Genomic DNA, 72,089 nt, shown 5'->3' on the forward strand with positions numbered 1-72,089 from the left:
CGTTTGAAGAAAAATACCTTAAGTATTATTGATGCAAATCAATTAAGAATTCTAAACTAGCTTAAGATATGAAGGGATACAAATCAATTAAATATTATTTAATAATAATTTTGAAATAACACTGTTAAATTTTTGAGGGTTTTAAAAAATAATTGTCATTAAAGATTTTGGTGGCTATATTAATACTTCTACAAAACCACTATATAGGCACATAAACCAAATAGTACGTATTAAAACTACCAGGTCTATCACCCAAACCAAAGGTGTAACTACGCGCTAATACAACTTTTATGTAAGAGCTAACTCTTTCGAGGATACCCTAGTTATACAAAAAATAGTGACGGTGGAGATGATCGGAGAGAGGGTAGAAGATATTTGAACGGTGGGATATGGGCGGTGGTTCCCTTGATTGTTTGATTATTGGCAATCACTCCGATTTGCTATAACCATGATACATAGAAAAATACATCACATGGTTTAGAGCTATTTATTTACTTAAATATGCTAATCAGTGATAATTTTTGCCCTGTTTGCATACAGGTGGTTGACGGGTGCTATACTTGCTCATGAGTTGATGCATGGATGGTTATGTCTTAAAGGTATTGTCTATATTATATAAGTCCACTAGCTATCCTCAAAGTTGGTAATGCTTTCGAAATGAGAAACATATTCGAGTAATTATTACTTGGTAATATTTTTCCTCACTAAGCAAGAACATTAATAAGTAATTTGGTTTAAATTAAAATAGCTTTAATCTTGTTATTGTTCACTGAGTTCTCGATTGTTCATAGGAATTATCTCAAAATTGTCATCTAATTGACCTGTTTTTCTTTCAATTACTACTAACATGATTTTATTTTCGCCAAAAGGATTCCGTTATATGGAGAGTTGAAGTTGGCTTTCATTATCCACCTTTGGTATCCACAACCAAAGATGATTAATTATCTAATGCTTACCCCTGATGTGTAACTGTGATGTTAGAGTGTAACTGACAGAAATGTGGTATGATGCAAGGAACTTCTTATGTGTATGAGAGCTTATTAAAGCCATTTTTGTCAAAACATGAGACGGATATTGACAAGAACCTGCAAGAGTTGAGATATAGAGCTTGGGACGTAGCCATTTACTACTGCCAAAATTGCATTGAAGTGGGATGATTACATAGCCAATCGGTCTTCTAGGCTTAGAGAGGCGGCGACACATTGGTCATTTGCCTTTTCACATTGGTCATGGACTTTTTAGTGGTGATGGGGGGTTAAGATTTTTTGGTTGTGAAGGAGTTGGGGATGGTTAAGGTTCACTTGTCTTTCTCTTCTTACCATCAAGGAATTTCTTTATTTTTTAATTAGGGGATGGTTATTTAAGAAACTAGGTTAGTTCCTGTGCCATGCACGGAATTTTTCAATAATTGATTTTAAAAACATGACAAAAATATTATTTGTTGATTTAATATTCACATTTTATTATTTAAGCCCGTAGCTTCTATTACATGGTTAAAAAATTAAGAAATTAATATATAATTTTTTTTGTAATAAACGTATATAATTTATAATATGTCTTTCATTCCTTAAAAAAATTGTCCACCTCCACATGTCACAAATTACTTGTATGTTAAGAATATTATTTTTAATTTTTTTTGCTTAACTTATTAGTTGTCAATATTTTTTTTTTGGAAAGCTAAATCAAATATTCTACTGTAGTATATTTCATATGTAATTATTGCTTATATGTAGAAAGATTTTTTCCTTATAAATAAATAAATAAAATAAAAAGATAAGGGACACACCAGGAAATGACACGTGTCATTGCTGGTGTGTCTTTTAGTATATAAGTATTGATTAAAGTCACTCAACCACAAACAACAACACCACACACACCCTTAACTTCAAACCCCCTTAAAAATCCCACCTTTTACCCCCCGATCTTTTTTAATGGTCCCAACCGGTAACTTAACTTGCTGTAGCAAGTTACTTGACACTTGATTAGTCCAAATAAAAAAAATTAAAAAAAAAACAATTAATTAATAATAAAACCACCCACTAGCCAAACCACCTCCCTTGCCACCGATCCCGGCCCGCCGACCTCCCCAGCCACCAATCCCGACGCATCAACCTCCCATCCACTAACCTCGACACGCCGGCCTCCTCAGCCACCGATCCCAGCGCGCCAGCCTCCCCAGGACCCCAACCACTTACCCCGACGCGTCGATCTCCCTTGTCTCAAGTATACGGTTGTCCCACGAAGCCGACCACCCCCATCGCCTACTCCGGCCTCGCAACCACCCCCATCCCCCACTTTCAGCTTTTCCGACATCCCCTGCCCCCTCTAGCCGCGTCGACCTTCCCCTTTCCCGAATTCCGGCATCCCCCTACCATCTAAAACCCCTTTCCCATCCCGATCCCAACCCCCTCCCCGTCTCTTAACAGGCCACGCTGAATCAGAACACGTCGTCCTCCCTTGACATCGATTCTGGCCACGCCGACCTCTCCAATCAGTTTCATGGGTTCGGGTTTGGTGGGTTTTTGAATTTTGAAGGGGGTTTTGGGGTTGGCTTGGCTAGGGTTTTGTTCGGTGGCGGTGTTTCCAGATTTGGTTTCGGGTCTAGTTTGGTGGCACCGTGGCGGTGGTTCCTAGGTTGGTTGGGGTCTGGTTTCGTGGCAGTGGTGGCTCTGGGTTTGGGTGGTGGCGGGGATGATGGTGGCTGAACATTTGATTTTACTTTTCTTTTTTTGTTTTGTTTTTTTTTTTAAATTTGGACAAATCAAGTTGTGACACGTGTAAATTAAATTTAACAAAAAAAAAAAAATACCTCTTCAACCGGTTACTAGTCACTCAGGACCATTGAGAGCGGATTGGGTATAAAGGTGGGATTATTAAAAAATAATCCAAAGGTGTGATTATTTTCAGCGGACGGGCCAAAGGTGGGATTATTGCGGACAATTTTTCCATATATATATATATATATATAATATATATATACAGGGGCGGATCTAGGGGGGTTCAAGGGGTTCATTGAACCCACAGATTTCTTGGAAAAAAATTATAAGTTTTAATTTTTTTTTTGTAAAAGGGTTAAAAGAAATTTATGTGAGAATAATAATCATGTGGGTAAGTTTGGTGCATTGGTAAGGCTTTGTGTAATAGAGCAGCGCGCACTGACGTCCTCACGGAGTGACGGAGACACGGACGAGGGACGATTGTTCTGAATTTAGAGTTCAAAGTTCTTCTACAATTGTGAGTCCTCTTATTCCTCTACTCCTATTAATTCTTAATCTTGGTTTGCTTGTTTTATTTTTTAAATTGGTTTATGGTTTTGATATATTGTTGAATTCTTGAATTGTTGAGAAATTGAATTGTAGAAACTTAGAAATTAGAATTATAAATTTTTACTTTTTTTTTTTTTTTTTTTTTTTTTTTTTACTGAAAATTATAAATACCCAAAAGCGTCGCAATTCTTCTTCTTCGCTCTCTCTTTGGCACACTCAATTCTCCACCGTCGCACACCTCGCCTCACCACCGTCAGCTTACTCTCGGAAAGACCATCCAAACGCCGCCTTCCATCACCAATTGCCGAGTAGGTACCACCAACTCTTCTCCTCTTTTCTTGACTATTTCTGGTTGTTATTTCTTGCATTGGCTTAAGAATTTAGAACAACCCTTTTCGAAATTTTGAATTTTGATGATTTTATGATTAATTCTGAGTGATTTAATTCAGTTTATTTTGGGAATTTTGAGTTATTAATTCAGTTTATTTGGGGAATTTTGAGTTATTTAAAGTTGTGGTGAATGATCTTAGGGTTTAAGTGTATACAGTATACTGCATTATCTATTTGGCTTGATTATAACATAGCTTTGCGATACCCAATTGTAAATTGTAATGTAAATTTATTAGTGATTAAGATTAATGATTATCCTCTAATTTGGGGTTATTTAACTATAAATTTCTTGTTGTTTTCGAGTAATTGGGTTTCGGGTGAACTCATGTTGAGTATCCGAAAATAAGTCAGCTTTATTACCAGGCATAGTTGCACAATGAGTTTGATATGATTGGGTAAGATCATTTCTAGGTAATCTCAGTATGGTATATAATTGAGTGTTTGATGTATTGGGTTTTAGATGGATTGAATCAATTGTGCTGGGTCTAATTTATCCTTTGAAAGTATAATTATGAAGTTTCCAATTATATGAGGAAACCAAGGCTTATGAATTTCATGTTGTAATCCAGCAATTGGGTTTCGGTCAACTCGTCGGACGAGGGACGACTGTTCTGAATTCAGAGTTCAAAGTTCTTCTACAATTGTGAGTCCTCTAATCTCTTATTCCTCTGCTCCTATTAATTCTTAATCTTGGTTTGCTTGTTTTATTTTTTAAATTGGTTTATGGTTTTGATATATTGTTGAATTCTTGAATTGTTGAGAAATTGAATTGTAGAAACTTAGAAATTAGAATTATAAATTTTTACTTGTTTTTTTTTTTTTTTTGAAATAAAATTTTTACTTGTTCTGTTAATTGAAATTTGATAATTAGAAGAAGTTTATATTGTCAAATTTGTGTTTATTGGGGACTTGTGATTTTAATTGATAATTAATTGTGTATTATGTAAAAAATAAGTTGCGGAATAGTTGTGTATTATGTAAAAAATTTGTGTTTAATCAAAATATGATCATCGTTTTTTTTTTTTAAGATTTCGAACCACAGTTCGGAATTCCTGGATACGCCATTGTATATATATGTATATAGATGTCTCCCACAATCGAAAACATCCAAAAGACAAGAATTTAATACTTAAAATTTCTGAAATATACAATGTAAGATTAACCTGTTGAGCTTTAACGTGGCCTTGCCCATTAGCGGCACATTTACCTACAAAAGATTTAAGATGTGCCTCCAGTTCTTTAACATTTGATTCCATGGCTCTCCATTTTTTTTCCCTTTATAAAATATGTTGCAAAATATTTAAAACCAAAAGAAAATATAAGAAGACCATGAAAGCATGAAAAAATACTAAGAGATAGAGAGAGCCTTGAAATTTGTTGAGATCTCTTCTTCCCTCTCTCTAATTTCTATACTTTCCTCAAGTCTAAGCTGCAAAAATTGAGATTGGGACAATAAGTATCATTCAACAACCCAGAAATACACCTAAAATTAATTAAATGCGGCAACACATACCATCGCAAGAATTTTAAGAGTTACTTGCCCCAAGTAGAGCACAAAATGCTCTCTACGTTCATGGACTTAAAAATAGATATGACTTCAAGTGCACTCGGCTTCAGAGGGTCAACAACTGCTATTATTTCTGCAACTTCATGACCAATGGATACACGTATGCCTGTTTGAGCCATACCTTCAGCTTCAGATTCCCTGTCCTACCTTCAAGCTCTGATTTCCAATAAGTATCTTGTTGTTGTTGACTGTGGCCTTGACACATAGCCACTAATGGCCATGAATTCCCTTGTTTCTACCCAGGTGTGTTGTTCTTTGTCTTCTCTAAACTTCTTGGCATACTCGACGATGGCTTTTGTTAATGTATGCTCACTGTTGACCTGGAAATCATTCCCTAACCATTATATTATTGACCCTGATATGTAATAGTGTAAAACATAAGGAAGCCTTATTTGAGTATTAGAAGAAGTATTAAGCAAAAACATTGATTTTATATCTTAGCTAAGTCTAGAACCAGTGACTAAGATGCTCTGTAATGTTCTGAAATGGGTCTAATATCTATAGATTATCAGGAAAAAAAAAAAAAAAAAAAAGAAAGAAAACTTTTAGATCTAATCAGCAAGTTCGTAGAGAGACTAAATACCTTAATAGCAGCAACAAGTTTCAAACAGTCACAAAACACCATTTGTTTCAGAAGTTGAGTGCTGACCATTACTGGCTTGCCCTTTGTAAGAGTCCTAGCCTGCCTCCCTTGAGTATAGTATCTTCTATTATAATCTTATTGAGCCTGAGATATGAATAGTCCAACATACATTGTGAGCAGTTTCAAGAGCTTGACCTCCTTTGATCAGTACACCTTGAGAAGCACCAATTCCAGTACCAACCATAACTGCAGTTGGTCTTGCCAAACCCAGAGCACTGATATGCCGAATAATTGTAATGCAAGCTCAAAGCTATCCATTGATGGTGATATCCATAATTCTAAGTAGCTGTGGAATTTTCCATGCAAACCAAGTTGCAGCTACAAAAAGGATAACCTGTAGTAATAAACCAACAAGTAACAAACAGTTTTGAATTATTCTATTAGAAAAGAAAAGATTTATGATGGTTACTAACCAATGGCACAAAATATCCAGAAATAAGATCTGCAAGTTTCTGCACAGGAGCTTTGTTCATCTGTGATAATTCAACCAGACGAACAATTTGAGGTAGTGCACTTTCTGAATCTACGCTGGTTGCCTTAATATGTAAGGCTCCATTCTGATTCACTGTCCCTCTTCTTACCATATCACCCTTCCTCTTGGATACCGGCCTAGATTCTCCTATTATCATGAATCAATGATCAAGATCTAACTGTTCTGTAAAAACAAAGGTTTTAAAAAACAAAGAAGAATTTCGAAGTTGGAAATCCCCTTGCAATGAATCTTCATACCAACAAAAAAATTAAATTAAATTCAAAAAAAATGAGAAATTTGCGATAAACCCTAGATTGTGAAATATATACTCGTAAAAAAATAAAAATAATGATAATCTTAGGATGATCAATGATGGATATTAGATGGTTATAATAAAGATGGATAAAAATCTTACCTCAAGAAGCTGCTTTGATGGAGGGGAGAAAGCTTAGAGTACGCTTCAATGGAGAGCTCGAAGTACACTTCAAATCTTCAGTGGAGGAGAGAAATGAAAGGGTTCATATCACTGTAGATAAGGGCTAAATCACAATGCAAAATGATAAAATGATTGTATTCACAGATATCATGCAAATTACAATGCAATTTTCCCTATCTGATTCACAACTCTCACTTGTTATACTAAGCAGACACTCCACTGATCCAAGATTTTCAAGCTCATCAATTACTGTATGATGGGTTGACAGAAAAGCAAGGATAACCAATAACTCAGAGACATGCTTCCGCTCCTTCAGCTTATTTATTATCACTTTAACTGCTCCATCACGGACAGCTATACCCCTATTCACCTGTTTCTTACACAGGTTACAGAGCAAAGGCTTCAAAGCAACCAATTCAGCAAAGAGAAGCTTGTTTTCATCGCGTGCAGATAATGTGAACATCATAGCAGCAGCATTGCTCTTGTTTCAATATTCCCACATTGCAAAGATTCAATCAGTATAAAGATTTAATGTAGTAGTTATAAGATCCTGTTGAAGATCAGGTTGATCCTCAAGGCTTTCTGCGGTTGTTAGAGGGCAACTGCGACAACGCATCAGCAGACTCCCCAAAGGAGCAAAAAGATGGCATTCGCTTGGTGAACATAGAGCTTCCTTTTGTTCATAAAGAGTTAAAGGCACGTTCATAGTGAGATCAAATCAAACACTTGCTGGGTTTCAGATCCATGATCTTTGCACCATTGTTATATCAGCTCGGACTAAATGGTTAGGGGAGAGCTCAATATGAGAAAGCACTTGCTGGGTCTGAGGACATGATCGATAACCTTCTTTAAACCATTTCTGAATGATTGGTTGATCATAACTTCCTAAGTCTGCAGATGGAGAATAATATCTTAAAAATCAAGGCCTGAATATCAAATTTCACTTAATTCATTGGGATAACAGAAAGCACAATAAAAGAAACCAATCATAGAAACTAAACCACAAACATTAAATGACAAATTCAGTTTCCTTAGCTTGTACACCCACTGCAAATCAGCCCTAAGCAAAAATACATTATTCTCATTAATGTCCTATCAATGTTTGAAACAGCTCTTAACTCTCATCAATCATCCAGTGAATAATCTCAAAATCTTAAGCAAAAGCTCCACAATGACGCAACCACTCTTACAGTTGAAGATACAAATAAATGTTGTCCTCTAAAACAAGCCACCATATTGTCCAATTTCGGCAATTTGCATATATAATTAGATAGTGAATCAATAACATCATTACACATTTCTTCCATATTAATAGAATCACTTAATAAACTTGAGCACAGAAAAATCAATTTTAAGAACATTCCCTCCACATTATAGTATCAGTCAAGCATGGAAATATATATGAGCATAATAAAAGTAGTTTTCTGGGCTTGTGATTTCTGAATCTGGTAAAAAAAAAAAAAAAATTGATTTGTTTTTCTACTACTATATTGAATGATTCCTAAATAGCAAGGTAATGTATTTTTTCAGGCATATACCGAACCTTTCCTGTTTCAACTCAGCGGCTTCTGCGATCTGCATCCGCCGCTTTAATTTGACTTTAATGCTCTGATTTCTCTTCTCCATAAGCCCTTCCTGCTCTTGTATCCTTAGCAGCTGTTTTGGCTTTAAAGCTCTGACTTCTCTTCTAATGGTATATGCTTAAAACCTAATTACTGTAGTCTTAGCCTTATTAGCGCGCTCTCTCTCTTTCTTTCTTAACTTTAGTCTGGTGATTGGAAACTTGAGTACTGTAGTTTAACCTTATTAGCTCTCTCTCTCTCTTTCTTTTTGCCTTTCTCTCTCAGTTTCCCATTGAAGTGCACTCCGATCTCCATTGACGCGACTTCTGATTACTCAGCAGCTTTTGAGGTAAGATATTTCTTTCTGTAATCATCGAATATCAATTACACAATCTAGGGTTTATCGCTGATTTGATCTCACTATGAATTTATTTAATTGAATTGTTTTGATTTGATGAAAGTGATGAGGGTCAGTTCAAATGCATAATTTTTCAACATTTTGCATGATATTATGTATTATGTTTTTCGGTATCTCCAATTCTCCATTCCTTTCTGGCTGTTATGAATTATTTTTAATATTAATAATTATTATAATTATTCAAAATAATAAATTATTATCATCAATACAATATTAATTATTATGTTGTTATTATTAATTATTATTTGAAAGCAGAGCAGATTTCTTTTGAGCAGAACAAAGCAGATTTGATTTGAGCATAACAAAGCAGGCTCAACAGAGCAGAGCAGCTCTAAAGAACAGGGCCTTATTCCCGATTTTAGGAGATCTGACTCGGGCGTATAATTCCTCGGAAGAAACATGTTTTTCTCTTTCCCATGGTGAATTAACTACTCGTGACGTTCAAAGTTGTCCTGGTTTGGCCGTGCAATCCTACTCCGTATTCCCGCTGCTCACGTGGCTGCTCATTGTCCAACAGGCCAACACAAGGTTGTGCTTGTGGTTTTTGGATGTCAATTCATACGAGGTACTTAACAATAAATATCTATTCTACTTTTAATTTTAAATTTTTTCAATGAATTCAATTAGAGAGATTGAACTATTGAATTGCTGTTCACTGTGTTTGTGAATTAATTTGCAGGCAATTATGATAATGGGCATTCATAAATTTCTTAAAGTTTGTGGAATTTTGGATGAATTGCATCTAGGAAGAACAAAATTACTAGACCCATGTCTTAAATTTACAAGATTTTGTCATTTTGAACAATACCCATCTGTTAATTCATCTAATTCATCGTTAGTGAAAATTCCTCAAAGTAAGATAGGGATTTTCTGGGATTTGGAAAACAAACCCCCGAATTCTGTCTCTCCGTTTGAGGCTGCGATTAAGTTGAAAAGGGCAGTTTCATCTTTTGGGATTGTTCGATATATGGTTGCTTATGCAAACCACCATGCATTTAGCTATGTGCCTCCTGCAGTTATGGAGTTGAGGAATGAGAGGAAGGTGTTAAATCATTTAGAAAACAAAGGAGTTATCAGGTCTGTTGAACCGTATGTATGTCGGGTTTGTGGGAGGAAATTTAGGGTGAATGAGAAGCTTATTGAGCATTTTAAGGTTCATGAGAGGGAGCATCAGAAAAGGCTGAAGCAGATAGAGTCTGCAAAAGGGAAGAAGAGGGTTACTTTGGTTGGGAAATATGCAATGAAGATGGAGAAATATAAGAATGCTGCTCGGGATATTTTGACTCCCAAGGTTGGGTACGGTTTAGGGGACGATTTGAAACGTGCTGGTTTTTGGGTGAAGATGGTGTCTGATGAACCACAAGCAGCTGATGTTGCTTTAAGGAGTCATATTGTGGATATGATGGATCATAGGCGAATACAATGCTTGGTCATTGTCTCAGATGATTCAGATTTTTTAGGTGTCTTGAAGGAAGCTAAGGAGAGATGTCTCAAGACTGTTGTTGTTGGTGACAATCACGATGGGGTGCTGAAGAGAAATGCAGATGCCTCTTTTTCTTGGCGGGATATTTTGGTTGGTAAGGCTAAAACGCAGGCAGTTTCAGTTGTAGGCCAGTGGAAAGATTGCGATGTTTTGAAGAGACTGGAATGGTCTTATAATCCAGATCTGGAAAGAGATGTTTGTAAAGGGAGTAATGCCTGTGATTTTGAGGATGTTCAGCTTGAGGAGGAAGATACTGATGATTCAATTGAAGAAGATCATGACCCTTTGCTCCACAATGATGATAGACCTTGGTGGGAATTGGATCCAGTTAATGATGGTGCATCTTCAAATCCGTTGACTTGATTGTAGACACATTTGATTCACATATGAAAGGACATCCTTTGTGAATTATTTGAATGACAGGATGATACGATTGCAAAGAAAGCAGCAGAGAGTTCCACTGAATCAATGTGAGTTATTATTTACTGTACCCTTTTCAATGCATCACATTGACCTTTTAGCTAAGCTGTTGCTGTTGATGTGACATGGCGGTGAAATTTAACACTGCGTCTAAGTGGGTCTTGGGAGGGTTCTTGAAGGTTATAGGTATACATGTAAGCATTTGCTCTATACTTAGTTGCTTATAAATATAAGTTTACTCATGTTTTCCTTCCATTTCCTTATCTAGCTCAAATATTATTTCATGTGGACTTGCATATGTACTATGTTTGATAATTCTTGCTACCTGTAATTGAATCTAGAGAATGACATCAGCTGCAGCACACTTGTGAGAAAACAATTCTCGTGTATCCACTTTTGAAAAAGCTTTGAATTGGTTTATATCTTTGCTTCTTAAACCCTAGGTTAGATTGATACTATAGAAAAGGAATGTGTGCCTTAATACAGTGAGATGGTAGACCAAGTAAAAAAGTTTCCCCTGATCTCTTTCCCAAGTTCTGCCTGGGGTTTGGTAGTTTCCCTTTCATTTTTTAAAAGTAATGCATGCACTAGTGGTTCATATAACTTTCAAAGTTAATTTGGAGTTGATATTGTTGATGGAGTTAATTTTGCCTCAAATATTTTAATTTGTGAATCACTGAGCAATATGTTGACGTCTAAAATCCATAAAAATGTCTTGAGGTCTGGAATCTAAGAAACTTAATACTAAAGTCTCCATGATTAGTGTGAGCAAACATATGATTGAGGACACTGTCATGAACACAGTAGTGATGAAATGATTATTTTTACTTCGAAACAATCAGATCAGCTTATTGATGATCTCTGTCCACTGGCCACCAGTTAACCCTTGATTAGAACTCAAGGATGCAGGACGTCTAGTACATATAAACATTAAATAATTGATCAGGATGCTGATAAGCTTTCGTATTAACAATAGCATTTCTTTAAATAAAAAAAAAAAAAAAAAGAAAACAGACAATGAAAACTAAAAGATGTTGAGGATCTTACTGCCCATACTGTTTTGAGTTGTGACTGAGAGGTCATGAACGATAGCCTACTCCTTCAACAAGCCAGGAAGCCATTTGACCATTTCCCTAAACAGTCTTCGGTAACACATCTGTTGTTTTAGTAGGGGTGTGTAAAGGGTCACTAAGTTGGTTTGGTGTGTATTCTAGGCCTATTCAGTTTATACCAATCAGAGCAGGGTAAAATACTAAAACATAGCTACTCTGTCTTTATGGACATAGTGAACACATTGTTAATTTGTTAGTGAATTATGTAAAAATCAGCGTTTTTTTTTTTTTTTGGTTATTTTTTCCGACATATGTTAATATAATATTTGTGGAATTAGAAGTGATAAACATTGCCAGAATGCTATTAATAGCATTTGCAAGAGTAAGGAAAATTCAGCCCTACCCCTCTCCCCACCAATTGTGGAGGGTCGGGGTAGGCAAATTTAGGACTTGGATCCTATGACAACTACAACATTCCACCTTTCTGTCATGCAGTGTGCATTTCAGAATGACTAAGGTACCCAAAGAATTATGTATTCAATATTTGCATGCCATATATGGTGTTCTTGTATGTCCATGGGGTTGCTCGAGCAAAAGAAAAGTATTACTGATCTGCTTGAATAATGTATCCATTGAATTTGAAAGCTGTACTCATTGAATGTCTATATTCCACCTCCTGTCTATAGGACGGCCTACGACTACATGATATGTGACTTCTTATTTTTCCCTGCTTCTGGCTTCTTATTCTCTTCTTATGTCCTGAAATATACTGATCCTCATCTGCTGAGATCTTTAGTAACATTAAGAAAGGGGCTTGGTAATTCCTAATCAATCGTTCTACATTGTACATTTCAAAACCCACCCTATAAAAAATGTTACCTTGGAACTTAATTTAGAGCTATTGACATGTGATGATTTGAATAATGATCAATCTAGAACCCAATGTACTCGCCTAAAGTATGACGGATTTAATTAGGTTTGTGGGACTTATATTCTTCACCTTTTTCCCTATAGGTCAAGATGATAGCTGATAAATCCATGTCCTATCTCTTAACGTTTTTTTGTTAATATTGTCCACTATATTTAAAACTCAGCTACATATCTTTTCTTCTTTCTAGATTTCCTTATATAGCTAAATTTGGATTTACAGGCCCTTATCAATGAAAACGTCAAAAGGATCTTTGCCTTTACATTCCTATATCAAGATTACTGTCAGCAACATTGTGACAACCAAAGTAATTAAAATCCAAAGCTGGCTCACCAGCAAACTTCTCATCTTACTTTTTGGAGAAACAAATACTTGTGGAATTGCAACATTAATTATCTCAGAGGTTTGGTAGTTTGACCAATGGTGTGGCTAGAAAAGAATGATAGTTACTATCATTTTTTGATGGAGATAGTTGCGCATTTTCAGCATATACTCATATATGGAGTTGGAATTATGCTTAAGAGACTCATATTTAATTTACTCTCTGAAAAGAGAGAGAGAGAGAGAGAAGAGGGGGGGGGGGGGGGGGGGGGGGGGGTTGTAATTGTGCAACAATGTACTGGAAAACTCAAATATTGAAGAGCTTTCAAAAATGAACAAACAAATCTTGTGTACTTAAAGAGTGTATACTTATTTTATGTGTAGTTAGGTCCTCATCACATATTCACACATAATGTTTTGATGTTGAAATCAGAATGTTCTTTCTGGGATTAGCATCTTTTCAAGCTTCTTTTATGCTGCAATATCTAAATGTGCTTGAAGAGTCAGAGTAGTATGTATGCCATTATGGCTTATGTTGTGCTAGGGTATCATTATGGCTTTATGGGAATGGGATTGAGAAATCATGCGCAAAATTTTTGGAGCCTTACCCTCATCGCTCTGTTTTGAAAATGGTATCTGGCAGTGACAGTGATCCCACTCCCATGTTTTTAATTTTTCCCATGGTAACAGGTTATTAGTAACAGAATTGAGTGACGTGATACAGTGATTATGTGATCTAAATAAGCTTATTTGAGTTAAATTTCCTTTTTACAAGCAAAGCCTTTTATCAATTTTCTTTTTTCTCTTAATTTTATTGTATGTAATGCAAATGCTCTTTTTCGCTGAAGTGTAGGTGTTGTCTCAAAAAAGAAGGCCTGGTTCTCATGCACGACACAAGGTTCCCTTGACAGGAAAGGGAGTAAAAAAATTGCAATAACACCCGATGCGTGACAGTTGAATGCCACAAACTTTTTGAGGTAATTATAAAATAATTCGCCTGCTTGATCTAATGTGATTAAAAAAGAAGTGAGCTTCCAATATGGAGTCGTGGAGATGATCATTGTTCAGACATTTTGATGTCAAGTTTCTGCTCAAAATTGTTGTTTCTTCTTTCCCCTCCTTTGAGCATTGTTAGGAAAACAGAAACTTTCCTTTGATAGCTCAAAAAACTCATATTTGAGAGTTGGAGACAAAAGGAAAGATTGGGAGCTGTTATGTGTAAACTTAGTCGTTACAGTGTTGAAGACTGTGAATAGTATTTGTTCAATTTTTCAATGGAATGGAGGGTTAGGTTATGCTGCTGATCTCTGAAATTTGTATGCAGATGGAACATACTGTCAAGGCCTCGAAAGGTTGGCTGTTTCAAAGTTCAAACTTACTGAGCTAATGCAAGTGTGAGAACTATCGCCAGCTCAATTTTTCTTTATATTGATGTAAACTTGTTTGAATTGTTTTGTACTAGATGGGATTATTCTTTAATTGTTTTGTAAGAATACTGTGATTAATAATTTTGTAAACACTGACTTTTCAACCAGAATTTACGTAGGTAGTTAAAATTTTCAACAAGGGCTGGTCTAGTGTTGGTAGCACAATTGACAAATTCTCTAACGATGGAATTCTCTCACAATCATTTACTACTTCCCTCTGCTCCCAAGTCCCAAATACTAGTATTAAGATTAGGGTAAATTACTTCCAATTATATTGGTATGGTAAAGTGGAATAATGAGATACAATATCAAAGGACCTATCATATACTTTCCCCATTTAATATTTAGTTACAACACCTAAATGATTACACCTAAATGATTACACATTTGCAATTGGCCTTCTTTGTTAATTTATACTTTTACAATAACTAATTTTTTTTTTTTTTTTTTTTTTTTTTATCTACAATTAAAATTATGGAGGGTTAAAATTATGCATCGACAAGTGTAAAAGTCAAAGTGTTGCAACTAAAAATAAATGGGAAAGTAAATAGAATGTAGACCTGGCAAACGGGTCGTTTGGGTCGGGTCGATTTTGGGTCAGCAATTGTTCAGGCCGGGTTTAGGTTGGGTTGGGTCAATTTGGGTTTCGTGTTAGCACTTTAGGTCAAGTTCGGGTCGAGTCAATTCGAGTCTAACCATTTTTCGAGTTAATTTCAGGTCGGGTCAAGTTTGTGTCAAGTCACCAAAATAAATTCATTTTTTTAAAAAAGTTGGAAAAATAAAGTAAAATCATTGGAAAAAAAAAAAAACAAAACCGTGAGTACCATTTCACCCTATTCACTTTAGGAATTAGGTCACTTTGGGTCGGGTCAAACAATTCGGGTTAAAATTGGGTCGGGTCACTTTGAGTCGGGTTATTTCGAACATTGGGTCACATTCGGGTCGGGTTTGTTTGGGTTCATGTCATTTTCGGGTCAACTTTTGGGTCGCAGGTCGGGTCAAGATTGCAAGGTCTAAGAATGACTAGCTTAATTTGGATGTACAAGGTTACTTTTATACGCAAGTGAATTTGAGTTTAGAACACCATGGCTGGATGGCTACATGACTGACCAAAGATGGTCACTAACTCACCACTAACCAAATGACACTTCCTCGGTTCTTTTTTCAAATTGCAACGTTTGAGGGGATAAGCTGTAATTTAGAGTACTAGTAATTAGCCTATCAAGACAACAAAACAACACAGCCGTCCACCAAGAAATTCTTAAGCACAATAATTTAAACAGCAGCAGCCATAACTAACCAAATCCAGAAAATAAACAACTTCTAAGCTTAATCAAGACCAAATCCAAAAAGCCGCCGTTAGAAAAGCCATTAATCAGGAGAGGAAACTTCTAATCTCAAGAAAAGCAACAATTCAGCCAAAAAAAAAAATCAAAGATCTGATCAATTAACCATCAATAACATTGATTTTTCCAATCCGAAGATTGGTAGAATGATTCCTGAATTTTAAAGAAAGCCACTAACTTCAACTTTCAGATTTTATAAAAACATTCCAGTCGCAGCTGCAACATTTGCAATACAACTACTAAAGCAAAATGTATGAATTTCAAGGCAGCCCTTATTGCATAATGTGATCACATTGCAACTTGACATGAAATTAGAGTTTTATCAACAAATCATGTCACAAGCAGCAAATTAAACCCATTCATCGATCCTGCAATCGTTGAAGTCCTTGAACCACAAGGATATAGCAGGCAAGACACGGTGAATCAACTCAAAACTGCATAAGTGAAAAATTAGATTTCAGCACTCCAAAAAAGTGTAACGGCTGTTCAAACTATGAATTGTGAATATCAGTACATAAATCTCATGTGAATGTCATTAGTTCACCTCAAAAGTCAAAAACTCTGAGAATTTACAAGTTATGTCGTTGTCCAAACAGAAAAACAGATTTACAAGTCATTCAGCATCAAAGACAACCAGACTATATAAAGCAATAGGGGTCCATCAAAACCATAACAAATGCCAGCTCTCCTGCTAACAGATATCCCATGAGGGAGCAAGTTGTGGTGATCTCTAGCATTACCAGAGGTTCAAGTCTGCTCTGGCTACACAGTATCAGCAGAATCCTGCATCGTTGTCTATATTACTATGTAGCACGGAAGATCAAAAGAACCATAGAACAATCAGTCAAATGATTTAACCAAATGCAGTAAAGTATTGAATTTTAATCTTCTGGGCATAGGCATAAGTAACATGTGGCAAGGCCAAGGACCCATAATATGGTAATTGAAGCATCTATGCCTATAGGACTCAATAGTAATGCTCTTTAGCCGTAACACAATTTAACCTCTCGAGATATCAAATATAAAGACTATACACCAAAATCCCTATAGAGCTTTTACACAAAACCATTCCTTCATGAAACTCCAAAGGCAAAATCATACGCCTCACATTCTTTGGTCCATCTCATAGGTTAAGAATTTAGTTTATTTTGACTAGTTCAATTAGGCTCCTAATCGCCAAATAATTTCTGGTTTTTGGAATAAATGATAAATATTGAAAGCTCTAACATACTAGATGATGTAATTATCATCCTGATTTCATAGCATTATCCTCACTGTGAAGGGAGGGAAAATGGAGGAGCCGATGGAAGAGCTAATCAAGAATAGCAAATTATACACTGCACGGTCTAGAAGCATTTATAATCTTATACATACCCTTATTTCTTAATACTCCACCTGCAAATCAAGAATAATGAGGGGAAGGGGGTATCATTCCATACATATACTGAATATAGACACAGAAAAAATAGATAAATCAAAGTGCAATATATCAATAAAATCTAGTAAAATACAGAGCAAGTTTGGACAAAACCTCATCTACCAATCTAAAAGTATTGCAACTGGTATTTAAGATCATAACAAAACATAAATGAACTGGCGTAGTGTTATTGAAACTGTAAAGTTGTAATCTGAATTCAGAAGCTGTACATTTGCTAACTATTAGTAATACCTAACCCTAAAAGAACAAAGCAATATGTGGACAGAAAAAACAATGAAGATACCTCCACAAATACTCGAATCGAGGTACCCTTCTGCAGACAGAAAACATGGAACAAAAACCCTCCAATTTCAGCAGATTGCCAGAAAGCACACTACTAGCACGATATCTCCTCAAACATCACAACCTCCAATTTCACCAAACAGAGCCACTCTTCTTCTTCGAGTCTGAGTAGTAACTCGAATACCATCTAACAAACTTCTTCAACCCCGTCTGCAAATCAGTCGAAGGCTTATAATTGAGCTCCTTCTGAGCCAATGTGATATTCGCGTGTGTGTATGGGACATCCCCATTCCTAGGCAGCGGCAAAATCTTCTTATTAGCCTTAACCTTAAGCAGCTTCTCCAATATACTGACCAACTCAGTAACACTAACAGGCGAAGTATTCCCCAAATTAAAGATCCTAAACTGCGCCGGCCCCTTCTTCTTCCCACCAGTCCCGGTACTCTTCTTGGCCGTATCCAATGCCCCTAAACAACCCTTCACAATATCATCAATGTAGGTAAAATCCCTAGCAACAGTCGAATGATTCGGTCCCTCAAACACCTTAATCTGCTTCCCTTTCAACATATCCTTAGCAAAGAAGAAATACGCCATATCCGGCCTACCCCAAGGTCCATAAACCGTAAAGAACCGCAACCCGGTAATCGACAACCCGTATATATGATTATAAGTATGTGTAATTTCCTCCCCAGCTTTCTTAGTAGCAGCATACAAACTAGCAGGTTGATCAGTTCTATCTTTTTCAGAAAATGGAACTTTCGAATTCAATCCATAAACAGAACTACTAGAAGCCCAAACAATCGAAGGTTGAGGATTTGCAGATTTACAAACTTCCAACAAATTAACAAGTCCAGCAATATTACTATTAACATAAGATTTAGGGTTCTCCATTGCATACCTTACCCCAGCTTGAGCAGCAAGATGCATCACATGAGTAAACGCAACAACATCAAACAATTTCGTCAAAAGATCTCGATCATTGATATCCCCTTCAACCACGAAGATTCCAGCACGTTCCAGAAGCTTCTGACGAGATCTTTTCAAAGAAGGATCATAGTAATCATTGAAATTATCAAGACCCAGAACACCATCTCCTCTCCTTCGCAACGCCATTGATACATGGGTCCCAACAAACCCAGATGCGCCAGTTACGAGCACGGTCAACCCGTGTGTGCCCTGTTTCACCCGTGCGGATTGCCGAACACGGCGCTCCCAATCGTGACCACCCCAAGTGGCGGCATTTGCGGTGGTCTTCGACACGGCCTGGAAAGTATCCCCGTGTCGGTGGGAAGAATCAAAACGAGGGGAAGCGAAGAAGAGGAAGAGAAGAAGAGAGAGAAAGAGGAAAGACCAAAGGGTAAGTTTAGAGAGAGAAGAGTACCATCGAATTCTATTGAAGTAAATCGATGATTTTTCAGGCTTGAATTTTCCTGGGGTTGATGGGATATCATCCGCCATGTGACCAATTGCTTTGAGCTGCGACATTGATTGAAAAACTGAAGAAATCAAAACCCTAATTTCCGAAATTGAAACAGCAGAAATCTGGGAAAATTAGGGGTTTGGGAAATTGTTGGGAAAAGGGAACATTTGAAGAAGAAAAGGGGAGAAATTCTTGAGGTGTGCGATAATGGTGGGTGGGTGGGTGGTGGTGGGGAATGAAGGAGGAGAGAGAAAGAGGGAAAAAGGGGAGAGGAGATTAGTTGGCAAATTTTAATCTTTTAACAACTAAGTACATACTTGCAAACTAGTGATTTTATTGATTTTTTCCTTTGACAAAAGATTTCATTTATTTATTGTATTGATTTTATAAATATTATTACTACTCTATGATTGATGATTGAGTAAAACTTATTATTGAATGTTGCTTCAAAAAAAAAAAAAAAAAAAAAAAACTTATTATTGAATTAAATTAGTTTTATTTTCTAATTTATTATTGTTTTGGTTCTTTAATGTTGAATAAAATGATTGTTACTATTACAAATTGAATCTAAATAATGTGAATAGCATTTACAAATTAACCTAAGGAGTAGTATTTTTTTTTTTTTTTTTTAATCTTTTTGAAATAGCTTTTTTTTGTTTAGTACTCCATATTACATAATTCTTCCTCCATTTTAAAATAGATCTACAATTTTTTCTTCATGGTTTACAACTTCAACATAAAAATTTGATAATATGTTATATAAACGAATAAATAAGATCTCATGTGACTAAAGTTTTCCCAATACATAAAGGAGTAAAGACGGTTGGATATGTGTGAACCTATACGAAGAGATTTACTAAGCACACTAGCTAAAATCTAGTGGATCTGGTTCTATATTCATGAAAAGTCGGGGTTGAAACCCCTCTAGTAATTCTCTATCGAGAGTCTACCGCTTCCAAAAGGCAATAGAGATAGGATCGGCGAGAACGACGTATGCAGGGTAGTCAACCAAACATGTCCGTTGTCAAAGCTTTAGAATTAGGAAAAATTGACATTTGCTACCAGCGAAAACACCCCGTGTCACATTTACTACCTGTTTAAAAAAATATTTTAAATTACTACCACACAAATTCCCTAAGTGTATATATTGCTATCACTTAACGGAATCCGTTAAGGTTCCGTTAAGTGGGCCCCATATTTTATTAAATAATAATTTAAATTATTAAAAAAAACTTTAAAAAAAAAATCTCAAACATCACATCTCCCCTGTCCCGGCGTCAGCGCCCCTCCCCCCTTCCCTGTCCCGGCGTCAGCTACCCTCCCCCCTCCCCTTGTTGGCGCCCAAATTTTTCCCCAAAGCCGGCAAACCCCACCTCCTCCATTTCCCCTCCTGCCAACCACCCCTAACCTCGTGGTCGCCGCTGCTAAACCGTCACCTTCGCCGCAAAATTCCACCAAATTCTTCATCGGCGGCGCCCCGACCTTTCCTCCACCCCTACGCAGCCAACGAACCCCCTTCCTCTTCTTGTTGCCCCGACCACCAATCCCAAACCACCAGCCAATAGAAACCGTAAAATTCGAAATCCTAAACCACCGACCCCAAACCACTGAAATCGAAATTGAAACCCTCGTTTAGGGTGGTTTGGGTTGGTGGTTTAGGATAAGTGATGGCCGAAAGGGTAAGGGAAGGGGAGGGGGTCGATTTCGGTGGGGGGAATAGGGAGGGGGCGATTTTCGGTGGGGGAAAAGGGAAAGGGGGTGGTTTCCGGTTCGGGGTGGGGGTGGGGTCGCGTCAGCGCCGGCAGGGGGGAGGGGGTGGCAGTTGAGGGGACGGGTGGCAGTGAAGTGGAGGGGTGGCTGCAAGGTGGTTGAACGGTGGCTAACGGAAACAGTAACGGCCTTAGTCTTTGGTAGTGAAATATATATTTTAGGAATTTGTGTGGTAGCAAAATAATTTTTTTTTTTAAATGGGTAGCAAATGTGACACGGGGTGTTTTCGCTAGTAGCAAATGTCAGTTTTTCCTTAGAATTACATATGGGTAAAGAACAAAGAAAGGAATTTCTTGCTCTACTAGTAAAGCAAAAGTAGATGGTCCTATGGACCTTAAAAGAAAGCAAATTATAAAGCATTCAAATTGACATGTAAGTGCTCATAAACTAACTCACTCGCCTACAATTGGAGAAATAAGGCACACGATGGCTATTATGCTATTTTATCCGGCTACGACGCCCTCCAAAGGATCCGCCCCTCTATATATCTAAATAAGTGGCAAGCCTCATCAAATGTTCGAACATTTTGTTGGATTTCGGTACTTACGTTCTCATGCCTAAAGAACCCTCACAATCAATTAGGAGAGACAAGAAAGATGAATTGTTGTTTATAAAAAATCAATAAGAATTACCTTGGGATTGCGAATTTGAAGTTGAACTTTAATCCTTAAATCATCCATCGATCTTTCTATGAAAAGAGGTCAATTCCGAGTTGTGAAATGAACAATCTCCCCGAGACCGGGAAAAGGCCTTTCCTCCAAGCTAAAAGTGATTTATTCTAAAGAGAAAGTCGTTTTATGTGTTGGTACCGTTCTTTTTATGGTTAAAAAGCAAGTAATTGTTGGCTCTCAAGATATGGGGAAAATTCATCATTTTAATTTTTGTTTCCAATCCCTTCGTGCTCACCCTTATTGGGGTTTGAAGTTGTGTTATTCAACATTCTTTTTTACCTCTTGTTGTTTTCATGTGTCAAAAAACAATAAGAATAGTTATTTAAAAATACAGCAAATAATTGATAATTTATATAAAGAAATTATTGACTTAATAACTAGATGTAGTATTTTCATAGTAAAAATACACTTGTTTAGATTTACTTTTTTCCTCCTGGTATGTAAGGAGATGGGTTTTATCAAGCACAAACTTGTCACAAGTCATCTCTGCCAGGGGTGCGCAAATATGGACTAAGATCGGAAACTCGACCATTTTTCTTGGTATGTAAGGCGATGAGTCTTATCATTTTATCAAGCACAAACTTGTCACAAGTCATACATGCCTTAGGAGCGTGCAAATATGGACCTAGATCAAAAATTGGACCGAATGGAACCGACAGAGTCTGTATCTATCTCTGGTCCTTATAAATAAGGGATTTTGGGTTTCCAACCTATTCTGGTCCGGGTAAAATTTTAGTCTCTGGTCCTTATAAATAAGGGATTACATGTTTTTTTTTTTTATTATTTATGTTTGTATATATGCTAGGTTATTTGAAAGCGGGGGTAAGGCTAAGGGATCATCACCCCAAAATGTCTCTAATGGGGTTTGATCTCACAATATCATGATTTTGATACGGTTTTCTAAAATTGTTAAGAGCATCATATGATAATTTAGTTAAGCGCATCACATGGGAGATTGAAAGTAGTGGAGGTAAGGGAATTCCTACCCCCAAATACCCTCACTTAGCAGGATTTAAACCTCATACCTTTAGAATCAAAGGATAAGAACCTTACTAAGTAAGACAATACTTCGTTGTTATTTTCATTCCAATTCGAAACTCGTCTCTTTCAATTTCAGTACTCCAATTTTTATTCTTCTTCGCTTCTATTACTATTATCCAAGACATCTTTTTAAAAGAAAATTAACATATTAATCGCGCGTCATACGAGCTAAACACAAGTTAATTCGATCTAGGGATCGGAGGGAAATGATGTCATACTAGCTATTGAACTAATGATTTTTATACTTCACAAATTTGTCTTTATCTAGGAACCAGTACTTTAATTTGATAGTAAATAGTTGTCGCACTGCCCTTGCAGCGCATTTCAACATGACTCCCAAGTCATCTCTCAGAAGATATTTAGGGGTCTTTTTTAGCTCTTACTACCCTATGAAAAAAGATTTTAAGAGAATACTTGATAGCACCCAACAACGAATGAACTTTTGGGAAACAAATTACCTCTCTAAAGTGGGTCGACATACTCTAATCCAAAGTAATTTAGAAGCCCTTCTGTAGGGAATAATTTCAAGCCTTAAAATCCCACTAACTTGAACCCCACTGTGATCATACACTAAAGTACGGTGGCGTCCAAAAGGGAAGAAGATAGAGCAAAAGAGTCGCCAACAAGTTTTTAAGGAACTTGTAAACCGTTCACGAGGTGAAGGTTACACCCCTTAACGATCCAAGAGATCGTCAACTCCATAAGGTCATGAACCAAATAAGGGTTCGGGGATGATGGTACAAATCCAACCTAAAAGAGATTGAACCTGCCCTAATAATAGGCCTCTACTTTATTCTGCTCGTATTCATGTGCGCTTTCTGACTAACATACAATCAATAGGATTAACCCTAAACCTGTTTATCTATGTTGGTTGAATTTAATGCACAAATAAACAATTATTGGCGATCACTTAAATTATAATCACAATTAACCCTAACAAGATTATTAATTATCTTATTAAGCGTGATTACAAGTACCAATTCCTTTTAACATGCAATAAAAGGTGATCAAGCAATAACAATATAAATCAAGCAACAATGATAATAATCAATAATAATTATAATTAAAATAATCATAATAATCATAATAATAACAATATTCATGTTAAAGCATAATAAAAGTAAGATCCTAGGCATGATACTAACCAGATTAATAACAAACCCTAGCATGTCACTAAGCATTAAAAATCAAATCTTTAGCCCTAACATGATACTAACAATCATAAATATTAGGAAGAACATAGGAAGCATCATAACAATCATATTTAATATTAAAAATACCCTAGACATGATACTAGGAATATCATAATAACAATATAAACATGATTTCTACATCATAATATCAATTAAAACCATTAAAGCACTTACAGCTTTCCAACAATATATCATAAGCCCAATTCCGATTCACTACTACAAAATTGGCCAAAGAGACCCGTCGAAATTGGCCAAAGAGACTACCTTGGAGTCTCTAGCGCAGCGGTCTCTTTGGCAAAGAGACTGCTTTATTAAAAGCGGTCTCTAGAATGAGAAAGCTAAGACCGCCTTTTAAGAAAAGCGGTTTCAATTTTGAGGAAATTAAGACTGCCTTTATTAGAAAAGCAGTCTCTATTTTTTGAAAACTGAGACCGCCTATCTTACTTAGGCAGTCTCTTTTTTTAGAAAAGTGAGACCACTTTTGAACTTAACAGGTCTCTTTGATCAGATTCTAAATTAGATTTTATAATTACAATTCATCAATATTAACTTATATAATTTTATTCATATTTTTCATGATTAAATATAAGGGAGAAAAATATTGTTGTATACTTCTCAAAAATGACTTACATAGTACATATATCAATGAAAATTCAATACATAAAAATTCTGTAAATGATGACTTTTTTTTTACAAAACAACAAAAGCAAAATTTATTACGCTCCTATCCTGCTTATTCCAATCAGCAGACCACACCTCCGGCCGGCTTGCGAAACCCAGCATGCAACCGCTTCTGCTTTGCTGACACTTCCCACTCTATCAAGCGATTTGCCTACAACCAAGTCATATATATGTAAAAAAAATTAAAAGAAGATATTATTATCTAGAAATAAATCAGAACAATTATAAGGGAACGAAAAAAAAGGGAAAAACTTAAAATTTAAAAATCAAGATACAAAATAAAATTCGTTTACAATTAAAAAAAATGATAAATTGTTTAATTTAACTAATGAAATACGAGATCTAAAATAAAAGTTGTTTAAAATGATGAATGAACACAAAATCAAAGCAAGAAAAAAAAAACTAATTTCAAAAACAAGCTAAATAACCATTCATCAGGAAAATCTCTCAAAGAAATTTTAAAAACAAAAAATAAAGTATAGTAGAACTTAAATTTAAAGAGCTGAAATCAAAATTGAAAATGATAATAGAAATAGAAAATCAAATGCGAACATAATAATGACGAAAAATACCAGATTTGACTCCATATGAAAAAAAGAGAGCGATTATAACGAAAAATAATAGATCTGACGACTATGATAGAAGTTTTCAAAACAAAAATTTCATAAAAAAATGGCGAAAATTTATTTTGAAACGAAAACATTAACAAGCAAAATAAACAAACAATCTAATACCATGGCTAAATGAAAAAACGGACGAATTTTTTATTTTTTAACAAAAAAAAATGTTAAAAAGCAATTATTATAAGAAACAGATCTTGAAACTTTGACATAACTGAGTGAAAAATAATATCATAATCACCGGCGCCGTCGTCATCACCGGCGCCGGGAGAGTCCATGGGGCGTTTCAGGGGGCGATCACCACCAACCCAAGCCCCACCGCTGCAACGACCGAGCCGAAGATGTTATTCAGGCTTATTTTGAAGGAAACCCATTCAAGACCGATGCATGCGCTCAAAACTTGGGGAGGAGCCCTTTCTACTACTTGGAGCTAGATCCACCAAAGAGAGAAATACAACTTGAATGAAATTATCAGTAAATTTCTCAATTATTTAAACAAAAAGGGGTATTATTTTGAGGTTTTCATGATATCTGAACCTGGAGTGTTATTGAAATTAAGAAGACAGAGATGAGAGGAAGGTGAAGAGAGGGAAAGAAAAGAAGAGATGAAATGAGAGAGTAAAGAGGCGGAGAACGAAGAGGCTAATTAAGAGAGAGAAAGTGAATAGTGATATTCTAGGGTTTGAGACTTAGAATTATGGGCTGATGGCTGCCTATTACGTACATGGCCAGATTCAATTCGAGAGACCGGTTCTTTAGAATGACGGGTTTCTCTTATTTCTCAAATTTTAAATAAAAAAATTCGAGAGACCGGTTATTTTAAAGGACTGGTTTCTTGGATATTTACTGAGACCGGTTGTTTAAAAGAACGGGTCTCTCCATATTCCTTGATTTTTTTTAACAATTCCAAGAGACCTGTTTTCTTAAATGACGTGTCTCTTTGATATTTCGAGAGACCTGTCGTTTAAGATAATAGGTCTCTACTTTGTAAGAGACCCGTTATGCACATAACCGGTCTCTTATATCGGGTCTCTTTGACCATTTTTGTAGTAGTGATTTAAAACAAAGAAGATATGAGTCAAACACTAAACTCGACCCAAAACCGACACCCTTCTACTAAAACGTCCATCTCTTAAAATATACAAATTCTTTTGACCTGATTCTAATTGGGTTAGAAAGTAGACTTGATAAGCTTTCCAATGATATATTATATGAGTTATTCCAAGTTACAGATCAAAAGTTATCATGATTTTAAAACACGTAAAAAATTAGAATTATCGCGCATAGTGTAAAAGCACCGTGTCACGGCGCCTAATGACGTGGCACGGTGCATGGTGTCGTGACACGGTAATTTACGATGTGTCACGGTGCTATTTTCCATGTTTTTTCACGTTACAATCCACCGTGGCACGGTACCTGTTGCCGTGACACGGTATTTCTCACCATGTCACGGTGCTTTTTCCGTGTATTTTCCGTGTTTTCTCACGCACTTTTTTACCGTGACACCGTGTATTGTACCGTGCCACGGTGGACACTGCCGTGTCACGAAATTTTCTCGCGTAAACCCTTCACGCGTTTTATCTTTTGTAGCCTATTTTCTGTCCCGCGTCACTCCAATTTTCCCCGCGTCGCACCAATTTCCCCCGTGTCATGGTATTCTTTTTCGTGTCGTAGTATTCTTTGCTGTGTCACGGCATACTTTGCCATGTCGTGGCAACCTTTTTTAGGGTTTTTATCTTTTTAGGGTTCCGTGTGTTCCCCCTGCTCATTTTCCCTATAAATACCCCCTCCTTTCTACAGTTCGGGGCATCAAATCATTCTCTCTTCCTCTCTTTTACACCAAAAATCATTCTCTTCTCTCTCTCATATATACTCCAAGCCTTAAACCTATATTCTTAATTACACCATTTTTCCCTTAAGCACTCTAAGGACTCCATACTTAACCCCAGGTTCCGTCCTTAAACCAAGGCGTGAAAGGTAAAAATAACTGAGGGTTTGGACCAAATCAAATCTACATTTATTTAATTTAATTTAATTTTCATTTGATTTATATTTTTTGTTGAAGTTACTAACAATTTATTCATGATGTTGCAATTTAAAGGAACGCGCGGAATGTGAGTAATTAAATTAATTACTCTTATTTTATTTTAATATTGCTAGTATCATGATTAGGTTAATTTATATTTGATTTGACTAACGCTATTATTGTTAAATTGCTTCCAATATTAATGTTTATTCTATAATATTTATTGATCACCATGTTTAAAGGGAATATGAAATTGAAAATCACGCCTAATAAGATAATTTGGACGACCGGTTTAGGTTCCTTTTTAATCTTTTTGTTAATTAAAGTGATCACTAATATTTTAGAATTATGTGTTGCATTAATATTCAACCAATTTAGTATAATAATAGATTAGAGCGAATTGAATCTTTGTTTGCATGCCTTTGAGATCGCAAGAATCACTTTTCATTATAAGAATCGAGTAGAGGCCAATACGGGCGAATGTGACTCCATGACTCACTTCGTACCATCATCCCCGATCCTCCTTTCGTGGTTCCGAACCATATGGAGTTAGTAACCTCATGGATTATGAATGGGGTGTAACCTTCACGGGTCAATCGTTGTTGTCTTTCGTTGTCCCTTAATCGTGGTTGCCTTCAATGATCCGTGAACGGTTTAAAGTTCCTAAAAAACTTGTCGGCGGCTCCCTACTTTCCTTGTCCCTAATCGTATTATGTCAATTCTCACTTCCTATGAGTGCCAAGCATATTCACAATATGCTTTAACGTAAGCGCACTTCGAACGACGCCTACAGTATCCCATGTATCATATCAAAGTTTTATAGATGAACTATAAATCATTATCATATCAAAGTTTACTACCTATGCCACAAATGGGGTTTGATTGTAAACTTTTCATTATGTGAACATCCCAATTTTACAACTTACAAGTTCAAAATGGTTACAAGGTAAAAAAAAAAATCATTTTATTGCAGAATGCATATTGCATCTGATATAAATATCAACTGTCCAATTTTATGCAATTCCATTATGTATCATTTATGACTTCAAATCTCATGAATTTTATGTCCTCAATAAGGCGATGTAATGCTAGCCACGACGACCCACCTTCCCTCACAGCTTGAGCTGCCGACTTGGACAATCGATTTGCCCTTTGTGAAAACTCATCCCTTCTCCCCTCCATAAGATCCCTCACCATAGCCTCAATCACAGCTCTGTCACATATATCTTTCATGTCAATTCCAATATTCCACACGTCACCCACAAACCTACTAATCACAAGTTGATCGATACCATTAGGCCAACAAAGCATAGGCACTCCTTCCACTATGCTCTCTAGTGTAGAGTTCCACCCGCTATGTGTCAAAAACCCACCAACGGCTCCATGCGCCAAGACTTCTTCCTGTGGCGCCCACTTTACAATGTAGCCCTTGTCTCGTGTTCCTTCCGCAAGTTCTGTTGGGACTTTAAAGGAGATATCATCACTGTCTCCGATTCCAACTAGTGAGTCAGGCCGCCTAACCCAAAGGAATCGCGTTCCACTATTCACTAGGCCATACCAAAACTCAAATAGTTGGTCCATTGTCAAAGGAACCACACTCCCAAAGCTAACAAAAATCACTGATTCTGAGGGTTGGGCATCAAGCCATGATATGCAGCTTCTATCTTCTTGCCATAAACTGTTGGATGTCACTCGTTGTTCAGATTCTAGTTGCAGTCTAGTCCTAGAGTGCAGGTGGACTGGACCAATTGTGTAAAGGTTAGGACAAAGAGAACGAAGTTCATCAAGTAGAGGTCCTTCAAGGTCATCAAAAGTATTAAGTATATGTCCCTGAGCCTTTGGCAATTTTCGGCACTCTTCAAGTACTAGTTGGATGTAAGAATTTGTAATGTCCTGGGTTCGGCATATACCTGGAAGGTCACACCACCTTAAGGCGGTCCCTTTTACTCCTGGAATGTCACTTATTGGCTCATTCAGGTCCTTTCCTACATATTGAAACAAAAGTCAGTCATAATGACCGCGATCAACTATGAATTCATTCAATTAAAACGAGGAAAAATTAAATGAGTTGATGCTTGAGCTACTAGATCTACAAACCCTGTTTAGAGTTTTCTTTGAAGCAACTGTCATAGTTTCATAGCTTTATCAAATTACAATTTAATTTAATCAACTATTTGCAACTAGAAATGGCTAGTTAGTCAACCTAGTTCTTCACCTTGATTGGCTTAGCCCTTAATCACTCCAGGGTAAACCCATATATTAGTATCAGTATCATTATTTAGTTTCTTTTCTTATTCATTCCTCTTATCTCAAGCTTGGAAATACCAACATTACTTTTAAGAAAGTGTTATCTAGTTTAAATATTATAACATAATTCATCTACGCATTATTTATCTTTTCTAATCATTTTCTTAAATAACATTCTTGGAAAATATAAGTTGATGCCCAATACCCTAGCATCGATTTATGTTCAATGAAACAACCACTGATGCTATTGTCAAAAAAAAAAAAATAAAAAAAAAAAAATAACCACTGATGTGAATACTTGTACTTTAATTATTAAAAATGAAACAACCACTAATAATGAAACAAATATCAACATGGTGTAAATTGAAAAAACTAAGATTAAAAAAATTATAAAAAATTTAAAAAAAAAAAAAAAAAAAAAAAAGGTACTGTAAATGAATCAAAGTTTGAATAAATATACCTTTCTTAAAAGGAACATCCCCAGAATCAAAAAGCTTAGGAACAAAAAGGCAACTAGCCCAAATACAACAAGGACTCAGAGTCGAGAAATAAACCACCGGAATCCCCAACTCCATCGCTTTCTCACCCACCGCTGTAAACACCCCGTCGGCGATCAAACACGTCGCCGGCGCCGGAGATTCCAGAAACTCCGGCAAACTTCGGATGACCTCGGCTTCATAGAAGCTCACCATGGAGGCAAACTTCGCCGGAGGCCGGGGGTCGTCGCCGGAGATTCCATCGGAAAATTGGGAGAATTTAACTCGAGGAAAGCGAGACGGGAGGTCGGGGAGACGTTGGTGGACGAATTCGGCGTTGAGGAAGGTGATGTTGAGCTGGTCAGAGGAGAGAGAAAGGAGGTGAGCTAGCTTTAAGAAGCAGTTTATAGGGCCTTGTAGTGGTAAAGGGAGTAGTAACACTGTTGGTTGTTGGTGTTGCTCAGGCTCTCGTTGACTTTTCATGGTCGTGAGAGTTTGGAATTCCACTCGTGAGAAGGGCTGTGTACTTCTTTTCTTACTTTAGGAAGAAACTTGACAATATGGAGTTTATGAAGTTTGTATGGAAGTGATGGAACTAATCCTAATATCTCCTTTTTCTTTCTTTAGAAAAAGGTATGAGTCATATGATAATATGGAGTAGTTGTGTCAAACACTGACCCGATAAGTCCGATTTAAAATTAATTTGAAAAAAAAATTGATTCGGATTTTAACTTGTATGAATACAATAATTTAACGTGTCTCTAATTTAATATAAACACTACATGACCCAACCTCACCAAACACGACCTAGAGGTTGTTATATACACCCGAGTGTGTCGTATATCAATGAGTTTTTGTTCTCATTTTGATGATTGTTTTTCATTTAATCATTAAATGAAAAGCAAAAACTAATCTTATACTAGTTGGGTGTATGATACATCCTATTGTATATAACAAATTCTAAGTTACCTGAATTAATACCACGAATATAGAGTATATGAAATTTGTATGGAAATGATGGAACTAATCCTAATATCACGTCAACTCACATGGATATTAACGTAAATTACAAACTAAGATTGAAAGCTTAAAGAAAATATTCAAAGTTATTTTTATTTAATAAAAAAAAAAATATGCAAAGCTTATCACTTACAGTCTATATTGTGTATAACTGAAATTACTCTGGACTCTATTATATAAAATAATAAGTCATATATATATAGTTATATTATGCATTTAAAATGACTTAAACTAATGTATTAAAGTAAAAGTTTGGAAACAATGCACCTAACATTATTAATTATTGGGTTGTTTACTTATAATAATAATCCCCATGTAGCTAGCCATAACTAAAATATTCCACCGAAAAAACAAAATTAAATTAAACAAATATATATGGTGGGGAATAGATGTAGATTTTATTTTATTTTCCGTTAAAAGCTCACATCATACTATTGCTTTCACTCAATACTATCCACTCTTACCTAAAGCTCCCTTCTTAATCTTTTGTTTGCTCCATATGAATAAGGTTCATTTTATTAAGTTTTGGTTGTATAAAGTTCATCGGAAAGAACATTGGTGGAATCACCAATATTTTTCGCGAATATCAAAGCGAACTTTTATGACTATTTAAGACATGGAATAAACTTAAAAGGACAACCAAAAAAAAAAAAAAAGGTTTGAGCAAATAATAGGGGATTGACTGATTGAGTACTTAGTCCTCTAATTCAATGATACACATCTCGCATGGGCATTAAGATGATTTGGAGGTCCGTAAGTCGACACTCCATGAATAAGGGCCTGTTCTCTTACGTTGAAATTCAGTTCAGCTCAGTTCAGTTCAACTCCTAATTTCCTTCTCTTACAAAATATTCATTTCAGTTCAGTTCAGCTCAATTCAATTCAGTTCAGCTGAGTTCAGTCAATGAGAACAGTCCCTAAATAGGTTACTACAATAATTACAACTTCTTTCACGTGAGATTAATTGCAACACTTACCTTTTTCATCTGTTTCGTATTAATTATAACACTTCTTTATTTGGTAAAAGTCTACTATTATTTCATTATTTCTCTCCACTAATCTCACTTTCACTACTATTTCTTTCTCTTTCCCATCATCAAATAATACTCATACCAACCGTACTTTATAGTATTATAAAATCCTCAGTATGGTTCTCATTTTCACACTATGTTTTTGCCTTACCAAGCTAAGTGTTATGATTAATCAGAAATGGAGGGAGCATGAGGAAAAAAAAAAAGAAAAAAAAAAAGGACGATTTCTCGTTCTAAGATCCCAAACTTAATATTGTGTCTGTCACCATTAAAATTAGTCTGATTAGCTCTATACAGCTTAAAACATAATTACTCAATGAAAAGAATGACTTAAATAACTGGAATGGGATATTACATTTAACAGTTAATGGATACAGGTTGAATCAGCTCCTGATTGCACAATATTCACAAGGCTATCCAACCGAAACAAAGCAAATAGACTCGAGCTATATGTAACATACAACACCCACGTACATTCATGACAGTTGAAAAAATTCAGGAAATGGTTTGGAAATGGTGCATTGATCTCCTGTCCAATGTCATGCCACACTATCTTGTTGTATTCTCTTGCTGATCTTTATGGGCAGTAATTAGATATCAACCACTTCATAATGTTACAACAACTTGACTATCGAATCTTCATTCGAGTGACCAGTATCAGAAGGTCAAGGGAACAAAAGCCTAAGCAGGAAAATCACAAATCTCCCGAGAGCATCACAGGCTTCACAAAACAATTTATATTTTTGTACACTCTCCTAGTAAACACAATGCTAACAGCCGCCTCCACTCTCAACAGCTACTGCGTCGAATCGGATTTGCAAATGTCTCCACGACAAAGCGGACATACCCTGAGCAACAAGGAATATAGACGGTTAAGGATGTAAGCATCCAAAAAAAGGCATATTTTAAAAAGGAACAATCGAACACACAATAAGAGCAGCGACCAATTTGTGATGATAGGTGTTAAAGCGAGCAACTTGGGACTTGTAAGAGGCAGTACATGGAACAGATTAACTACATCAACAGGGTTGACAGCTGACTAATGAGATTATAAGAAAAATTATTTTTCTAAACATAGCCACTTCTCTCCATTAATTCATCTATAATTCACTCATCATCTACCACACCACGTCAGTGAAAGGTTTTCCACTGTTAAAGCTGCTACTATCCATAATTATTATGATATGATTAGTAATCATCGAATCCACTCCGTCAATACATTTTTACGGTATCACAGGTTCAATCTGCTCCAGTTCACTGTCTTCATAAATTTATGCAAAGCCGCTCTGACCAACACTCCAACCAGATGTATCAATCTATTACAAATCTTTGACTGGACAGGCCCACTTAATTACATCAGTGGGCCAATTATTGGACTATTTTATGAGAGTTAGTATAACAATTCAAATTTGGAACAAAAATATTCAGGTGCAAGCCTCCAAGACAAGCAATCCTCACATGTGACAAGAAACTAATAAAACAGAGCATTTTCAAATCTTGAGAGAATCATGACTGAATGTAATTATAAAATTAAAGGTTTCACATTCTTACTTATTATAAAACAGCCACATTTGTTGTGTCATTAACTGGTTTTTCTACAGTCAACTAAATTATTTTGATTTTGAAGAACCTTTGGAAAAAATCCCATCGTTCCCCGTTTGGTTCACAGATACAAGCCAAATAGAAGAATTTTGGATGTTAAGATTGTTTACAGATACAAGCCAAATTGATTCACAGCATCTAAACACAACTTTTATAGATGGCATAGATATAGAGCATCCCCTTGACTTGCATACACTCCCCCTTGTTCTAGACATTTTTAGAAACCAAGCATTACCCTTCACTTCAAAAACCTAGTGGTCAGCTCAAGGGTAGGGGGTGGTACAGCAATGTGATTTCCATGGGTTTATGCCAGTCTGTGGCCTGATCTTGCACAGTTTATACCGGTAACAGATTCACTCCGGGCAAGTAAACGAAGCTAGCCTTACCTTGATCTTTTTCTCTACTGCGCCTCTTTTACTTCTTCCTTATTCTCTTTGTCTTACCCAAAAACTGTGACATACATATTTTAAGCTTCTCATTACCTACAAAAGTCCACCTTTTTCAGTACTCCTTGAGCTACATTTTTCAGTATTCTTCATCTTTTCTAAATTAATCAGCCCCGTAGGAGAATAGTGATGGAGATGTACCATGGCATTCTCTTAATATTTGAAGGAGGTTATCTTAAAATACAGTCGATACCAACTATGAGTAGCCTAGTTATTCAAGACCTGGGTTCAGATTTGTGTAAATAAACCATACAAACATACATATGGTCTGTATAATATCAGTTCATCACACTTGTATAGATATTCCCAACCATTGTAAGGGATGCAACACATGGCACGATGTTTAATAAAGATTAGAGATTATGACATAAATCAGTGCCTAGTATAAATTGGAATAAAAACTACAACAGTCCCCTACAAGTTAACATCTTCCATTTAAAGATGTCCTAAAAGGAAATAAAGTATTCTTATAGTAAATCTTCCTCTATTTCTCTAAGATTGGGCCCATACACCCACTTTTTCCCCTGAATATTTTCACTCTCAATAATCTCTGTTTAAAAAGTAGACGGTCATCTGCTCCAATTATTTATTAATAACAAGTTCAGCATTTGCACATTACTTTTATTTCAAATTATTGAAGTCATACAAGATCCAGATTTTATTCCTCCCCTTGCACCTTCCAAAATCTTAAGATTCTTAACTAACTCCCACCACCCCCTCCCTCACCAAACCCCAAAGGCTAAATTAACCCCCCCTCTCCCTTGACACACATCATCATCAAGATGGCCTGTCGAAGTCATTGACAATACCAAAAACCAAATAGAGCATTTAATCTACTTCAAAAAGCCACTTTTAAAATGATCAGCCCTTAACACTATTCTCTTTACTTTAATCACCTACACAATCTCCCCTTTTGTGCTCTTTGCTCAATACCCAAATGTTTTACCGGCAACTGCAAGTGCCCAATGGTGAACAGGGAACTCCCTGTCCCAGTTCCTCACCGGTAATGATCCAAAGTCATTATCACGCTCAGCTACACTCGAAGGATATTAGACAATTTAAAGAGCATTTGACATGTGCAATCAAGGATCACAAGCATCCAAAAGTCAACAATAATGAATATATGATTTATAAGTCTAAATTAGATTTTCCTTGGAGCACATACCTACCACTGCTAGATAAGAATAAAAATTCATTGCCGGCAATTTATAAAAGGACAGCAAACCTACATAATCTTCCTTTTGAACCCCTCAAAAATATGTCTCCCCGTGTAACACATGAAATTAGTTAAAAAGGAGAATAGGACCACATCACATTGCCTTTATAATCAGACGCATTGTAGTTTCTTGTATGCATAACATGTTCATGCTATTGTCTACATGTGCAGCAAAATTGTCTTGTATGGTGCAGCTTTAGCAGGTTAAAAAATCTTGGCCTGAACAAGCTCATATTCATCAATGTACTAAATTCAATTGTAATCTACTGGTTGAATCTTATGGTTTGATTTTTTATTTTTTTTTCCTAAAGCCCCCACTTAGAACAAGATCACCAAAAATACTGCAATCTTAGATGCGGCAGGCTTGGCCACTTTACAATTCAAACATCAATAATCCTGTTTTAGAATTTTATGAATATGAACAAGGGGCAAAGATAAGAATAAACATAGATTTACCTATGAATTTCCTTCAGCCACTTGTCAACACACTTCTTATGAAACTCATGATGACAGGGCAATATTCGCATGTCATCGCCTTCCTCGTACTCCAAAAGGCATATGTAACATCTGTTGAGGCAGTCAAACCTTCAAAATTAGATTATCCTATTGCCACAAACATGTTGAATAAGTTGAGATAGAACACATAGAGCATAGTAGCATACTGAAGGACAAGGTATATATTTTATTTTGAAAAAAAAAAAAAAAAAAAAAGAAAAAAGAATACCAACCCTCAAAACCGAATCCTACAAGTAAATTAGCCTAGACTTCTACTGTAAAAATATTATGGTAGACGTAAAACATTGGCACATTGCCTAACATAGATCTTAAAAAATAAATAATTAAAGATGCATACAAAAATAAAACCACAGGGGTGCAAGTAGAATAAGGACAAAACAACTATGTTGCACACAACTGTTTCCCCACATTGCCTAGAAGGGCTACAACTACTATAAAAAAAAATAATTTGAACTGGCTCTATCATCTATTATAAGTTGAATTATACCCAAAAAAGTTCGTAATTGTGGACCAAAGTGGAAACATGGTTAAATGGATTAACAAAAGCAGCAGTGCAAAATTTACTACACCATACAAGGTGGGTTATCAATCATTCTCCTTCAAATAGGATTCAGACTTACTGTGCAACCTCCTCGCTCTGAATTTTTGTTGACTTAGTGTATGCTTTTACAGGTAAGGATTCTACAACTTCGTTTGGTGCTGGAACTGATCCAATCGAAGATACAGAAGGTCGGGAGGATAACACCACTGATTGCTGGTGAATTTCATCCAGAACCTAGTTAATTAAGTACAAAGTATTAAACAATCAACTGATTCTAAAATGGCAATTGAGAAAGAATAATAAATGGGATCCATTGCTCCACAGAGGCACAAAAGATTGGTAGTGAAAAATACCTCAAACAGAGCCTCGGCTAGCATAACAATTCTCGATATACTAGCTCGAGCACCATCATTATTTGAATTAGAATCTCTGGTACTGATGCGACAAGAACAACGACCAGTACGATGCTGCCCTGACAGAATACAATACCTTTCATGCCCTGATAGATTCTCAAAACGACTACCCAAACGCTGAAGAGCCCGTACCTGAAAATGTTTACATCATTAGAAGGTGGATTAAAAAAAAAACATGCTAATTGACTTGACATTTTTGAATGATAATTTATACCTATCCCTAAACCATATTCCAGTTGGATCATACACAACATACAGAAAACTAGAATCTAACAATAGACATGAAAAATAATTAGAAGCTAAGTTCTATAACAGCACAACATAAAGTTTATTTAGCCAAGATATTTTATAAGTGGAAAAGCTAGGTAGTTGAAAGGTAAGCGAGCAGTTTTATTAATCGCCATCTAGCAATAGAATATAAACAGACCTGAGACCTAATTCTTCTTCTCCGCTCCAAGAAATTAGATCTATGCTCCAGTGAATCATGATGCCTGCCTTCACTAAGGTTTGATATCTCAACATCATTATTTTGGCTCACGAAATAGGAGTTAGGCATGTTAGGCAACGGATATGGAGAAGACACCAGAGAGTTAACAGGATTTCCATCAGAAGCAGTTCCTCTCTCCTGTGGCAAAGGAGAAAGAGTCAAGTCTGAAAATGATGATCTTCGTAGAACTCTATCACGGAGCCTTCCCACACTTAAAGTTCTACTAAATCGAACATTGCGATCTGCTGGTTCTCGTGCACCGTTTCGACGGTCCCCTATTCTCCTGTTCAAACCCTCCACATCTATATGACTTTCAAGAGAAGGTAAATGGACATCTGGCCTAATTCTCTCACTATCATCATCCACCAGATCTTGTGCAGAAATGACCTCATTATCTTGCAAAGAGCCAGACAAAATAGGATTTTCAGGGTGCCGAACTAGATTTATAGAAGAATCACCATGAGATCCGACCGAGGTACTGGTGAATAGAGAATTCAGATTGCTATTATGTTGACTTGCATTACCGTTAATTAAGCGGCGGGGAAAACCTCCTTGCAGATGAAGGTCTTCTTCACCACTTGAAATGGCGAAGCTTGTGGGAGAAGAAGGATAAGCCCTTGACGAGCCTACACTGGCAGCTCTGCTCAGTCGAAAACTAACACTACCAGGAACAAAACTGAAGCGAGATAAAAATCGGCTCGAATGATTCAGAGATTGGCCAGAGAAAGCTTGCGATGAACTTCCATCAGCCCTGCTGCCTGCTCCAATCGCATGATCCCATTCACCAAGCTCAATATTAGAAGATACACAGGGCATGTTATCAGGCCCGTCAACTTTAGATGTTTGGTAGCACTGAACTTTCACTTCATCAGACTCTGGTTCAAGTCGCGGCAATCTTGTCCGACTAGCTTCACCATTATGATCTATAACCTGTAGGTACAATCATTCCATAAGCTGAATGCATCTAAAAAAGTGACATGAGAACTATATTCAGACTTGGCATTAACAGTCCACAAAGTACGATTATGATATATGGCTTCTCCAACTATAAACATTTGGGAGGCAGGACAATCAATTGAACCAATACCTCATTATTTGAATATTTAAACTTGTCATTTCAACTAAAAATAACACATATTTTCCAACAGCAGCTCAAAGCCTCAAAGACGTAAGTTCTTAACTTCTTATCTAGAACTACATGTTAGAATGGTTTCTGCTTTCAGTGATCAGACTGGATCACATGCAAATTACTGTTGAGCATCTTGCAACACTCCAAAGGAAATGTAAGGCCCTTCTAAGTGTACTAGTAAGTTGTCATTTTCTTAAAGGAAATACTTTGAGACATTCAGGTACAGTACACTAAACATTAAGGATTGAAAGGTTGAACTGTGAAGTCGCAGCAAGGAGTTGCACATTCCCTCAATAAATGTCAGTATACCTATTAGTTACATGTTAAACCTGATTTTAGTCTAGTAATCCCTACATTTCACATCAATAACACTATCAAGTGAATCATCATAATCACACATTTTGAAAGTCTGAAGTCTGAATATCCATGGATGTGAGAAAACCTTACAAGTAAGCTTGATCAGTGAAAATTCATATCAACATTTGTGAGACCTTTAACAATAGGGGATAGTTGGATACTCAAAGAGTACTATGCATCTCCAATACCTTCACTGCCATTCACACCTAACTTGAAGTCCCAACAATCACATTGCACAAATCTTATTGAAATCCTTCCCACATACTGGTGACTTGAAAAAGTTAAAATTTATAATAAATTTCTTATTAAAATGCTTTCCTAAGGAATTTAAACATGCTTGTACAGAATTTGATCTTGTGACCTCAAGTTTATACAGTAAAGTGTTCAACACTAAACCAAGCAATATAATGAGAAGGCATCACCCAAACCTACAAACTAGTTCTTTTATAAACGATAAATTGCAATATTACAATTTCTACCTGTAATTTCAGACTTTCAGTTCATTGATATATACTTGCCCCTGTCCACAAAGATGATAAGGATTTCTAAAATATTCGGAACAAACTTGAATATACAGGATGTGATCAACACAATGTACACACTTTGCATAAAAAGTGTACGAAGGGTTGTGTTGGCAAAGGAATAATTCGTCAGAGTTCACTTCATATTCATACTAACAGATATTATGTTACAGTTTGACAACCTATACAACTACATCACCAATGATGATGTCTATAGATCAAGAAAAGAACACGATCCTCTGTAAAAGTGACTCAAATGAGTAATATCGAAACCAGAAACTCCAAATTATATATGGTCATTTAGCAGCTGTGATACTACATTTATCAACATAGGAGAGGTGAGGAATTAACATACTAACACCATAGAGGATACTAAGAAGTAAGAACCAACACTATAATTCAGCTACTTCTTACTATTAAACTCCATTTTTCCAATAGAAAGCTTATATTATAAAGCAACTCTCTTCTGAAACATTTTGGGGAAGGTGGGTGGGGGGGGGGGGGGGGGGGGGACCTCATATAGTGCTCAATAATACCATAATCTATAATTGGATTCACCTTTAAACTTTTATATTTTGTGGGGCGCAAAACTATCCTTTCAAGATTGAATCCATCATAAAGGTCAGATATACTACTCCTTCCTCCCAAACATAACAATGTCTTCCACCTTAATGAGTTGCAACTATTAACATCGAAACGATAAGCATCCATCCTGTCTATCAAACCCGAAACAAACCCCCTTAAACATCATTGATCATTCCACCTCTTGCACACCAAAACCAATAAAAACACGAAATCATTACAAAAATACACTACATTTTCAGCAACAATCTGTCAAAGACAGCACAATGCACATCAAATTCCAATTACACATTACATTCACATAAACCAATATTCAAATTCAAAAATATAAAATAAAGAACCATAAAATTAAAACCCCTAAAATATAAATATGATTAAATGTAAACAATGAAAAACAATCACCTGATCATCATCATTATCATTATCATTATCATCATCGCTTTCATAAGCTCTTGACGACGATCCAAGACAAGGAGAACTAAAAACTCCTCGATTTTTACCCCTTCTCCTACCACCAACCACCGCCGATGAAAACGACGACGTAGAAGAAGCAGAAGACGCAACACTACCCTCACTACGACGCGTTTTACTACTCCCGGATCCCATCTTCCTCCTCTTTCCCCCAAATTCACCAATCACAACAACATTATCATACAAAAAAACCCTAATCGCCGAAAACAACACCCCACATTATAAAATCAAAATCAAATGAATACCCACTTCAGATCTACCAAGAATAATCAATAATCAATTATTCAACATAATTTCAATTAAATAAAAGGTTTGCTTGAATTCTGGGTCAGTTCAAATAATAGTAATAATGTAGTAGGAGAGAGAAAGAGAAAGAGGAGAGAGAGTGAAAGTAAGTGAAAGCGTGAAAAGGAGAGAAATGAAGCTTTTAAGAAAAGAACATGGCGTTTTTGTTGATGTTGGTAGTGATTATGCCCTATTTTTAGGGCGGATATTTCGATTAAACTGTATTTTGTGTGTTTGGGTTTTGATGGGGTTGGTTTTATGTCTGCACAAATATTATCATGGGGTCCATGTCCTTTTCTTGCTCCCCCTACTCTTGTCCTAATGTAATCTCAATTTTAATTTTTTGTTTTTTTCTTTTTAATTTAGGTGTGGAATTGTAGAATTTTTCAATTTTTAAATTTGAAATGTTCAATTATGGTGTCTTGATTTGAGTATTTTTGATAGAATTAGAAAAACTTTATTTTGCGCCGTTAAAATGAAACTAATCTATTTTGACATGGTTACACGCAATTCTCATTTCTGTTGATATGGGCACACGCAAATTTTATGAAATTGTTGTCAATGTAACACATACTCTGTATTATCTTCAACAAGGAAGTCAAGAGGAGTTCTCCAATACTTGTTCCTGTGGATAACATTAGCTAAATTCAAACCTTCACCTTCCAACTCTAGAAATTGTTTTATACACCCGGGTATACGGTGCACCCAAGAGTATTTTTTTTTTTATCATTTCAATGATTATTGCTCATTTTATCATCAAATGAACAAACAAATGTCCTTGGATGTACCGTACACCCGAGTGTATATAACAATCTCTCATTCAACTCAGCTTGATGAAAGACATACTATTCTGCCAAGTTGTGGCAAACATCCACATAAATCTCACTGGGAAGAAGGAAAAAATATCACCTTTTATGTATTTAGCAAACAAACAGTGATCCAAACTTGTCGCATAATTGACCAATTGAAAATTAAACTACACTATAACTATAATTGATGCATGCTCACTATTACATAACCCACACCGTGCATCATTGGAAACGTGTATGTCTCTCGGCAAGCCTTCCCAGTGTTGAGGATTTACTAAGTTTCAAGGAGCATTAATATTACTTTCATACATCGTTTCTAACTCCAGCAAGATGCATATATTGAGCACGCACAAGATCCAATTAGCCAAACCAATAACCCATTTAGTGTCTGTTCTCTTCAGATTATTTTCAGTTCAGTTTAGCTCTAATAAGTTCATTTTAGTTCTTAATTTTTCCTTCTCTCATAAAATATTGATATGAAATAATAGTGAAAAAATCCTACCTCTCTTGGAACCTTCGTAATTTAGAAGCTTAATTGTTATTTTAGATTTTGCTTACAAGTTTTTACCTTTCACTTGAAAGGGTTTTTCTTGTTTTAAGCGGTTAGGATTTATTTCCTTATTTTTAATCTTTTATTTTGATTAGTTTTTAAGTTTAAGATTAAGTTTAGAAAATTTTATCCCAGCAGCCACACCAATTTGATATGAATTTTGATGGATATAACCTTCAATCGCAGTTGAAAGGTTTGGAATCTTGAGTCTCGGTCAAGAAACGCTAAGCAACACGAGCTTAAAACCTAAACTAGGCCAAGAATACACAAGCACAAGCTTACGTAAACCTTTATAAATTTCAATTTGACAAAAACTTATTTTTATTAAGAGCCTAAATGCCATTATATAGGCTACAAATAAGTACTAAGATTTCTAATTACATTAGAAGTCCTAGATAAAATCAACTAGTCAAATTCCTAAACACACTTCTAATAAAGATAGAACTATTTAAAAGATAAAATTTCCTAAACTTAATCTTAAACTTAAAAACTAATCAAAATAAAAGATTAAAATAAGGAAATAAATCCTAACCGCTTAAAACAAGAAAAACCCTTTCAAGTGAAAGGTAAAAACTTGTAAGCAAAATCTAAAATAACAATTAAGCTACTAAATTACGAAGGTTCCAAGAGAGGTAGGATTTTTTCACTATTATTTCATATCATACTCCCCCTCTTGAAAAGAAACTTGTCCTCAAGTTTCATCCTCAAAGCAAGGTACCAAATCGGACGAAGGGAGAGTAGCACAAACTCCATTCCCTAGAAGAACCTTGAATGTTTCATAGCTAACCTTCTCAACAATGTCAAACGGTCCCTCATCCATTGGTTCACCATTCTTGTGATCAATATGCATACGTTGAGCATTTAAGGACAACCACACTTTCGATCCCTCTTGCAGATTAGTTCCTTTGCGCATTTGGAGTAATTTGTCCCTTCGTTCTCTCTTATCGTTTGAACAATCAAGCACCTCCTGATGGCACGAGCTAAAACACACATGAGCAACGCCTCCTTTTTGTTCTTTAGGCATAGGTGGACGTATAGGAGGTAAGGGATGCAAGGCTAAACGCTTGTCTCCAATTAGAACCGAATAGACATTAGTCTTGCCATTGTGAAAAACGTGTCTATCACTTTGCCAAGATCGTCCAAGAAGCAAAGAACATGCGGTCATTGGCACGGCATCGCACCAAATTTGATCCACATAGTCACCTACTTTAAAACCAATCAAAGCTTTTTTGTTAACCCACACACCATTGTCATCATTAAACCAACTCAATTTGTATGACTGAGGGTGCTTTCTTGTAGGTAATTGAAGCGAATCCACCATAGACAAAGCACAAGCATTTGTACAAGAGCCACTATCAATTATAAAAGAGCAAACTTTACCATTAATTAGGCACTTAGAATGGAAAAGATTAGACCTTTGCTCATCTTCTTTCTCATCAAGCGTGACTAATAAAGACCTCCTTATAATCAAGCTCTTAGGCTCATTTTCTGCATAGCAAACCTGTTGATTTTCCCAAAAATAAGAATCCGTCACATCTTGCGATTTGTCTTTAACTAAGGCTTGTTGGTGTTGTTGTTCAAGCACATCCAATTCATCCACGTTTTGAGATAAAAACGTGTAGTATTCCTCCTTAGTAATAAGTGCCTTGTTTGGACATTGCTTAGCAAGATGCCCCATGCCCTGACACTTAAAACAAACAATTTGTTTCATCTTTTGTTGACTTTGAGGCAGAGAAGATTGCCCTTGCTTTAAGTTTGACACAAGTTTGTCATGCTTAGACGTGGCATCTAATGAACTTGGAGCAATATCATAATTTTCGGTTTGCGGCTTAATAGAAGGGTATGGCTTCTTTTGCTTCTCTAACTTGCAAGCAATCATACAAACATCATCAAAAGTAGTCAAGGGTAGTACTTCGACTTGATTACGTAGAGAAGTATCCAAACCAATCACAAATTTTGCAATCTTTTGTTCCTCTTCATCCTTGCAATCACAAGCAATATAAAGTCTTTCGAATTCTTTGATATAATTAGCAACCGACATATATCCTTGTGTCAAAAAATTTAATTTCAAATACAAGTCTTGCTTATAAGATCGTGGAACAAATCGTTTTTTCATCTTAGTCTTTAAATCTGTCCAAGTAGAGAGTTGTGGCTTACCTTCTCTTTCACGGTTATTTTGCATGGAATCAAACCAAAGGGAAGCATACCTCGTGATTTTGAGGATAGCGTGATTGAAACGTTTGTGATCGTCCAGATTTTTGTGTGCAAATATACGTTCCATTCTCCTCTCCCAATCCAAGTATAAGTCTGGATCACCATCACCGTCAAAGCTAGGCAAATCAGCAAGCTTTATCTCCTCAACTGTGTGATTGCGTATGAGCGGAGGTGGTTCACGGTTATGTAGTTCTTGCTGGAGTAAAGCAGTAACTTCTTCCGACTTATCCAAACGAGCATTAATCTTCTTGAGCTCATCCAACAATGCCGCAAATTCAGCTTGATTCACCATGTTTAAGTTAATGATTAAACACACAAAACCAGTCCAGAAATTGATCGAAAGTACGAGGACCAAAACCCAATGAAAACACCTCGAAAAATTCTGAAATTTTGTATACTGCTAGCCCTATCAGTCTAAAATACTCGACCAAAAATTCAGAAAAAAATTCCCAGCCAAGTAATCGCAGTTTATTTTTTTCTCAACAATGGCAGATTAATTTGATTTTTGACCAGGTGTAAAGAACGAACCCAATTTAATAGCTATGCTTCTCGAAAAATTCTCAAAATTTTCAGGTGAAAACTAGACAAAAAATTAACCAATTTGAAAAAAAGAATCACCTCAAAATCTTTAGAAACGAAGGAGAACCATGTCGATCAATATGACATTTGAAACTGAGTTTTTTGACACAAATTGTCAAACTCGTCCCTCGTCAAACAACAGCCACAACAAAACTGAGTTTTTTGGAACCTTTCAACTGCGATTGAAGGTTATATCCAAATTGGTGTGGCTGCTGTTTGACGAGGGACGAGTTTGACAATTTGTGTCAAAAAACTCAGTTTCGAATGTCATATTGATCGACTTGGTTCTCCTTCGTTTCTAAAGATTTTGAGGTGATTCTTTTTTTCAAATTGGTTAATTTTTTGTCTAGTTTTCACCTGCAAAATTTGAGAATTTTTCGAGAAGCATAGCTATTAAACTGGGTTCGTTCTTTACACCTGGTCAAAAATCAAATTAATCTGCCATTGTTGAGAAAAAAATAAACTGCGATTACTTGGCTGGGAATTTTTTTCTGAATTTTTGGTCGAGTATTTTAGACAGATAGGGCTAGCAGTATACAAAATTTCAGAATTTTTCGAGGTGTTTTCATTGGGTTTTGGTCCTCGTACTTTCGATCAATTTCTGGACTGGTTTTGTGTGTTTAATCATTAACTTAAACATGGTGAATCAAGCTGAATTTGCGGCATTGTTGGATGAGCTCAAGAAGATTAATGCTCGTTTGGATAAGTCGGAAGAAGTTACTGCTTTACTCCAGCAAGAACTACATAACCGTGAACCACCTCCGCTCATACGCAATCACACAGTTGAGGAGATAAAGCTTGCTGATTTGCCTAGCTTTGACGGTGATGGTGATCCAGACTTATACTTGGATTGGGAGAGGAGAATGGAACGTATATTTGCACACAAAAATCTGGACGATCACAAACGTTTCAATCACGCTATCCTCAAGATCACGAGGTATGCTTCCCTTTGGTTTGATTCCATGCAAAATAACCGTGAAAGAGAAGGTAAGCCACAACTCTCTACTTGGACAGATTTAAAGACTAAGATGAAAAAACGATTTGTTCCACGATCTTATAAGCAAGACTTGTATTTGAAATTAAATTCTTTGACACAAGGATATATGTCGGTTGCTAATTATATCAAAGAATTCGAAAGACTTTATATTGCTTGTGATTGCAAGGATGAAGAGGAACAAAAGATTGCAAAATTTGTGATTGGTTTGGATACTTCTCTACGTAATCAAGTCGAAGTACTACCCTTGACTACTTTTGATGATGTTTGTATGATTGCTTGCAAGTTAGAGAAGCAAAAGAAGCCATACCCTTCTATTAAGCCGCAAACCGAAAATTATGATATTGCTCCAAGTTCATTAGATGCCACGTCTAAGCATGACAAACTTGTGTCAAACTTAAAGCAAGGGCAATCTTCTCTGCCTCAAAGTCAACAAAAGATGAAACAAATTGTTTGTTTTAAGTGTCAGGGCATGGGGCATCTTGCTAAGCAATGTTCAAACAAGGCACTTATTACTAAGGAGGAATACTACACGTTTTTATCTCAAAACGTGGATGAATCGGATGTGCTTGAACAACAACACCAACAAGCCTTAGTTAAAGACAAATCGCAAGATGTGACGGATTCTTATTTTTGGGAAAATCAACAGGTTTGCTATGCAGAAAATGAGCCTAAGAGCTTGATTATAAGGAGGTCTTTATTAGCCACGCTTGATGAGAAAGAAGATGAGCAAAGGTCTAATCTTTTCCATTCTAAGTGCCTAATTAATGATAAAGTTTGCTCTTTTATAATTGATAGTGGCTCTTGTACAAATGCTTGTGCTTTGTCTATGGTGGATTCGCTTCAATTACCTACAAGAAAGCACCCTCAATCATATAAATTGAGTTGGTTTAATGATGACAATGGTGTGTGGGGGTTAAAAATCAAGCTTTGATTGGTTTTAAAGTAGGTGACTATGTGGATCAAATTTGGTGCGATGCCGTGCCAATGACCGCATGTTCTTTGCTTCTTGGACGACCTTGGCAAAGTGATAGACACGTTTTTCACAATGGCAAGACTAATGTCTATTCGGTTCTAATTGGAGACAAGCGTTTAGCCTTGCATCCCTTACCTCCTATACGTCCACCTATGCCTAAAGAACAAACAGGAGGCGTTGCTCATGTGTGTTTTAGCTCGTGCCATCAGGAGGTGCTTGATTGTTCAAACGATAAGAGAGAACGAAGGGACAAATTGCTCCAAATGCGCAAAGGAATTAATTTGCAAGAGGGATCGAAAGTGTGGTTGTCCTTAAATGCTCAACGTATGCATATTGATCACAAGACTGGTGAACCAATGGATGAGGGACCGTTTGACATTGTTGAGAAGGTTGGCTATGAAACATTCAAGGTTCTCCTAGGGAATGGAGTTTGTGCTACTCTTCCTTCGTCCGATTTGGTACCTTGCTTTGAGGATGAAACTTGACGTCAAGTTTCTTTTCAAGAGGGGGAGTATGATATGAAATAATAGTGAAAAAATCCTACCTCTCTTGGAACCTTCGTAATTTAGTAGCTTAATTGTTATTTTAGATTTTGCTTACAAGTTTTTACCTTTCACTTGAAAGGGTTTTTCTTGTTTTAAGCGGTTAGGATTTATTTCCTTATTTTAATCTTTTATTTTGATTAGTTTTTAAGTTTAAGATTAAGTTTAGGAAATTTTATCTTTTAAATAGTTCTATCTTTATTAGAAGTGTGTTTAGGAATTTGACTAGTTGATTTTATCTAGGACTTCTAATGTAATTAGAAATCTTAGTACTTATTTGTAGCCTATATAATGGCATTTAGGCTCTTAATAAAAATAAGTTTTTGTCAAATTGAAATTTATAAAGGTTTACGTAAGCTTGTGCTTGTGTATTCTTGGCCTAGTTTAGGTTTTAAGCTCGTGTTGCTTAGCGTTTCTTGACCGAGACTCAAGATTCCAAACCTTTCAACTGCGATTGAAGGTTATATCCATCAAAATTCATATCAAATATTCAGTTCAGTTCAGTTCAACTCCAATAAGTTCAGTTCTCAGTTTAGTTCAACTCAGTTCAGTCAATTAGAATAGGCCCTTGGTCATATAAATAAACGTTATCTAGGGATGTTACCAATATTTGATATCAATCAATGTTGATTATTATAAAGTTGTCTATTACTGAATGATCGTAAAATTTTCAATGCATAACTTCGCCAATGGCCTTAGAAACACCTAAAATATTGATTCAATGCATAAATGGTTGATGCTTTTAGCATTTCGCAAAGACATTGGTGTCTCTTTAAAATCAAAAGGCACCAATTCTTACAAACCAGTGCCTTTAATGCCCTTTTTTCACTATTTCCCTTAAATGCATGCATACACTTACATATACGATAATACAAACTTAGATACTGTATATAGTTTCATTAGTAATGCTTGTCATATTCAATTAAAGAACTTCAATTTATTCAACCGATACTATAAATGAACCAAATAAAAAACACTTATAAGGATTACAATCCGAATTTTGAGGTATTTTCACCAACTTTACAACTTGAAAATAGCTCACAAAAAAAAGGTCATAATGAACCTTTTGGATTATTTGAAATACGAAGTGATCCATTTCAATTCAATTGAGTTTTTCACTTTTGTAAACTCTACATAAATTCAAATATGGGTACAATATTTTAAATAAACATACGACGAAAGTTTTCAATTGAGGCTCATTTTGCATTAAGATAAAGAGAAAACAAAAGTCAAGCCTATTCGAGCAATGGAGATCTTAGGCCATTATACTAAAATGGTTATAAAGTGGATCGAGTTAGCTTTTTATCTCTACCTGTGTGACAACTTATATTTAGCCCACAAATGGATATACATAGATTATCATGGAGAGTCACTGAATATAGTTGGGTACATATCTTAAGGGCACTTTGCGCGTTTTGTAGAGAGATATTGGCCGAGAGAGTAAGTGAGTAATTTGGAGAATCATCACCAACATACTAGGGGACCGTTTGGTTGGGATTAATTATCAAAGGGAAAAGGGTATCATTCCCTTTGTTGTTGTTTGTCGTTTGTCCATTTTTGTCATTCCCTTTCCCCATTTTTATTTTTGAGTTTACCCATTTTTATTCCAAATTGATTCCCCACCCCTAGCCCTTTGCATTCCCTTCCCTAACCACCACTTCACCACCAGCCACCACCTTCTAACCTATCTCCACCACCCAGTTGCCCACCGACGTCCCCCCATGCCCACCGACTCCCCCGATAAACCCTCATCTCCCCTGAAAATATTCCTCCACCACACAACCACCCTCTCTTTCTCACTTTTCTCACTTTTCGAGGGGGGGGGGAAGGGTGATCGACTATTTTTCGTGGTTTTTAGGGTTTTTCCGTTGGTGGGGGAGGGTTTTTGGGAAAGAAGATGGTTTTTTTTTTGGGGGGAGAGGGGGCAGTAAGGGGTCGAGGAGGGGCGGCGAGGGGTGGGGAGGGGCGGCGAAGGGGGTGGTGGGGTGGCTAGAAAGGTGAAAAAAGGGAAGGTGCTGTGTTTATAGTGGTGGTGGTGGGGTGGTGGTGTGGTGTTTAGAATGGTGGTTGGATTCTTTTGTTTTTTTGGTAAACAAACAACATAGCAAATGGAATGGTTGTTTATTCCATTCTCTTTCATTCCCATTGTTCATTCCATTCTGTTTACTTTGTGCGAACCAAACGACCCCTGGATTTATATTTGAAGAGGTCAAATCCCAATAAACATGCTGCAAGAGTTATGGAGCATATGTGAATCACTGAATGTAGCCTGAATGCATGATGTTAGCATAGTCTAAAGTGTTAGGCAGCCTATTAAAAGACCAACTCATTTGATCGGATTCAAGTGGTGTTCCACTCCACCCGCCCACATATTTAACATTTATTAATGTCATCCTAATTAACTAGTCAATCACCGAATGCTCCTTTTTCATCCATGGATGATGGAATATGTGGGTGGTGAGTTAAGCGAGTGTTGGACGTGAACTAGACGGAATCATAGATGTGTGCGTGTGAAGCTTATCACTTGTCGAATTTGACTCTTTTTTAAGCTCATTGCTTCTCTTAATGTTTACGTGTACTTTTACTTCATTTTATTTACGGTATCTATTTTAAAAATTATGTATTGGTCAAACTGATACGTACCATGTACTTCAAAAAAAAAAAAAAAAAAAAAATATAGAGGGATTACCACGATCAAACAAAGTGAGTGACGGACTTAGAGGAAGTGATAGAAAGAAAACACTCCAAGTCCAAACTCCACCGTCGATGACACCCAAATAAATCAAAATGAACGGCACCGGCGAAAACTCAACTCCGGCAACCTTCGATCACAACGAAATCCAGCAAAATCCCCAAATTCTCAACCCCCAAATCCCCAACCCTAACCCTAACAATTTCCCCCACTCAAATTCCCACCATTACCATCACATTTCTCAGCCCCAGCAACAGCAGCAGAGCAACCGCCGTCCTCGAGGCTTCGCCGTCACCGCCGGAAATTCCTCCGGAAGCAGCGATGGTAAAGGGAGGAGAGAGAGAGAGAAAGAAAAGGAGCGAACCAAGCTTCGGGAGCGTCATCGGCGAGCCATCACAAGCCGCATGCTTTCCGGTCTCCGGCAATACGGGAATTTCCCGCTTCCTGCTCGCGCCGACATGAATGACGTGCTCGCCGCTCTTGCTCGGGAAGCTGGTTGGATGGTTGAGCCTGATGGCACTACTTATCGATCTTCTCCTCCACCTTCTCAGCTGGTTTGTTTCGTTTTCTTCCTCATTTATTGTTATTAGTGGTGATTGAAAAATTGATTATGTTATATGGAACCCCAATTGCTGATTATAAGCATTAGTTATGATTTTTAAATGATCCCGTGTTAATTTAGGAATGCACGACAAAATCACGCGGTTGGTGGGTGCTTATTGATATTTGTGTAGAATTGTGTAAAAATCGAAACTTATGAACTAAGTAATATGGTTTGTATACTCTAGGTTTCTTGTATTTGTTTTCTTGGTATTATTAGTTGGTGGTGGTTTTGAGTTGTTTTTGTTTGTTGAGTGATAATATGCAAAATTTGAGACTTGTAGTTGGAATAAAAGATGTTTGGGGTGGAAGTGTGTACTTATCTCTATTTGGTTGTGGCTTGGTCTTCTGAAAATAAAGATTTAATCTCCAACGCGTTGCATAACCTGATTGCTTGATGGATACTAAAGGTAGCCTTAGCACTTCGAAGGTAAAAATGGGTATTGCCTGTTAGGTGTTGTGTCCATGTTATATATGGGACATTATAATAAATGAAAAATTGATGGAATTTACTATGGTTTTGGTATCAGCATTCCTTGATTGCGTCTGGGTAAAAGTTGTTTGTTTTGGTTCCTTGTTGTAGCAAGGCTCGTGCTGTCTTTTTATAATAAGCACAAACTGAGAATCTTGGGAACAAATCTATTTTCATAGAGAACTATCAGCTGTAGTACTTGTAAAGGAATTATTCCTGATTTTGTATGGTATAATGACTGGCATTTACAGAATGGAGTAAATGACAGGGATTAAATGAAGCGTAAGGATTTCCTGGGATTTATGTGACTTTAGTGTGGTGGAAGTGATCAAGAGCTTAAGATTAAGGAATTGGGGAACAGAATGGGGAAAATGACAGGGAATTTTTGTGCAAGGAGAGGGAAATATGGTGTTTCGGCACAAGAACATGATACTTGTGGAGATTTTGGTTCAATGTCACAATTAGCCGAATTAGGTGCTGGAAAGAGTATATAAATGAAATCATTGGAAGTATATTAGTGATTTGTGGATTTTATACTTCTAGATTTCTTTAGGAAAAGTATTGGCTACAACAAAACCAGAATCTGAGATGTTTATTTAGAAGTTGGATATCTGTAAGGTACTGCTGTCCTAAGACATCTTTTACCACCCCCTGATTGATTAAAGTTGCCCCAAGCCCCCAAGGGCTAAATGAAAATTTGTTTTCTCTCACCTTTTACCCTTGTTCAATTAGATCAGAAAAGAGCATTATTATGGTTGGACAACCTTACTACACTGAACTTGCAGATGATACAAGCTGATGATATCTGTCCTTATCCATATCACTAACCTATAGTATGTATTCTCATTCTAGATTCTGTGGTATCCAGTCCCATTTTGTCTCAATAAACTTAATACAGAAAAGAAATCGTGGTAGAGAATTTACCAGTAATGGGATGTTATAGAAAAGGACTTCATCTGAGAGGGTGCAGCTTATTTTGTTCAGCTGTGTGCTTTTTTTTTTTTTTTTTTTTTTTTTTTTTTTTTTTTTTTTCTGTTTTGCTTGGCAGTTTTCTGTCCCGTTTGTTTTGTGTTTTTTTTCTTGATTGACAGGGTCATGACTCTTTTATTTCTTTATCCGTCTGTTATGTAACTACTGTTAAAAATATATAGCTTGAAGCATGCAAATATAAATGCCTATTGCTGGTTACAGTTGATTGCTGAGTCCACCTTGTGGCTGTTCTGAACTGAATATTGAACGGGCGGGGAGCCTGAAGTATTATTAGTTTGCATTTGTTTATAATTTTATATGCTATGTTGTTATGATCACATCAAGATTGTTAGATGATCATCATGTTCCACTTAATGTTGTAATTAATCGAGAAAATCTAGGAATACTATTATTTTTTGAGCAATGCTCTTTTGTAGCACGCATTAGTTTCATCAGACACTCTTCTAGTGTAAAGGTCAATATTTGGTCTGTTGGGTCTGTGCCTCTGGCAAAGTCTTCAAGGTCTTTTGTCTGTGTCACTGTGTGAAGCTGAAAATTCCTTACACATTTTGCTACACGAATTACATGACATGTGGCATTTAGATGAATTAAATAATTAATAATGTTGACAGGGAGGGCTTCCTGTTAGGTCATCTGAAAGTGCCCTTTCTGCTAGTTCTTTGAAGAATTGTTCCATGAAAGCATCATTAGACTGTCAGCCAGCAGTTCTTGGAATTGATGAAAATTTGTCACCAGCATCTCTTGATTCTGTTGTCGTTACAGAGATGGAAACGAAAAGTGAGAAATATAGCACGAGCAATATTGACTCACCTGAATCTTTGGAGGCACATCAGGTATCATACTTTTGCTTTCTAGTAGGAGGAAGCCCTGCCTTTTCTTTATCTGATAATGTGGTTTTATGCTTCAGTTGATACAACATGTTCAATCAGACTTTCACGAGGATAATTACTCTGGAACCCCACATGTTCCTGTGTATATTAAGCTCCAAGTAAGTGATACAGGGTTTAGCCCCTTTTTTTCGTTGCATTTTTTTTTTTTTTTGCTTATCCATTGATTACTTGCTGTGTTCCTTGACTTAATTTTTTTCATTTTCTATCTGTTTTGTTTATCTTCTACTGATCGTCTGATCAATACTCTTGCTTATGATATTATGCATTGGCCTTTGCAATAGCCGCTACTTGAAGCCTCTTTCATTTCCTCTACAATATAGTTACTGATTAAACTCTCTATGGCTATATGATTACCTACATGTAATATAATTTTTGTATTCTATGGGCTTAACTATGCTAGAGTGGCATCATCAACAGTTACTGCCAGCTTGTTGATCCTCACGGCATTAGACAGGAGCTAAAGCATCTGAAATCATTAAATGTGGATGGTGTCGTTGTAGACTGTTGGTGGGGAATCGTTGAAGGATGGACTCCACAGAAGTATATGTGGTTGGGATATCGGGAGTTGTTTATGATCATCCGAGAATTTCAGCTAAAAGTACAGGTAGTTGCAGTTTTCCTTGAAATTTTTTCATCATCATTATGCTGTTGTCACAATCTGAACCTTGTCTTATTTATACTATGTCCTTAATCTGCCTTGATCAATATCTACAAGACTACATATACAACAAAAACACAATTTTGTAAAAGTAAAGCTGAACATACCTAAATCTCTGCTGCAAGCATGGGTCTGTAGAGGTTTCCCTGACTAGTGTAGACTGCAGAAGAGGCTTTTCTTGAAGACCTACAACTGTTATATTTGAAAGAGGGGGAAAGTATTTTTTGGATCACTGCTGTTAATTTTGTAAATGTAAAGCTGAACATACCTAAGTAGTAATAGTTGAAGGAAGATTGCATAGCTAATATCTGTTAGGTGAATTTTTTGGTGCATAAGTGGATGGTGTTCTAGCATTTCAGGATTCACAAATCTATGGAATAGGCAAATGTGTATGTTTGATGACCAATTTTTTTTTTTTTAGATTCTTCAGGAGCTTATTCTATATTCTATAGTACCCCTTCATCCCGATCTGCTCCTTGCACTATCTCTAAAGAGTAAACAATATAATGAAAACAAAAACAGTTATCTCATAAAGATTAGGCTTGAGTTACGATGCTCACTTTGTGCTCTGAGGTTGCAACGTCAGAGGGTGGTCATGTTACAATCTGCCTTCTAATTTATGGGGCAACATTCCAGTTCCATTTTCACTTGTTATGTCTTAGGGTCGAACGGTTTGTAGGCTATGAGGATGATGTCTGGGCTCTTTATATTGTCCTGCTACTTTGCATTTGAAGGTGATAATCACTGTATCTGGTTATTGTAGCTAGCAGTGATAGATTATCTAGAAGCCATCTAACTCTATCCTGTAGCAACTGAATCATGAAATATCTGAAGGTTGTGTTGGCTTTTCATGAGTATGGAGGAAGCGATTCTGGTAATGTATTCATCTCACTCCCCCACTGGGTCCTAGAGATTGGGAAAGACAACCAAGACATATTCTTCACAGATCGCGAAGGACGGAGAAACACTGAATGTCTATCATGGGGTATTGACAAAGAACGAGTATTAAGAGGAAGAACTGGTATCGAGGTAATCATCTTGTTCTTTTTTTTTTGGTTTGTTTGTTTTAATAAGAGGAAGGCAGAACAATAACTTACCTGGCAATAGCATTCTGAAACAAACTGTAGGTTTACTTTGATTTTATGAGAAGCTTCCGTTCAGAGTTTGATGATATATTTGGTGATGGTCTTATCACTGCTGTAGAAATTGGTCTAGGAGCATCAGGGGAGCTGAAGTTTCCTTCTTTCCCAGAAAGGTTGGGATGGAGATATCCTGGTGTTGGTGAGTTTCAGGTATATATTTGTTGATGCTGACTCTGTCTTTTGTGCATCTCTTTAGTTTCTGAGTAATGCATCTTAAGAAACCAATAAGGTTGAGTCTGGAGCGTGAATACGCACCTTGTTATGGAGTTAGTGGTGTGTCTCAGGCAGGCAAACTTTGCAATATCAAGAGAAAAATTTGATACTTGAAGGGCCCTTGTATTAGTCTCTAAAGTCTAAGTCAAAGCTTAGAGTGACTAATCTTCATGCTAGAATAATGACATTGCTTTCCCTGTGGCTCCATAGCCCATACATGTATATTTATATGTTGAAGAAAGATTATTATAGATTTGTAGGATTTCTTTTTATGGAAAACTCTTGAGGATTTCTTCATCTGGTTATGGTTCTCTCATGTCATCTGCTGCTATTTCAGCAGCGTGCTGTGCATGATAATCCTTTCTGAAAGGAACCTTGAATGAAAGGTTCTCGTCAGTAGGTTTCTTGTACATTGGCCACCTGAAGTATATCTTCAATATTTCAATCATACAAGAATTTAAGCAATTTAAGATGAGGATAAGACATATAAAGCATCATTAATGTATCAAGTGCTCAGGCCATACTGTTGGCGAGTCCTTGCAGAGCATCTTTCGACTTCTTGCATACGTGACACCGTGCCAGGCTAGTTGCATTGGCCTGTATACTTCCCAGAAAATAGTAATGTTGAAGAAATAATTACGTCAGCACTTCTCTTTATTGTGAAGCTACCATCTCATTTATTTACTACACCTGTTTAATATTGTGAAAGTATCTAGCTTTGTATGTATCCAAACACGCTACCATTCAATTTATGACATACTGTGCCTTAGTTTTATTAAATATGCTCGTTTCAGTTTTCTTTCTCCTGAAATCAACCTGGACATGTGACCATAAAATTTGATTCAGTGTTACGACAGATACTTGCAACAGAATTTAAGGAAGGCTGCAAAATTGCGTGGCCACTCATTTTGGGCACGGGGCCCTGATAATGCAGGGAATTATAATTCAAGGCCACCTGAAACTGGGTTTTTCTGTGAAAAAGGTGATTATGAAAGCTACTTTGGACGTTTTTTCTTGAACTGGTATGCTCAGATGTTGATAGACCATGCTGACAATGTATTATCATTGGCAAGCCTCACATTTGAAGAAACACAGATAGTTGTTAAGGTAACTTTCGATTGCATATTCTCTGTGTATAATGATGTTATTGCACCTTTTTTCCTGTTTTATTCTTCCCCTTTTAAGCTTCTCTAGACTTCAGATTTGTTAGTGTTGACTATACCCATACCCTATACCAATTCTTTGTGCCTGTGGCCTCTATTCTTTGTAGCTGTAGAGAACTTGAATTTCTTCTCAGTCTTGTGTGATGGAGATTACCACAATGCTCACTGATTGCTTTACACTTTGCATTTTGATGGAGTCAATAAGGTTGAGTCTGGAGTGTGACATTTGAAAACAATTGTGAATTTGTGATGGAGTCAATATGGTTGATCTCCATGGATTTGTCCCTGGCTTGTATCGTGAATCTGTGATTGTTATAAATGCTTGTGTATCAAGTGATTAGTTATTGATTGATAAATGTTTGAGTATTTTTTTTATTTCCTGGTCCGTGGAGTCTTGTTCTTTGTTATGAAGTGCCCTGAAGCTATGTTACTTCGACATCCTGTTGTACATTGGGGGTCTGTAATAGACTACACCCTCACAGCAAACAAATATCACACAAAGAACAATGAACAAGCAAATAAATAGACAGCAGCAAGGTTAATTGATTGAATATCAAAGTAGCTTGAGGCTACCACTCTCCAAAATAGTATCTTTAGGATACAACTATCAATTTCAAAATAGTCTACTCTCATAATCCTTACTGATTTCCTCCCTCTTAATTTATATACAAGGTGTACAAATACTAGCTGTTACTGCTACTCTTTTTACTCTACCAATGCTGCTTGCCAAGGTTCCATTACTTGCTGCTGCTCTGCTACTCTCCCACTCTTAATTGCTTTTGTGCTCATGTGCCACCTCCTCCTCTTGCTGCTCTGTTGTGAACGCCATTGTCCCTTGTTTCCCTCTTCCCTTCTTTTCTCTTCTCTGATAATATTGAATGATTGGCAGCCCTTGGCCTTGATCTATTGCAATGTCGCGTGTTAGATCCTCTGACACTTTGACAAGACACCCAAATGGCCTAATATATACTTGCCTTTTATAAAATTTCATAAAATCTAGAGTGTTTGAGGATCAGATACTTTGTCGGACATAGCCCTGGAATTTTTATGATATCTTGTTTTGTTGGGAATTATAAATAATTATGGATAGCCAAACTCATTGATGATGTAAGAATTTCCATTTTAACACAAGGGAGAAATAATGGGTGGAAGAGATCTTTCAATTTATGCCTAGGATGTGAGTGTGTTACAATGAAGGATGATCTGTATCTGTAGAAAAACTGTAATTCAAGTACTAAATACTTGCCAAGACATTGGATTGGTGATGGTAGTTGGGCACAAGATAATCTCAGATCTGTTGTATCTTCGCAGTCAAAGATTATAATTATGAAACCAGTGAAGGATAGCCTTACAGGGCTAAAATCCATGCGCATCATTTTTCAGAGTCTTAACTCTTAAGCCTGGTGCGAATGTAATGGATAGTTTGGATACTGTGATGATAACAGAGTTGTTTTGAATTGCAATGATCAATGTTTGGAATTTTGGGAATGGAGTATTTGGGGATGACATGAATGTGTTTTTGAGGATACTCATTCATCTGAGTCATGAATCTACTTTTTAACGATTGGAGTGTCCTGTTCTTGATAATATCTATAAGGCATCAAATCTTATTCCTAAGGTTAGGAATAGAGCTCATGCTTTTTCTAGAATGGGCAGGCATATTCATCTGTCACACTTACGCTTTGTTTGGATAGCAAAGAAGGAAGGATAGGAAGGGGAGGGAGAAGAAAGGGAGAGGAAGGTGAGCTCCAATTTCCCTCCAAATCTTTCCAATTTTGGAGGGATTATGCTTATTAAAGAGAGGGAAAATTGACCCCTGCTCTCCTTTCCCCTTCCTTCCCTCAATCCTTTTATCCAAACAAGAGAATTTTTCCCCTTCCCTTCCCTTCTTCTTTTCTTTTCCTTCTATCTAAACAAAGTCTAGGAGTAGATAATTCAAATGATGATGTTTGACTTGTTATTTATGAATAGGATGATGGGATTTTGATTGGGATTACATGGTTTCATGCAAAAATGAGAGTTGGATTCATGGAAGGCATTGTTTCCATTAAGGGTTTGATAGAGTATGTAAGAAGATCAAAGTCCTTTGTGTTTGTGGAAACTCATGAGTGCTTGTGGTGCAGTGCAGTGCCATGTTTACCTGTGGAGGGTTTCTGTATGCTTATATGGTTCAGTGAACAGCATTTTTGATGCCATATATTATGGAGTTGAGGAAAGGTCAAGAGGAGAATCAGAGATTGTAGCATATGTAACAACCAAACCTATCTTAGTAAAAATGTGATAAAATTTACCACACGTATGGTGGATGACACTAAAAGCATGCCATGTGATGTTTCAAAATGTCCATTGTTTCCTATAGTCCAAAACTGAAGCACCATATAGAATTCTGTCGGAGGGGAACAAAGAAAACCCCTTTCAGGCATGATAAAACTTAGATTACTGCTACTATGATACAATTTTGATCTTTTTTTTCTTTTATTGTTTGGAGTGCAGTGTCCTTCTCTTTACCCAGTAATAAATTTTCTGTCATTCAATTGGTCCATGACATAAAAAAGCTCTCAAATTGGTCAAGTGCCCTTCTCTTTACCTTGATGCATAATATTTGATGGAGAAATAATAAGGCTTGACTTCAAAGTCCAAAGTTTGTGTCCATACACCTGCATTTAAAGTTTAATTCACATACAGATCCCTTATAAAGAAATAATTTGATGGATCTGCAATCCTTTTGCAGATTCCGGCAGTCTATTGGTGGTACAAGACCCCTAGCCATGCAGCTGAGCTTACTGCAGGGTACTATAACCCAACAAATCGGGATGGATACTCTCCTGTTTTTGAAGTTCTCAGAAAGCATTCTGTGACAATGAAATTTGTATGCCCGAGATCCCATATTTATTTTCGGGAAAATGATGAGTCATCTGCTGATCCTGAAAGTTTGAGTTGGCAGGTGATTGTTTTGCCTTCTTCATTGGCAAATTAAGCGGTCAAGCTCATTATTTGGCACTACTGTGATTTCCACTAGTAATTTAATGATATAAATTATAAAATCTTAGTAGCTAACACTTTTGTATTAATAATTAAACAATTGCAACACATACATGACCTGAAATACACTCTGGTTTAACAGGTATTAAATACAGCCTGGGACTGTGGTTTGCCTGTTGCTGGTCAAAATGCTGATCCATGTTTTGACAGGGGAGAACACATAAAAATGGTTGAGACTTCAAAGCCAAATAACGATCCCGACCGCCGCCATTTTTCATTCTTTGTGTTTCAGCTACCATCTCCTTTCGTTCAGAGAACATATTGTTTTTCAGAGTTGGACCATTTCATCAAAAATATGCACGGTAAGTATTTGATTTACTCAGGGATTGTTTTATTGATCTAATCAAAAGGGAATTTGAATGCAATTTATTCCTGCAAAATCAAAGTGATTAAATCTAAATGACCAAAAAATTGACATGAGACTAACAAAATACTATTTTTTTTTTCTTTGGTATTTTTATATATTGGTTTGTAGTGAGAGTGAGGGATAGCTCAAGCGGTTAGAGCTTCCCTCCCGATTTCAGGAGATCCTAGGATCGATTCTCACCTCCTCCCTTGTGGCTCTCTAAACACCAAAAATATATATATATATATATATATATATATTGGTTTGTAGTATTACTTGTAAAAGACCAACAAAATAATCCTTCCGTCCATCTGGATCTCAGTGACCTGTTTATTATTTTCAAGATACATGACTAACCAATACTTCCTGAAGTGTAAGATACATATGTTACCAGTACTTGTAGTGGTTGTACTGAGATTACTAACCTATATAAGAATGAATGAATGACTGTTTCTTTGCAATTTGAGGGATACAGTAGGTTTGGTATGGCGATCATGATGTGGTTGCACTGATATTAAAAAATACAACTGAAACTACTTAAGTCTGCATGAACCTGTTATGATGTGATTTGAGTTGCAGGTGCTTCTTTTGTGGAGTTGTAGTTATGTGAGTTTAAGGGTAACGCGATATATCTTTGTAGAATTGTAGTTATGTGAGTTTAAGGGTAAAGTAATATATCTTGTAGAGTTGTAGTTACACGAGTTTAAAGGTAAATCAATATAATTTCAAGTTAAGTTCAATTGAGAGTTGGCTTTCCTCGCCTATCATCTGTAAATTATGAATTAGTACTAATGTTTTTTTACCTTCATTCTTTCTTTACCTGCTGTAATGGTTCATTGTCCTCTAGGAGAAAGATGTCATCAAGAACCTGCTCAAGTCTAGTGTACGGACTCCTTGAAATGTCTCTTTTAAAGATTCCTGATTTGAACACAACCTTTGCTCGAACCCAAGCTAGCTGCAAAGCTGAGATTTGGTTAGAAAACATGGTATGATCACTGTTGCAAAGGGCTGATGTAGAAGTGTAGATCTGAGGTGATGTAAAACAATATTTCAAGGAATGAAATTGGAAGTTTTCAAGTATGCAAAAGCTAAGTCAGTTTCTATTTTGTTGGCCTGAATTACTTTTGTGTCTGAAATTTCTTTTCTCATCTATCTATCTATCTATCTATCTATCTATATACTATACTAAAAGAGAAGCGGATCAATGTGGAGCTGCCAAATGTCTGTCTCTGATTCGCTTCTCTTAATATAGTAAAACAATATATATATATATATATATATATATATAGGGGAGGGATCCGGTGAGAATAGGTTCATATGTGAGAATTCATACTTATATGAGAACTGATCTACAATTTAGAACATGTGAGTAAAAATTTAGAACATACGAGTAAAAATTTAGAACATGCGACTAAAATTTAAATTTAGAACATATGAATAATAATTTAGAACATATGACTAATAATTTTGAACATGTGTGTGAGCAATAATATAGAACATCTAATTCAAGAATTAGAACATGTGAGTAAAAATTTAAAAAATTTGCTTTATGAAATTTAGAACATATGATTTAAATTTAGAACATCTGATTTAAAATTTAGAACATGTGAATAAAAAATTTAGAGCACTTGGTATAAAATATAGAAAATGGGAGTAAAAATATTGAACATATAATTTAAAATATATAACATGTGAGTAAAAATTTGAACATATGCTTTTGAATTTAGAACATATAACTAAAAATCTTAAAACACATGCACGTTTTAAAATTTAGAACATATAAGTTAAAATTTCGGAATAAGTCATTCGAAATTTATAACATCTAACTTAACTAATTTATGGTTTAGAACATGTGAGTATTAATTTAGAACATCTGATTTTAATTTAGAACACCAGGGAAAAAGTTTAGAACATCATATTTAAAATTTTGAACATACGAGTAAAAATTTAGAACATAAAAAGTGTTCTCACATAAGACAAATTCTCATATAAGAAAAATTCTCACAAGAGCCCCCCCTATATATATATATAGGGGAGGGATCCGGTGAGAATAGGTTCATATGTGAGAATTCATACTTATATGAGAACTGCTTTTAAATTTAGAACATGAGAGTAAAAGTTTAGAACATTCGAGTAAAAATTTAGAACATGCGTCTGAAATTAAAATTTAGAACATCTGAGTAATAATTTAGAACATCTAAGTGAGTAATATGTTTAGAACATTTGATTTAAGAATTAGAACAAGTGATTAAAAATTTATAAAATCTGCTTTATGAAATTTTAAACATATGAGTAAATTTAGAACATTTGATTTAAGATTATGAACATGTGAATAAAAATTTAGAACAAACAAATATAGGATATAGAAAGTGTGAGTAAAAAATTTAGAACATATGAGTAAAAATATAGAACATACGCTTTAAAATCTGGAACATATAATTAAAAATCTTAGAACACACATTTTAAAATTTAGAACATATAAGTTAAAATTTTGTAACAAGTTATTTAAAATTTATGATATTAAACTTAACTAATTTATGGTTAGAACATGTGAATACTAAATTAGAACATTTGATTTAATTTAGAACACCTAAGGAAAAGTTTAGAACATCATATTTAAAATTTAGAACATACAAGTAAAAATTTAGAACATAAAGAGTGTTCTCACATAAAAAAAATTCTCACATAAGAAAAATTCTCACGAGAGCCTTCCCTATATATATATATATATATATATATATATATATATATATATATATATATATATATATATATATATATAGGGGAGGGATCCGGTGAGAATAGGTCCATATATGAGAATTCATACTTATATGAGAACTGATTTAAAATTTAGAACATGTGAGAAAAAATTTAGAACATGTGAGTTAAAATTTAGAACATGCGAGTTAAAATTATGAGTAATAATTTAGAACATTTGTGTGAGTAATATGTTTAGAACATCTGATTTAAGAGTTAGAACAAGTGATTAAAAATTTATAAAATTGTTTTATTAAATTTTAAACATATGAGTAAAATTTAGAACATCTGATTTAAGATTATGAACATGTGAATAAAAATTTTGAACAAATTGATATAGAATATAGAAAGTGTGAGTAAAGAATTTAGAACATAATAGAACATACGCTTTGAAATCTGGAACATATAATTAAAAATCATAGAACACACGTTTTAAAATTTAGAACATATAAGTTAAAATTTTAGAACAAGTTATTTAAAATTTATGACATCAAACTTAACTAATTTATGGTTTATAACATGTGAATACTAAATTAGAACATTTGATTTAATTTAGAACACCTAAGGAAAAATTTAGAACATCAGATTAAAAATTTAGAACATACGAGTAAAAATTTAGAACATAAAGAGTGTTCTCACATATGAAAAATTCTCACATAAGAAAAATTCTCACGAGAGCCTTCCCCTATATATATATATATATATATATATATATATATATATATATATATATATATATATATATATATATATATATATATATATATAAAGCACAAAAGATAAAGTAACTAAATTCAATTATGGTAAATAATTGAAAATAAAAATATTACTCTATTTATATCTGTATTTTGTATATGACTTAATGCATATCATCTATTCATGTTTCAGAGTATTATTAATGTATGATATTCTTCTTAATTCTTTACTAAGTAGTTGCGTTAAACGACTGTTTAAGGAATCGAGCTGAGTGTTTATTTATTATTTTTTTTTCCTCCAAACATTATGAGATAAATAATGATCGATTAAATATATGACTTTGGATATTTTGAGATTATATGATAAATAAATGCTAATTACTTATTAATCATTTTGCAAAGAAGATGAGTTAATTGTTAGCAAAAATTGTGCCAAAAAATTATGACAAGCGAATCAATGTGGATCTTAGAGGTGTCAATTTTGAGTGTTTGAGTCACCTTCGGCAAGGTCGGGTAATTTTGAGTGTTCGATTTATATCTTATATTTGTAGTACTATATACGAAGTATTAAATAAGAAAAATTTATGCCAAAATTTATGACAAGTGGATCAATGAGAGCTAACAAGTGTCATTTTATGACTCGCTTATCTTATATCTGTAATATGATATGTAAAATTTTCATAATATATTACATAATATTTTTGGTTAGTTTTTAATATATAAATTTATAGATTTAAAAATAAATTTGATTAATTCTAAATATGGAAAATGAATTCCAAATATTTATGCATACATGATAACTATTAAATATTCCATACAATTCTATTATTAATAATTAAATATTACTCCGTATCTAATATATGAAGATTATTCTCATTTTTATAATCATTGAATTTTCATCATATTTTAATTTTATATAATTTATTCATACCTATATGCTATAATTTTTTTATTCATTCATATTTATAAGAATACAGGTCATAAAAAAATACATAACCAACATGATTGATTAGTTGATGATGAATTATGTCTTTCATTCATATAAATCTTACAAGTAATAAATACTCCGTATCTTTTATTCAAATGTTAGTTTTCAATATTGCTCTACATCTATATATTTATGTTGTATATTCAATCAATTGGTTATCGTACGACTACTATGTAAAAGTTTTTGGCAAGATATAAGGTTCTTATTGTGTCAATGAAGATTTAGTATTCTTCAAAAAAAAAAAAGATTTAGTAAATATGACGGGTAAAATAGATATTAGGTTGTACAACTATCAGGGTCTGTTTTGTTTACTTTATTTTCACTTATTTCAAGCGTAATAAGTTCAATTAAGTTCAGATATATTCAATTTAGTTTTAATAAGTTTTAATAAAGGTTACCCAAGAACAAATTATTACTAGAATAAGTTTTAATAAGATGTTAAGGTCTAATAATTAAAAGAGAAAAGTTCAAATTAGGTGAATTAAACACACCCTAAACCGGTTAATATGACAAGAAAATTTTAGTTTTAATTCCCTCCACAGGAGATAGAAAATAACTTTTCTTTAATAGAACATAATAATTTATTCGGTTTTTTTTTTTTTCCACAAGTTATTCGTTTTTCAATTAATTAAATAACAATATAAAAAATAAAAAAGAAGTAAAATATAAGAAATACAAATGACAAAGTACTATTCATATCACATTCCTTAATATTTGTACTAGCCATTAGTGTTAGTGAATACTTTAATAATTAATTTGTTAATGTAAATAAGTCCATTATTACTATATCAATTTTTGGTGCAACAAGCCACACCATGTGGTAGGAGTTTCTCGATTTTTTTTTTTTTTTAGGGGTTACTTAAATTTTTCAGTCAGGGTTACTCGATCAGGGGTTACTTGAGTTTTTAAGTCAAGGGTTACTTGAGTTACTTGGTCAGGACTTACTTGAGTTTTTCGGTCAGGAGTTACTTGGTCAGAGGTTACTTAAGTTACTCGATTAGGGGTTACTTGAGGGGTTCGGAAAAGGGTTACTCGAGGGGTTTTCTCAGTTAAAGGTTACTCAGTCAGGGGTTACACAAGTTTCTCAATCAGGGCTTACTCGAGTTTCTCGGTCAGGCCGCATTCAAAAAATTGTGACTCGAGTAACCCCTGACCGAGAAACTCGAGTAACCCCTGGCCAAGAAACTCAAGTAACTCCGAAAACTTAAGTAACCCCTGACCGAGAAACTCAAGTAACCCCTGCCGCATGGTACTACAGGCCGCATATAAAAATTTTTGTTATTACTAGCTAATTCATATATTATTTATCAATATCGATCTATACATACATATTTGTGTTGTATATTCACTCAGTTTTGGGTTGTGCGACTGTTATGTATTTTTTTAGCACAATGCTTAGACAAAATATGTACAGGTAGATAAGATATAAGGGTACTTAGCTTGTATACTGCAGAATGATAAAATTATGTCTATAGATTTGGTGATTATAATGGGTAAATAGATATTATATTGCATAACTATTGAACCGATTAATATGACGATAAAATTTTAGTTTTGAATCCCTCTATAGACTACGGGTAACAGGAAACGACTTTCCTTAGCTTGTGTAGTGCATATTTTATTCATTTTTAATCAATAAAATAACAATATAAAAATGAAAAGGAATAAAATAACAGCAATAAAATAATTTTCATATCACATAACGTAAAAAATATATTGACCATTATTGTGGTGATTGGTGAATAGAATTTTAATAATTAATTTGTTAATGTAAATATGTCGATTTTTACTAATTTAATTATTTTTGTTTCGTTTTTATGAAATTAAAATTTTGATTTTTAAACCGTGCATCGCACGGGAACTATACTAGTACATGTCTATACATCATTCTTCATCCTCCTGTAATTAGGAGTGTTACATGACTACATTCTCTTCATGAAATACTATGAGAAGATTAACTACCAACTTCCATGATTTAAGGATCGCAATAATCGAATAATTATATAGGCTTCTTCCCCTTTCTGCTAAGTAACCATTAAATTCCTTATAATCCACTAGTGTAAAAATCCATGTGACTAATGCTCCATAGCCTATAGTATCTTTTTTGTAAGATCTTGAATGGTTGTCAAAAGCTTCTTCGAATAGGCTTAATAGCTCATAGATTCCAAAGCTATCTTACGAAAGGCTTTGATTGTATATTGTTGAGTCCAATGAACATAACTCCTTGGCTTCGATTAAAGTATTAAACTCAAGAAGCTAAATTTTTTTTCAAGTGATACGAGTCTGATACTTTTCCACTCCATTAGAGAGACCATTCTAACAGCCGTAATTGCTGTTACCAAGTTTAGCGGACTTTGTGAGAAGAGAGACATAATCCACATAAAGAGATCTTCAAGTACAGATAATACTTGTAGAACGAATCACATTACTTAAAACCTTTGAAATCAGATTTTCTTTGCTGGTTTGTTAATCTCCATTATTGCTGATTTATTGATGTCAAAATCTTGCCTGCTCTCTTCGATCAGTAATACAAGGATTTCGTTGGGGGTGATAACTGGGAATAAGTTATATGTGAAACTGAGACAACATTCGAGGGACAAGGAAGAATGGTTGAAGGTAAGCACAAATTTTCAGTTTTGTTAGCAGGTGATTTATTTTATCTCATTACAAAATTTTAGTAGACGTCATTACTATTTATCAACACATAAAAAAGTATGATTATTTTAGGAGACAAATTGCTTACATAAAACTTCATCAGTACTGTTTAGGGTATTTATACCCTAGCCTAGACACGTGGACCAATGAGAGGATGCCACGTGTCTAGCTCAGGATGGCCCATGTGGCTCAACATCCTCATGACACTTGGCACCCTCAGATATGCCTCTGAAATGGCGGCCTTCAAGGGTCCAAATCCCTAGGAGCGCCGTAAAACGGCGCAGCCCACTAAAATCTAGGTCAAGTGACCTAGGTAGGGGCACATTCTCCAACGACCCTATAAATAGGGAGATATTTCCCCACTTTGAGAACACATTGAATCATTTATTACACCTGTATTCTCTTACATCAGAGAAAGACCTGAGCTTGGAATCCGAGCAGATACCCACCTAAATTTCCGTTCTCTTTATTCCGTTTCAAGTTACTAACTTGACCGTCGGAGGCGGAGCTCCAACCACCCAGAGTCTCCGTTATTTTGCAGGTACAGCTCAGCCGGATCAGACTTCGTGACGTAACTCTCCCAAGGGACAAAAACACCCAAAACAAGTACCATAAAATCTATTTCAATTAACTTAGAAGTTGTCTGAAGAACGCGCCCCACACTTTTTCACCAAAAACCAACAAACAAAAAAACCGACCCTGGTTTCAAGAAACCACTCTCCAGCCAGCAGCCTCCCCCCGGATCGCCGGCGGTCGGAGAGGTTGGGCTTGCTCCTCGATCGTCGGCGAACCCCCTCTCTTCCCTTCAAGCTCGCCAAGGCATCATCGGAGCTGTTAATTGACCAACGCCCCTAGCCTTCCCTTGCACTCTCGGGTAGAGTTCCGACCGCGGCTGCCGTGAACACTGCTGGCGGTGACTACGTGGTGCCTGGTCCCTAGCGGTAGCCGCCTGATTTCTAGTCTTGAAGCCCCCCCTCCGTCGGTACTTAATTATGATTTCCTCGTTTTTAACGTTTTTTTTCTTAGCTTCTTTTTTTCAATCAGTTAACTATGGATTGCAAGCCTTTAATAGATGCTCTTATGGTCATGCATTTGAATGATGACTATGATGATACTATTGTTAATTTTGCTCTTAATAATTGTTCCCGTGATATCTATAATCAAGCTCAATGGTTAAAGGATGAGGGTAATGTACATTTTAAGAATGGTGAGGTTGTCTCTGCCGGTGCAAAGTACGATAGAGGCCTAAAATTTCTTTGCTTTGGTTTACCGAGTAATGCGGATGATAGTGTCATGCTCTGGAATTTAGCAATTGTCTTGGAATTGAATCTTGCAGCTTGTGCCCTTAAGGTCCACGATTATAATCAAACTAAGGAGCTTTGCTCCTTAGTCTTAAAGTTTGATGGTAGCAATGTTAAAGCTCTTTATAGAAGGGCCTTAGCAGAGATTAGACTCTACCAATTGGAAGAGGCGTATGAAGATCTTGGCAAGGCAGCCAAGATAGAGCCAAATAATAAAGATATTCTCCGCGAGCTGGAAAGGTTGACGGGACTACGTGGTCAAGCTAGCAAACTCAATGGTAAGAGGGGTGCCGAGAATTCTGACCTCACTCACTGTACTCACACAAAAAAGGGAAAGGCCACTGAACCCCTTGTTAGCCTTGTGTGCAACCCGTCATCGGATAGTGAGGATCAAAGTGGTGTTACTAGCTGCCTTCCAACCACAAATTAGGCTAGTAAAATGGAAGTAGAAAGCACCATTCCAACCCACAACTCTTATGCCCCTCTGGAAGAAAAGGATGAAATCTCTTCCCTCCCTACAATGAATCAAGAAGCAAGACACTCAAATGGAAAGGATCGCGAGAATTTTCACTACTTCTCCAATAGAATGAAAAAAAAACCAATCCCTTAAACTAACCACCTTGTCTTACTCGCAACTCAAACAAGGGAAGACTTTAAATTTCTTGAACAAATCTGCTGACTCATGGATGACAGTACAAATGAAGGACAAGACTACTCGAGAGAGGCATCTAAAAAATCACAAGCCTACTGACTCACAAAGTCCTTATGCTTCGTGGATGCCATCTAGTTTGGTGTGTTCGAGTGAGCGGAGCAACGACAAAAAACACCATAAGGAAAAGGTCATGCCTCCCTCTAATATAAGAGTGGTCAACTATGATATTAGGCCTGGAAATCCCAGCGCTAATCGAAACACGGACTTAAGTACAAAGGATGGGAGTGATGTGCCAGCGGAAGATGTTAACCCCACTAACCTTGTGGAAGTGGAATCCGTAGGCTCAAATGAAGATGACCCCATGGCTTTTGAATCCGATGTAGTACTAGCTATCCCCACACTCACTCACTCCTTTTTCGAGTTCTCCACCACAAAAAGGAAACATGGAAGGCCTCATAAGTCAAGAATGAAGAATAGGAAAGGTAATTTAATTTTCAGGGTTTGGCATCACAGGTCCAAGAAGCGCAAAGGAGCCATCCTTGAGCATCTGAAGACTATGATCGGCGATGAAGCTTGGGAACCCTCACATTTGCATTGTTCAGCATGTTTTAAAGATTGTACCCCCATTCCCCGTTTACTTCCTTGTATTAGTTCTATTAAAAGAGTTAAACTCTCTCCTAGTCCTTATCTTTACGCCTTTGGTAGTCCCGAGGCTGTTGGGAGCTAATCTCCTTTTACTCCGCTGTAAAAAAAAAAAAAAAACTTTCATCAGTGTCGAAACATATCACAAAGTGGTATCTAAATGCGCTCATTGGAAAAAGTGAATTGTTATTTGCCACAATGAAATTACTCAAGCTATAGTATTAAATGACTTTCATGCCCCTTACAATTTTAAAAATTACATAACAATCCAACCATTACTAACTTTGCCTTTGCTCCACCTTCACCATTAGCTCCACCACCCATAGTATCACTCACATTGACTGGTCCACCACCACGACTCCACCTTGACTGTGAAGGAGTTATGTCTTCGTCGTGTGCAATTACTAGATATATAATTGGATCAAATTATGGAGATAATTAAGTCCGGACATTTGGGTTGTCGTTTTGCCATAGCTAGAGGTACTTACGATCTTTGTACTAGTAAAATAGGCCAAAGCCCAATTGGACGGATCCTATAAGGTCACACAAAGGGGCTAGATCGAGCATTAGAGGATGAGGCCCATCTTGGGCCTCATCACTCTAGGTGGCCGGCCATGTAGGGGAATTAAGAGGCTTTTGGGCTTTGTGCACTAGTCTAATTATAATGAGATTATAAATAGACTAGGTGCCTAGGTTTGCAAGAAGGGTAAGCAATTAACTAATCAGTGTGATCAAACCCTAATTAGCAAACACGAAACCCAACCCTCTCAAAGTCCTCTCTCTCACGGCTCTCTCCTCCTCCCCGACGCACGGTGGTGTCTCGTGGTGGTGGTGATTCGTGCGGTGGTCGGTTGTCCGAAAAGGTGGTGATCGCGGTTTTCCTCAATCACTCGACCAATCTAGTATTGGTGGACGGCTCGTTTGAATCTCGTGGACTAAGTAGAGGAGCAACACTTGGGGCTCTATTCTCTCCCTGATTTGCTTGTCGAATAGCTTCGTGGAATTCACGCTTCAAAGGTATGATTATGTGTCTTGTGTGTTATGCATGTGATTCTTGGGATTAGGTACTTTATTGAATATGATTCATGTTATTTCCGCTGCGTAGTACCTATAAACTCCTACAGTGGTATCAGTTAGCCTCTTGCATGAACGCGCTAGATCATAATAATACGATTATTTGATGTCCACGTTAATTTTATAATCAATTAAGAGGGAGAAATTAATTTAATTATGGTTCGATTATTATATTTAATATGATTAAACTTTTGGAATCGATTAAATGCGATTTAATTATGCTCAAATAGCCATGAAGAGGACCGAATTATGCCCTAAAATTGTTCGAAAATTTCGAACCCTAACCCTAATTTATTCAAAAATTCGAACCTTATTTGCCTTAAAATTATGAATTTTGATGTTTATTTTGGTTGATTACGTTTTAAATTTGTTTCATAATTTTAATTGGATTGATTTATGCATAAAAATGTTTTATGTATGATCATAAATTTAATTTTAAAAGTTAAAATTTAATTGGGATTAATTTTATGATAAACCCTAATTTTAAAGTTGAATATGATTTAATTTTAATCTTATGGACTGATTTAATTTAATTAGGATAAATGTTATTTTAATTAAATTAAAAACAAACAAAAAAAAAAATTATTTTGGTCGGCAACCGCGGCTGGGTGGCGCAGCCACGGCGGCTGCCGACCAGGTGGTCAGTCCAGAGGGAGGGAGGGGAGCGTGGCGGTCCTAGGTGGCTGTGGGCAGCAGCGTGCAACCGTTGCACGGCTGCTGCCGCGGCTGCCAGCGCCGGGGTGCTGCTGCCTTGCGCGGCAGTGGCTGCTGCAAGGCAGCCAGCCACCGTGGCTAGCCTTGGTTGGCCACGCACGGTGGCCTGCAGCCCCGGCAGTAGCAGCTGCCACGCTGCTGCCCTTTGCGGCAGTGGCTGCTATCACGGCAGCCAGCCACCGTGGCTAGCTTCGGCTAGCCAACCACGGTGGCTGGCGTTGGTGGTTGCGGAAATTTCAAAAAAAAAAAATTCTGTTTCTAAAAATTTATTTCAGGATAATTATGAATTATTTTGGGATAAAATCAGTTTATTTTGGATAAGTTAAAATATTTTGAAAATATGATCTTTTATTTTTTAAAAGATAAAATTGGTTTTATTTGGATAAGATCTTTTATTTTAGGATAAAATTAAATATTCAAAAGTTGTTATATTTGATATTATCCATATTTAAGTTGTTAAATTGGTAATTATCCTAAATTAAAGTGGTTAATTATGGATAAGATTGACTAGGATATTCTGAGCATATTCCAAAAGGATAATAATTGATTTAAACAATGTGATTATCCCATAATTAGATTAGGATGTAATTGATTTTAAAATTATTTGATTGGCTAGTAATTAGGATAGAATCTCCTAAATTAGTTAGGATAATCATGGAAGATTAAATATGATTTATCTTTCTAGATTAAAATATGATTTGATTCTATCTCATGACTAAATTAAATATATGATATTTTATGAACCGTCATGAATAATATATGATATTATCTAATTATGATTAATACATAAGATATTTTAGGAAATGCGTTGACTTTATTACGAACATTCGATGTTGTAGTTTAGACAAGCATATTGAGTGATTTATTATATGGCACTTTTATAATATATGATATTATGTTGCTATATATAGACTAGTATGGTCCATAGATTCTTAAATACGATCTGCGCATCGTGATGTATTTTTGTAATCTAAATACGGTCTGCGTACCGTTAAGTATTTTATAACTTTTATTTAATGTAAATAGAATAGTTATTTAAATGGTGTTAGCCCAAAAGAAGCCCATGAAGTGAAGGCCCAAAGGAGCAAGGTGGATGAAGATCCATGATGATTCAAGTGGGAGCATTTTTCATTTCTAGTTTTCTTAGGACTAAGGGGCCATACTACGTCATGTTTATTTTATTGCATTAGTTGATTATGCATGTTTAGGTTTATTTATGTTGATTGATGATGCGCTAGAGTTCACTAAATAATCACAACATAATAAATCTAGATCCCAGTAATATTGAGGCATCTTTTCCAATTAAAAACCCGACGAAACCTTCGATCGTTTATGATGGGTCGGCCCTCAGCAGAACATCATAATATATCTTGGGGAAGTGGGGGTAGGACCCATTCTACAATTTTAATTGGTTATACTCAACAAGGTTACCTAAAGCGTTTAGAACCTTGAAGCTAAGGGTAATAATTAAACATGTGATGGTTAATTATTCAACCAAGAGTTACAAGAGTTGTAATCAGTAAAGA

The 72,089-nt window shown here is 35.9% G+C and overlaps 3 protein-coding genes and 3 pseudogenes across 7 annotated transcripts; 2 read left to right on the plus strand and 4 right to left on the minus strand.

Moving 5' to 3' along the window:
- Positions 1–6,830: 6,830 nt before the first annotated feature.
- LOC145568359 (U-box domain-containing protein 9-like) lies at positions 6,831–8,081 on the minus strand (annotated as a pseudogene).
- A 979-nt stretch (positions 8,082–9,060) lies between these two features.
- On the plus strand, positions 9,061–14,495 carry LOC145595973 (uncharacterized). Of its 3 annotated transcripts, none has more exons than XM_081652411.1 (4): positions 9,061–9,319; positions 9,434–10,707; positions 13,807–13,935; positions 14,283–14,495. In XM_081652411.1, exon 2 carries the CDS (start codon positions 9,440–9,442, stop codon positions 10,598–10,600), a length of 1,161 nt encoding a protein of 386 aa, XP_081508537.1. In that variant the 5' UTR covers positions 9,061–9,319; positions 9,434–9,439; the 3' UTR covers positions 10,601–10,707; positions 13,807–13,935; positions 14,283–14,495. The 3 variants fall into 3 exon arrangements, with proteins under 3 accessions (XP_081508537.1, XP_081508530.1, XP_081508543.1); XM_081652404.1 differs by having other exon boundaries at positions 13,812–13,935; XM_081652417.1 differs by lacking the exons at positions 13,807–13,935; positions 14,283–14,495 and adding an exon at positions 12,860–13,195.
- Positions 14,496–16,134: 1,639 nt separating this feature from the next.
- On the minus strand, positions 16,135–19,141 carry LOC145595995 (UDP-glucuronate 4-epimerase 3 pseudogene; annotated as a pseudogene). 2 transcript variants are annotated; one of them, XR_014103063.1, is made up of 2 exons: positions 17,453–19,141; positions 16,135–16,165 (listed from the first exon to the last, which is right to left on the minus strand). The product of XR_014103063.1 is annotated as a UDP-glucuronate 4-epimerase 3 pseudogene, transcript variant X2 (transcript). The 2 variants fall into 2 exon arrangements; XR_014103058.1 differs by lacking the exon at positions 16,135–16,165 and adding an exon at positions 16,230–16,514.
- Positions 19,142–27,711: 8,570 nt separating this feature from the next.
- On the minus strand, positions 27,712–29,695 carry LOC145568370 (7-deoxyloganetic acid glucosyltransferase pseudogene; annotated as a pseudogene).
- A 2,258-nt stretch (positions 29,696–31,953) lies between these two features.
- On the minus strand, positions 31,954–40,436 carry LOC145596010 (uncharacterized). Its single transcript, XM_081652444.1, has 6 exons — positions 39,860–40,436; positions 36,809–37,798; positions 36,322–36,513; positions 36,048–36,202; positions 35,368–35,478; positions 31,954–32,495 (listed from the first exon to the last, which is right to left on the minus strand). Exons 1-6 carry the CDS (start codon positions 40,061–40,063, stop codon positions 32,444–32,446), a joined length of 1,704 nt encoding a protein of 567 aa, XP_081508570.1. The 5' UTR covers positions 40,064–40,436; the 3' UTR covers positions 31,954–32,443.
- Positions 40,437–49,562: 9,126 nt separating this feature from the next.
- LOC145596019 (beta-amylase 8-like) lies at positions 49,563–60,172 on the plus strand. The gene is made up of 10 exons (XM_081652454.1): positions 49,563–50,123; positions 52,243–52,464; positions 52,539–52,619; positions 52,922–53,125; positions 54,014–54,208; positions 54,307–54,471; positions 55,381–55,641; positions 58,429–58,641; positions 58,822–59,041; positions 59,933–60,172. The coding sequence occupies exons 1-10, from the start codon at positions 49,665–49,667 to the stop codon at positions 59,965–59,967; spliced, it is 2,055 nt and encodes a 684-aa protein (XP_081508580.1). The 5' UTR covers positions 49,563–49,664; the 3' UTR covers positions 59,968–60,172.
- Positions 60,173–72,089: the final 11,917 nt, after the last annotated feature.

This window comes from Chenopodium album, chromosome 2 (assembly GCF_948465745.1).
Source record: "Chenopodium album chromosome 2, dcCheAlbu1.1, whole genome shotgun sequence".
Classification (NCBI taxonomy): domain Eukaryota; kingdom Viridiplantae; phylum Streptophyta; class Magnoliopsida; order Caryophyllales; family Amaranthaceae; genus Chenopodium; species Chenopodium album.

Excerpts from the sequence above, each read along its gene's own strand:
- LOC145596010 (XM_081652444.1), bottom strand. The coding sequence starts at position 40,063 with ATGGGATCCGGGAGTAGTAAAACGCGTCGTAGTGAGGGTAGTGTTGCG. Across the intron at positions 36,514-36,808 it reads GAAGAAGAATTAGGTCTCAG|GTACGGGCTCTTCAGCGTTT; the intron begins GTCTGTTTATAT and ends AAACATTTTCAG. Across the intron at positions 35,479-36,047 it reads CAGAGCGAGGAGGTTGCACA|ATGTTACATATGCCTTTTGG; the intron begins GTAAGTCTGAAT and ends CTGCCTCAACAG.
- LOC145596019 (XM_081652454.1), top strand. The coding sequence starts at position 49,665 with ATGAACGGCACCGGCGAAAACTCAACTCCGGCAACCTTCGATCACAAC. Across the intron at positions 54,209-54,306 it reads GAGGAAGAACTGGTATCGAG|GTTTACTTTGATTTTATGAG; the intron begins GTAATCATCTTG and ends AACAAACTGTAG. Across the intron at positions 55,642-58,428 it reads AAACACAGATAGTTGTTAAG|ATTCCGGCAGTCTATTGGTG; the intron begins GTAACTTTCGAT and ends ATCCTTTTGCAG.
- LOC145595973 (XM_081652411.1), top strand. The coding sequence starts at position 9,440 with ATGATAATGGGCATTCATAAATTTCTTAAAGTTTGTGGAATTTTGGAT.